Raw genomic sequence first — 72,089 nt, 5'->3', positions numbered from 1 at the left:
CAAGCCATGTCATGGAAAAGAATTTGATCGCGTTGATGATGCATGGTGTAGGAAAGTTGCGAGTGGAGATGGTTAATACTGAAAATAAAGCACGAGCTTATACTGACATCATGGTCTCCATATCAAAGCCTTAAAATATCAAAGAAAGGTAAACACCTTCCATTAGGATTCTAACTAAAAATCTCCGTCAAACTCACCAAGGAGTAAACTCATCTAATTATCTGGCTATTCATGTGAGTTCATAGTCACTATGGTTTAGCCTTCGACAATGTAACTAAAGTATCTAATCAACAAATTATTTGGTTATGATTGATCTACTTGCTTTGGCAAGTCGTCATGGAACCCGTATATAGATGGACCTGAAATTATAACAGGCTAGGGATCAAATATCCTTGCTTCCCAATGTGGTCAAAAGGCGCGACAATTTTTTTCAAACCAATGGAATAATTTTTATTGGTAACTAGAATATGTAAAATACTAGATAGATAGATAGATAATAGATCGAAAACGATCAAAATCTATAGCAAAACGGAGAATGAAATTTGTGGTTTATGATTATGAAACAAAAATGAGAAGAAGAAATCCCTACCTTGTACAAAATATGAGTTTTAACTCTCTCATGGCATGTGCTAAATTTTATTTGGAATGTAACTATAGGTAGACTAGGCACATATCTCTAAAGACATCAAGGCCTAGACAAATAAAGCTTCCATGTTGAACGGTGAGAAAATCCCAGCATTCTATTGGACCAAATAAGCCTTTTGTGGCTTTTGTGAAACGAGAGCATTGGTGAGGACATTTGGCATAATATGATTAGTCTAAAAAATTACAATTTCAAAAGGAAAACTTAATTTACCGAGCTTGTAATTTTTCGGAAGTCCAAATTCAATTCGAAAAGAAAAAAACCCACGTGTAATTCACACATATTTTCTGTAAAAATAAAACGAAAAAATAAATAAAATCCGCGCATATTTTATGTCTTTTCTCCATCTATTTATTGTATTTTCCCTGCCACACCAAATCAAAATGCATCTCCACGGGGCGGGGCGGGCGAAGCCCCGAGCACACCTAGTGGAAACCAAAAGAATGCCAGGTGCGTAACACGGGCACAAATCTAGTTAATTTTTAATGGAAATTTTGATAAAATACACCATGTGGGATTAATATTTCCTAAAATACATCCGTTTTTTTAAAAATTGCTAAAATACACCCTCCATCCAAAATTCATTTAAGGCCCACCATCTTGTTCAAATCCATATCTAACCGTACATTAATGAAACTGATCAACGACTAAGATTTATCTTTAATACGAAAGTTACTGATGTGCCCTTAGGTGGAGAACAAAAGGCTCAGGAAGAAACTGATGTTACTTAGTTTCATTTCTTCCCTCTCTCTTTCTGTCTTTTCTAATATCAGGTAGGAAAACTAGGTATTTGGGTTGAGAATTTACTGATAAGAAGAAGAATGTAAGAAGAATTGAAGAATACAAGTTCATGTATGGATCTGCTAGGAATTTTTTCTTCTTGTTCACTAATTTGGGAACTGTTGTGCAGATAATCATCGTTTTCATTGAACTGATTAAAGTGTATCATATCAATCGATGGGTGTGTTACCATATTTAATACATGTTTGATTAAAATATATTGCTAAATGTCATCTTAAATTGAATTTGATGTTCCCGAAGATATTTAGGTGTTTTTTTTTATCAATTTAGGGTTTTCCCTGTAATTGGATCTTTAGATTTCAAACCAAATGATATTAAAGCTGTTACGAGATACTATAATATTTTTTCATATCCTCTTCTTAACTGCATATATATTTAGTATTGTCATAGTATTGTACGTATCCCTTGTACATATCTTTTGTATATTTTGTTTTATTTCTTTTCGTTCGTATATGTACTACGGCTTTCCCAATCTAATAAACACGATGCAATAGAGATTTCTCTCTCAATCTGTTTAGTTTTCCTCTGATGCTCATGTTTTATCATGGCATCAGAGCTAGGTAAGTTCTGAAAGGACACATTCTGCTGCAAACAAAAAATCTCCTTAAGCCAGCCAGGAATCTTTTACTTTTGTGTCTCAGCACCTTTTTATCTTCAGTTTTAAACCCTAATCCAGTTACTCCTTTCTCATCCTCCAGACAGTCATGTCACGCGAAGATTATCAGCCTATTACTGGAAAACTAGGTGAAACTGATAACACTTGTAGCGCCCCCAAAGCTAGCAGTTGACTAATCCAAGAGATTAACTAAATAAAGAGGCACTAAGAATCTAAATCAGTTGCTTAAACATTCAATTAAGAAATCTGCTACAAAACTTAAACCGAAAACTATCCCCACTCTGAAATATATATACAAGAACTTCTCTCAAATGATACATATTTTATAATGAGTTGATTTACAAATAGAATACAAACACAAAATAACATAGCGGAAGCTAACTAATTAAAATAACTAATTCTTCGAAACGTTCATCGTCACATGCACATCTTGATCTGTCTCTGAAACTGAAAGTGGGAAAGGATACGCACATCATCCCTAAAAGGGGTGCCCCGCAGGAATACAACTAGCTTTCAAGTAAACATTAACATGATTCGAAGACAATGCAGGTTTTATCGAAAGTCGTTAATACGCGGAAAGACATCCATAAATAACAGTAAACATCCATGTATGAGAAGTGTGTTGCCGCACATAAGGGAAGAGTAATATTGATGCCAATTCCACACCGAATATTTAATACTGCGGTGTGTCGCCCTAGCCATAGAATACTGAATATATAACGGAAGAATAATATTGCGGTGTATCGCCCTAGTCGTGTAATATTGCGGTGTATCTCCCTAGCCATAGAATACTGATATTGTGTCGGCACACATCTCATACCACACAGAGCACACAAAGATATGCATGAATTTCATAACACCAAGATTGATTTGTAAAACAATAATGAAAACAAGAGAGTTCGTTATCGATTCCCACCTCTTTTGATGACAAGCCACGCCTACCTCGAGATCCATGATCCACTGGTCCGTCCTTTGATTCGATCGTTGTTAATAGAATCTAACTGTTAATCATACAAGAAGTCTAAGAAACTAGCCAAAATGGCTCACACAAGAATCATACAAGTCTATCTAATGGTTCTAAGTCCATTTATGGTTCTACTCCTTTTTCATTCTCCATCTTTAGCATAACTAAGAGTTTACTAATCCGATTAAATTGATTCTATAGTCCATAGCTAAGTCTTATGAGTATCTACAACTTTGTAGAATAAATCAAATGCTAATTCAGACCACAAGAGGTCCAAAATGTCTAATTAGGAAAACTGGCTCTAAGCCCAAGTCCACTAAAGAAACCCATTAACTAAGGTCCAGTCCACCTGAGTCAACTAACGATCACTGACGGTCAAAGAGTCAACTAACAGTCCACGTCAAGTCAAGGTCAATGGTCAAATAAGTCAAACAGGAATCGTTCAACGATTCAACTCAGGTCAATATAGGGAAACTCAGTGATGTAACTCAGTCTACAAGACTGATTCAGGTTAGTCAAATTCACAAATGACTCAGTCAGATAGACTGAGTCAGAAACACTAGGTCGAGTCAGCTAAGTGATAGACACATTTTTGTGTCTAGTTTGCCCTCAATGTTCTGTATTGTTAGTACTCGATTTCGTACTTATTATGGTGTTTTATGTTTTTGTAGATGTTTTTGGAAAAATAAGCTCTTGCGGAAAAATTGGCTCGAAAAGTGGTGTTTTACACCCCATGGTGAAGTACTAAAGGCACCCTCGAAATGTGTTAAAGGCACCCCAGAAATGCGCTGAAGGAATCCCAGAAAAATTACTATTTACGCCCAGAAATACTATTTGCACCCCAGGGCAAGTGCTAAAGGGACACCCGTACAGGATTAGGGGGAGGACAGTTTCTTCCCAAAATTCAAAAATGAAAAAAGGCGGGAAAAATGGAAGCAACAATGGCAGAGTTTTCGATCGGATTTTGGAGGAGTTTTTGTGTGATTCAATCGCTGAAACTTCATGGGTAGTTGTGATATGTCCTAACAAAGCTATTATGGGTGTTTGTTTCGATCAAATTTGGCTGAAAAATCCGTGAGAAGAAAATAGGGCAGCACGTACACAGAAGAAAATATTCACGGGATTACAGCGAGTTAGACATGTGCTGCTCGTGTTTGGAAGAACCTAACCACTATTTGGAGTGTGAAGAAGTTAAATATGGCAATATGGAAGCTTCAGAACGCGTGAAAATCAATATCAGTGATAAAAATTAAAATAAAATAACCCGAGTAAATGAAGATTATTTGGAGTTAATGGAGGAGATTCAATGTCGCAATCACGTATAAATATGTTCACAAGGTATCATAGAAGGGGTGTCGAGAGTCTGGGGGGCTGAGGAGAGCCAGAGAAGAAGAAATTAGAGTTTTCCCAAACTCGGTTTCTGCTGCTGATGATGATGATGAATATGAGGAACAGGAAGAACAGAATCGCCAAGACAGTCGTTTTCCTACAGTGAGAACGACACACAGGCGTTGGTCTTAGAGATACTGCATATGTGACCATTACTATTTATCGTTTATTCCGTGACGCCTTTTGTGCGTCGCAGATTACAGTTTCACACCATTTTCTCATTTTCTCTCCATTGTAAACACCATTTGAGCTATAAATAAATCTTTTGACCGTGTTTTCATCATGATGAGCTAAACCCAACGCTGGGACGACGGAGGAAACCAAAATTCATCATGCGGTAAATTCATTTAATTCTTTATTTGACTATTTGCATTGAATTAAAATTAAAAAAAAAAAGATTTTTCTTAATTAATTGTCATTTCGTTTGATGGTTTATGCTTAGGATTAATTCTTTTGAATGCCATGCTTAAGATTTACAATTAATATTTTAAGAATCTATCTTAGGCAAAGAAATAGAGTCAAAATACTTGTTGAATGAGCTATAATGGTTTAAAATAAATAGGTGAATCGCATGAATTTGAATATTTGGTGGAATCCTAGTCCCAATACCTCTCGTCCACTTTGTTAACATTCTTTGTATATTTATTGTTATTAAATTTAAAAATCGAACCTTCACAAGTCTTGAACGAACTTTACTACTACAACAACTTTTGAAATCAAATCAAATTTTTGGCGTCGCCGACGCGAATTTGTGCTTAGGTAGAATTTTTAGGTTTTTTTATTTCATTTGTTCTTTTTACGTTTCTTTGGGTGTGTTTTTGTATTACAGGTTTGAAGTTGGATACTAAAGACTTGGAATCAAAGCTTAAAGCTAAAAGAGAAGGAAAAAGACAAAGCAAAAAAAAAAGAGCGAAAGAAAAAATTAAAAAAAAAAGAGAGAATTTATTTTTATTTTTTTTAGAGACCTTCCATTTTTTGTAATTATTTTTTTTTATTTCTTTTCTTTTGCACTTTATTTGGACTTGGACAATTTTTTTTTTTAAACCCTAAGGAAGGGTACATTAAATATAAAACTGTTTGCAGGGAAGGATGACGATTACAATATCGTCTCGGCCCCTCGGGTTCGCACATGACATAGGAGTCGTGGCCCGAGTCGACTTCAGCGGTTCTTCGCCCGTCTGGTACGAGAGGTAAGCTTTCGAAACACCCGCGAATCCCCTGTCAGCGAGTTTATTGTATGCCTTAAGGTGAATATATGCTGAGGATTTGAATATGGTTGTTTTAATTTCCTAGTAAAGGGCAAGGCCTGGCCAAATTAAGATAAGGACTCGGATTTTACCACTGTTTCCTTCTTGCCCGCCTTAGGAAAACGAAACCAAACGCGAACCTAAACTTAAAATTTTGACTAGAACGAGACCTATAGGGTAACGAGCTTAAAAGGAAAGTCGTTCGAAAAATATTGGTTACTCTTTTGAGCATAATTTGAAGTTCATGATGGTTTCTGCGAGTTGAATGCGTGACTGCGCCGCCTTATAATACCGGTGAGACCTTGGGTATCAAAGCTCCTCGCAGCTTCCCTCGTCTCAATTCAACTTACTTAAACTCGAATTGATTCCAGAGAGGTTTTCTCAGATTGTAACGAATTCCTTTTCGAAAGATTAGAAGCTGGTCTAGAAACAATCTAAGTGGATCCATCATGCTTGTTGTTTGCTAGATTTTATAGGTTTGATTTGGTCGAGTCAGCCTTGTTTGTGATTGTGTAGAACTCCCTTGCAATTAAGAATGTCGAACTGGTATGATAGAAGTCAATACAATGAATATCGACCTGAATTTGAATATGGACATCATCCTTTTTATGACCATGTTGGGAATAGTGGTTGGGAACACCATCCTTTTGAAGGATATGGGTCATACCATGGTGAGCCCAATTACTATCCACATGCCCACCGGTCATACGAGCAAGATTCTTATAATTCCTCTCCTCTCGATGAAGCACGTAAGATACTTGAATCAACGCGTAAGTTAACTGAGTCAACACGTGAGTTTGCTGAGTCAACACGTAGGCTTAAATTAGAGACGGGAGAAAGAACTGCTCGAATTACTCTTGATTGCAAATACATTCTTTCCTATATCACCCGTGAAAATAAGGATAATTTTTATCAAGATGACGAGGTTAGAATTGGTAACACTACTTTAGATGAGGTTCAACCATTTTCATGTTATTATGATTGATGGTATTTTCAATGATGTTGTAGTAAAGAGTTCGTTGAGGCTTGTGAAGGCAATGAATTGTAGACTTAATAGAACTTAAAAATATATAAAACTTAGCTCAAAATTGATTTCAAGTGATTGGAAAATAACCAAGACACTAGAATCCACTATTACACATGAATGATGTCAAATATTTCATAACTCTAATTATCCTTTTAATCCTTTATTTCTTAATCCACAAATAATCAAACATATTCTCAAAAATTAATTGTATCCCCTAAGCATAGATTATCTAACCAAAGCATAACCTATCTAATTGAATCACAACTAATGAAGAAAATTATGTAAACTTTTAAGAACTCTGCAAAAGCAGTGATTGAGTGAATTATAATTAAATATTAGAGAAAATGAAATAGTTACCCATTGTTCATGTGTGAATAGCTTCATCCATTGCCTTGGTTACGAGAAAATTAGCCGCTCATCATGTTGGAAACACGCTCAAAAGTTGATTTCATTTATGCTCAAAGGGTTACAAATGATGAATAAGAGAGAATTATATTAAAAATCGGGTTACAACGCTTATAACTGTTGAAAAAACTGTTACAAAGAGCCGTTAATGTTGTTGTTGCGTTTTTAAGTCTGCCTGTAAACTGCGACCCACAGAATGAGTTGCTGTCACTGTTCAAAAACGACTGCTGGTGCAGGTCCGTTCTTCGTGTTCTTCAGTTTTGCAGCTGCAGAAATGGCAGCTCTGCAAATTTGATTTTTCGCTCTGTGGTGCTCTTTTTCTCTCCCAATCTCTCCGTCTCCCTTCTCTATGATCCCCTCACCCTATATATACTCAACAGAAGCGAAATATCACGCCATAACTCTCACAAATTTTCATTAAACTCGGCAGTGAAGAAAAATATTCTGGGAATATTTTCTTCCCTGTTTTAGCTTCTCACGTGTTTCTATAGCTGCAAAATCTTCTCATTTATCTTCTTCACGGTCCAGAGTGTTGCTAGAGTCATCATACACGAGCAGAACACGCATAAATCTTCCAAAACCCGTGAACTATTCTTCTTATGCACGGGCTACCCTGATTCCTTGTCACGAATTTTCCAGCCAAATTTGATCAAAACAAACACCCATACCAGCTCTTTTATGACATATCACAACTACCCATGAAGTTTCAGCCCTTTAGTCCACCTAGAACATCTTCAAATTTCGATCGAAACATTCTCAGAGAGCTGCCACATTTTTCCCGCCAATTTTTAAGTTTCAAATGAAGAAGATGGTGTCCCCCTAACCAGCTTTGGGATGCGAATAGCAGCTGCCTTTTTGGGGTTCCCCTTAGTAATTGAGGTGCCCCTTAACCAAATCTGGGCTCCGTATAACACGTGTCCTCCGGGGGTGCCCCCGGCAACTTTTCGAGCCGAAATTTCCAAAAATATTTATTTCCAAAAAATACCTACAAACACACAAAACACCATAATAAGGACGAAAACGAATACTAACAATACGAAACATTGAGGACAAATTAGACACATAAATGCGTCTATCAATGATGTGGATAGTGTTGATGAAGAATTTGAAATTTGTAGGCATAGTGATCAGGAATTTGTTACTCTAAATGAACTTTATGATGATAATGTTATTTCTGGTTCAAATCCCGATAATTTTAATGATTATTCACTTATTCAAAAGGACGAGGATTTGATTAGAGATACCACCTCTTTAGATGATGTAGTATTTCCTTTTGATTACGAAGTCGATAATGGTTTAGAGGAACGAGTTTATTTTGAGAATACTGCTTTAGAGTCTAGCGATTTAGAAACAATGGTCTTAGACGAAGAAAATGAACTCGTAGAGCTATTAAATATGAGTGAGGATGCGTCACTTGAGTATAACCTAGAAGAAGGAATTGACTATTTTCAGGATTCCAACGATCTAGAAATTAATGAAATTGTAGCTAGTCTATCTAGAGATACCCAAAAATCTAAGTTTGGGGGTGATTATCATTCCCCTTGTGCCATACCTTTAGCTATTACAAAGATCCCTCAGTCGGGACTTGAAATTTGTGCCTCAGCCATCTTACAAGATTATCTTCATACACTTTTTCCTGAACCTAGTTGTGTCCATAGGAGAGCTCAGTTGTTAGAAACCCATCCTCTGGTTGATGTGGTTAACCCAGGCTATCATACCAAAATTGACTTTGTTTTCCCACCAAAAACTTTTCTTCCAATTGTGGGAACATATGATTTTCAGATGTGTCGGTTATTAAGTGTTGAGACTAAACCTAATTACTTTAGGAGAGTAGGGTCGACACATTTGCTTAAGGAAGACCACCTCTTTCTTTGTGGTCAGCTGTGTGAGTCAAACCTGATTGAATTTAAGGATCCGCAGTTATTTAGGTTATTATTTTGTGCTCCTACGTTTTTACTTGAGTTTTTCCAGACTCTAATACCTGAATCGGATCTTAGCTATGAGGAAATGCAGTCATGAAAATATTTTATCTAGACCCTTTTATAGAACCTAAACCTGAACCAGAACCACAATTAGATGTAGTTGTCTTAATCAGGAAACTAGGTAAGGGCATGCCAGTCTTGTTCATTTTCTTGGTTTACTGCAGTTTCTTTTGGTCAGCTCTATTTGGTTTTGAAGACCCACAGTTATTCCGGCTACTGTTATACGGTTCGAGTTGACTAATCCTTTCCTAAGTCTGGCTGAAGACTTTAAACTTAGCACTTCTTGGGAGGTAACCCATGCTCATGCAACATGGTAATATCTTTCCTTAACTCTTTTTCTTCAAGTGGTAACAGTTTCTCCTTGTTCATGCTTTTAATTTTATCTTTAGAACATCGAGGAAAATGTTAGATTTAAGTTTGGGGGTGGGTAAGAACTTTTTTAGTTGCACTTTTGAAACTTCTAGCGTCACATGGTATCCGTTTAGCTAAGTTTACATATTGTTTCTCACCGAAAAGATAGAAATGGGAATGCTAGGGATAACAACTTTTTGAGACATTAGAGAAAAAGACATTGAGATCCTTGAAATTCAGGAGAGAACTTGTACCTTTTATAGGGTAACCTTGATGGACCTAACCATACATGATGGAAAGGAAAGTAGGTCATGAAATGCCAGAAAGACAAAGCAACCTCACAATGTAGTCTTAGTTACTGGATTGCGACTCTCTCTCAGTAGAAACTTATCATCATCAACAAGCGGAGCGACATCAAAATCTATGAAGAAAGTTGAAGACGTTTTAGGTTTAGAAGCAACAATAGAAAAGAATAATTCAAATATAAAAGCTGAAGTTATAAGAGAAAATGATATAAGTTGTTAGAATCCATGATACCAAGACATCACAAGTTGCGAAGATCCAAGTTTTGAAAGTCCTTCTCTCATGGCCATGTAAATTGTTGTCTTGTAATTTTTGTTTCCAAAAAAAAAAAAAAAAAAAAAAAAATGAAAAAAAACAAAAAAAAACAAATGAAAAAAATCATCGTTACGTTTTGTTCAATAAGGCCAAAGGGAAGTAGAAATTTATAAGTCAAGGAAGAAATCGAAGAGAAGAGTTAATTGTCAAGGTTTTATGAGGTTCGATAGTTTTTCATCAACAGTTGAAGACCGAAGAAGACGTTGTTTCTACTGAGCACTATGAGAGAGTCGAAGAAAGATACATTTGGTTGCTTTGTTAGTCCGCTTTCAATCTGGCACAAGATCTTTCTAGCACTGGTTTAACTCATCACACGTAATTAGTCCAGCTGTGTAGCAGATGACCCTCTCATCTTTATCTCTCTCCTAATCTTATCCAGCTGTAAAGCAGCAGACGCATCTTACAATGTTTATCTAGCTGTGTAGTGGATATCTCTATCTAGCAGTGTTGCGGATGTGTCTCCCCTTTTCTTCAGTCAGCTTTAGAGCTGACACCTTTAATTTCTATGGCATTCTAGTTACTTGGAGATAGGTTGAGAATATGTATGTCCTCATAGCTCTTTGGATACTTGTGACCAATTATAAGTAATGGTTTTGTGGGTACACCTCTGGTAAACCCTCCCGAGATTAACTCGGTTTTATTTTTTATTAGTTTTGCTCGAGGACTAGCAAATAATAAGTTTAGGGGTATTTGATAGACACATTTTTGTGTCTAATTTGTCCTCAATGTTCTGTATTGTTAGTACTCGATTTCGTACTTATTATGGTGTTTTATGTTTTTGTAGATGTTTTTGGAAAAATAAGCTCTTGCGGAAAAATTGAATCGAAAAGTGGTGTTTTACACCCCATGGTGAAGTACTAAAGGCACTCCCGAAATGTGTTAAAGGCACCCCAGAAATGCGCTGAAGGAATCCCAGAAAAATTACTATTTACGCCCAAAAATACTATTTGCACCCCAGAGCAAGTGCTAAAGGGACACCCGTACAGGATTAGGGGGAGGACATTTTCTTCCCAAAATTCAAGAATGAAAAAAGGCGGGAAAAATGGCAGCAACAATGGCAGAGTTTTCGATCGGATTTTGGCGGAGTTTTTGTGTGATTCAATCGCTGAAACTTCATGGGTAGTTGTGATATGTCCTAACAAAGCTATTATGGGTGTTTGTTTCGATCAAATTTGGCTGAAAAATCCGTGAGAAGAAAATAGGGCAGCACGTACACAGAAGAAAATATTCACGGGATTACAGCGAGTTAGACGTGTGCTGCTCGTGTTTGGAAGAACCTAACCACTATTTGGAGTGTGAAGAAGTTAAATATGGCAATATGGAAGCTTCAGAACGCGTGAAAATCAATATCAGTGATAAAAATTAAAATAAAATAACCCGAGTAAATGAAGATTATTTGGAGTTAATGGAGGAGATTCAATGTCGCAATCACGTATAAATATGTTCACAAGGTATCATAGAAGGGGTGTCGAGAGTCTGGGGGGCTGATGAGAGCCAGAGAAGAAGAAATTCGAGTTTTCCCAAACTCGGTTTCTGCTGCTGATGATGATGAATATGAGGAACACGAAGAACAGACTCGCCAGGACAGTCGTTTTCCAACAGTGAGAACGACACACAGGCATTGGTCGTAGAGATATTGCATCTGTGACCATTACTATTTATCATTTATTCTGTGACGCCTTTTGTGCATCGCATATTACAGTTTCACACCAATTCTTTTTTTCTCTCCATTGTAAACACCATTTGAGCTATAAATAAATTTTTTGAGCGTGTTTTCATCATGATGAGCTAAACCCAACGCTGGGACGACGGAGGAAACCAAAATTCATCATGCGGTAAATTCATTTAATTCTTTATTTGACTATTTCCATTGAATTAAAATTAAAAAAAAAAAATTTCTTAATTAATTGTCATTTCGTTTGATGGTTTATGCTCAGGATTAATTCTTTTGATATGCCATGCTTAAGATTTACAATTAATATTTTAAGAATCTATCTTAGGCAAAGAAATAGAGTCAAAATACTTGTTGAATGAGCTATAATGGTTTAGAATAAATAGGTGAATCACATGAATTTGAATATTTGGTGGAATCCTAGTCCCAGTACCTCTCGCCCACTTTGTTAACATTCTTTGTATATTTATTGTTATTAAATTTAAAAATCGAACCTTCACAAGTCTTGAACGAACTTTACTACTACAACAACTTTTGAAATCAAATCACTAAGCTGAAAGAACTCGGGTTAAGACTCTTGCACAAAACATAACTCAACTACAACTTCAACTCATAAATTCTTAAACAAACTTCACAATCAAATTACAAACAGGAACACTGCTTAATTACCTGCAGCGGCAGCTCTAAGCTTTTACAAGAGAGATTCAACTCCATACTTACTCATCAAATCTTCATTCCTATAACTCAGTCACATAACATCATCTTCTTAACAATTCAAAATCAATTCAATTATTCTTTCTAAATAAACTTCATAATTTAATCACTATCGAAAACTCAACTTACCTGCAACGACAAGCCTCCACTGATGCTACTCCTAACTGGAACCAAACATTTACCACTCTAACCTTTCTCCATAAAACCAACTCAAACACACAACCCAATATCAACATTACCAGTTCAATTAGACACATTCTCCTTCATTACCATAACCGCTAATTCACTACACAGCTCCACAGACACCATGACCGACTCAAAATCACCACATCTACTTTTGTTATGCAGTTACAACTCCAGCAGTACACATCATTCACCATAGATAGCATTTAAATTCAATCCCCATACCACCTACAATTACAATTCAAGTTAACATCCTTCCATAATTACATTTTCTACAGTCTATGCTAGTCTGAGTAATAACAGTTCAACATCAAATCAATTCACATAACACAACACTTCTTTGATTCATGCGTATCCCATATTTAGTCACTTCTTACTTCAGTTCGCACAACTAATTTACCCAACCACTACCAAATCAATTATACCACAGACATACCCATCCAACTATCCATCCACATACTAGTAGCTACAACACCAATAGCTCCATATGAAATGTCATAATCTCAATTTCAAAAGACATTCATCAACACAACAGTCATTCATCACTCAATACGATTACCCCCTTTCCTTTTCCAACTGGTTCACATCAATACCAGTATAAAAACTCAATTCCACATTCATATCAATTCTTAATACCACCCTTTACAAACCTAATATCAATCACCCATAAACAAACAATGAACTGAATGACTATACTGAATTAACTTAGAGAATCAATTACCTCAGGATGATCCAGATCGAGTAATTGAATTCAATCCTTCTTACTTTAACTCTATTTATTTCCTCAACAGTCAATCAGAACAACAATACCATAAACCCCAATTTAATTTTCAATCCTCTTTAGAACCCTATCTCACTGATATTTCACAGAACCACTTCACATCTTCAATTAAGAGCAAACCCATCTTTATAATTTCTCATATTCTTTATCTTCAATTTCATCCTCTTAAGCTTCTCATAATTTCTTACAAACCCTAACTCGTTGATTCATCATCAAACAGCTTAACATCATTAAATTAAAACTCAACCCTCGTTTCTTCATCTATCTGCAGCTCTATTCTTCGTCTTCTAAGTCTGCAAGCCATTAACCAAACTACAAACCCTAACTCAATCTTCTCTAACTCGTCACTTCTTTTAACTCAGAACCTACAACACCACAATCATCACCACTAACAAACCAACCTTGATATTTATACACTTGATTCGATCTCAAAATCCTCATGCACGACACACAAATCATCGGCAAAAAATAAATAGAGAAGAAGAAAGAGAAAAGGAAGAGAAAATGAAGAAGAAGAAGAAGAAGAAGAAGAAGAAAACGAGTTTATATCTCTCAGGATAAGGCCGACCAAAATTGCTAAAGGAATATGCCAGAAGATAAGGGCGGCTAACTACAAAAATGACTATTTTTCCATCTTCTTCGTCCGATATCCGAATGGCACGTTCGAACAGTCCATCTCGCATAACTTTTCGAGACCTATCTAACAATACTATTTTCTTATCTAGATTATTGTTAGATTGATTTCTATTAATTAACATTCGTGTTAAACTAATCGAGTCATTAGCGGCTAAGACGTCTCTTGACTAGTCTAATAGCGTTGACGAGCTTGAGGGTCTTTACATTCTCCCCACCTTATAAATTTTCGTCCTCGAAAATCAAACCATCTTTCTGGTCTTCAAAAATTCCCACCTTAAAGAATAATCCTATTTCTTTCCTAAACGCAAACAACATGAAACAAAGCACACACCTATAAGGCCTTCTACAACTAAAATTTGTGGCTCTAGGTTCAAGACTAGTTTCTATTTCAATAAGTTACTGGTTCTAATTATGAGAGAAAATACTTTATAATAAAGTTTCTGAGTAAAATTTGGGATCTATCAGTTCACTAACAGAAGCAAGTCTCCCTTCTATGCCTAGTGATACAAGAATGCAGTTTCCCTGCCTAGGTTCGCGACGCCTGACAATGCCTACCTACGAAACAAGTATCACAGGAACACACAAGAATTACCAACCTCACTATTCCCCAGTGCTGGATTAACTAAGTATTAATTTATTAAGATTAGTTAGTCTCTAAACTTTTATCGTAATTGGTGTAAGTCTGATAAATTTACTTCATAAAATATATAAACAATTTACATCATTTTTAGCAATTTAACCATCTGAATTGTTATTTATTTATTTATTTATTTATTCATTTCTTTCACCAATATAAGTAATCCCAATTCGATTTTACGTCAATTTATAATATCTGATAATTTTTAACTTTACTGTGATACCATGTATAAATTTTCCAAATGTTATCCATTATCAGTTTCCTGCTAATTTAATTACTCGAATACTTTTATCAACTATGTTATTATTCTCATTACTCTTAAGTTGATAATCCGGTTGGTACACTAAGCCTTAATCTTTTAAATATAATTCTACATTCACGTAAGGATTGATATAACAGATTTTATTTATTCAGATTGAATCTGTATATTATATCTTGTTAAATATAGGCGTTGGTACTTTAATTAATATGATTTAAATTTGAGTGCATAAAATTATAACATATTCTAACAGTCTTTAGGTTTTGCTATTAGTGTGAAGTATCCTATTAATATACAAATTTATTTTCTTTTAATTATAATTATAATATTACACTAAATGTCTGAATATTGTTGTTACTTTTATTAACATCTATAATTACTATTTTAATATTCTTATTATTAACATTGATGGTTGAACTATTATTCTAACTACACTTACAAATATTATTAAGTCCCAAAAATACTATTAACATTTATGTAATTATAATTTGTTTACCTTTCATGTAAGTCAATGTGTTCAGTAAGTTTTCATGTGATTTACAAGATCTATCAATAATATTAATCTCACTATTTTTACAGTATTAGATTGTCTATGTGTTCACACTTTTTAGATTAATTATTCTCAAATCCTTATTACCTAAAGTTATTGGTGTACCCTACAATTTTTCTTTACTTCATTACAAGTACAAACAATCAAATCAATCAATCAAACAAATCTTTTAATTATTGATAGCTTTTAGTGATTAAGATTTATCTCACATCCCAACCCAGTTCTACACTAATCTATTTCACTAACTGGCATTGGCTATTTCTATCTTTTCCCATTTAAGATCTAATAGTGAGCTCTGATACCAACACTGTAGCCGCCCCAAAGCTAGTAGCTGACTAATCCAAGAGATTAACTAAATAAAGAGGCACTAAGAATCTAAATCATTTGCTTAAACATTCAATTAATAAATCTGCTACAAAACTTAACCCGAAAACTATCCCCACTCTGAAATATATATACAAGAACTTCTCTAATGATACATATTCAATAATGAGTTGATTTACAAATAGAATACAAACACAAAATAACATAGCGGAAGCTAACTAATTAAAATAACTAATTCTTCGAAGCTTTCATCGTCACATGCACATCTTGATCTGTCTTTGAAACTGAAAGTGGGAATGGGTGAGCACATCATCCCTAAAAGGGGTGCCCCGCAGGAATAACAATTAGCTTTCAAGTAAACATTAACATGATTCGAAGACAATGCAGGTTTTATCGAAAGTCGTTAATACACGGAAAGACAGTAAAACACAAAGTGAAAAACTTCTTCAATGACATCCATAAATAACAATAAACATCCATGTATGATATGTGTGTTGCCGCACATAAGAGAAGAGTAATATTGATGCCAATTCCACACCGAATAGGTAATACTACGGTGTATCGCCCTGGCCATAGAATACTGAATATATAAAGGAAGAATAATGTTGCGGTGTATCGCCCTAGCTGTGTAATATTGCAGTGTATCGCCCTCGTCGTAGAATACTGATATTGTGTCGGCACGCATCTCATACCACACAGAGCACACAAAGATATGCATGAATTTCACAGCACACCAAGATTGATTTGTAAACAATAATGAAAACAAGAGAGTTCGTTATCGATTCCCACCTCTTTTGATGACAAGCCACGCCTACCTCGAGATCCACGATCCACTGTTCGTCCTTTGAATCGATCGTTGTTAATAGAGTCTAACTGTTAATCATACAAGAAGTCTAATAAGAAACTAGCTAAAATGGCTCACACAAGAATCATACAAGTCTATCTAATGGTTCTAAGTCTATTTATGGTTTTACTCCTTTTTCATTCTCTATCTTTAGCATAATTAAGAGTTTACTAATCCGATTAAATTGATTATATAATCCATAACTAAGTCTTTTGAGTATCTACAACTTTGTAGAATAAACCAAATGCTAATTCAGACCACAAGACACTAGTGGAAAACAGAAGTTCCGCGACCGTCAGAACAAGTCATATATACGTATTATACGACTACTTCCAACCGTCTCTGTTGGGGTCTCTGATAAAGCGTCGCTGTCTCGTACGACCTTAAGCCGTGGGTCTCAAAAGAACGACGTATTTTAATGGTAACGAGGTACAGACCCTTAACCGTGGGTCTCAGATTTAAATTATAATATAAAAAAAATATAGATTCAGATTTGCTGAAATGGCTGAATGGCTAAATCTGAAAAATCTGACTGCATCAAAGTCAAGTCAGGTCAAATTGAACTCAAGTCAAAGTCAAATCAAATGGAAGTCAAAGTCACAGCAAAGTCAAGTCGAAGTCAAACTGAAATTCAAATTTAACTCAAATTTAAACTCCAATTGAGAATTCAACTTCCATTCTTTCATTCATTGGGTTTAAATTACACATAAGAATGAAATTCTTAGTTCAGAACAACACATGTCCAAGCTAGCTAGTAAGTTCTAACGACATGCTCAACTAATAGACGACGTTCCGACAATGTGTGATAGGCAAGAATCAAAATTTTAAAGCTGCAGAGCTAATTCCAAACCAAAAGAAACATATAAAACATGCCTTGAGAATACCATGCCTCTCACTATGGTGTAAGCTCCAAAGTAACCAGGATATCAATAGAACCTACATATCAAAACACAAGAGTGAAAACATAAATGGAGAAAGCTGGGAATGGAAAAGAAAAGGACTATAAGGGAATTACTTTTGTGGAATGCTTTTGGTATGCAAATACTAATATCAAAGGGGAATAATGTTCAAGCTCGTATCAACAGGCAACAGGTCAATTGGAAGTCTTTCAAGCATACTTTCCTTTTCCAATTCGCACTGTAACCAATTGGAACTTTAAGTGTGCTAAGAGTTTTACAGATGACTTCCCTTTCTGCCTTAGACAAAGAATAAGGTGCATGAGGCATCTCTACTTTTCCATTCTAAGGCTGCCTGATCTGTTTGGTATTCCTTTGGTTAAAAAATACAGTGATGTAAACAGAAATAGAATGTCACAATGACATCAAAAGCTAAGCGTAATATTATCAAGAAAGGTTGCATCGAAATACATTTTCCAAGAAAACATTTCATAATGAAGTTCAGAATTTAAGTATGAACACTAAAGTAACCATTGCAAGACAAACACACAACGAAACTCATGTAAGTAATTATCAATCGAAAAAATGCCAACACTCGGGTACCTCTAAGGACTAAAGATTCGCATTCTAACAGAATTATGAACTTACAAAACTTTAATATAATAAAATATGCTTCATAGAATACACCAAACTTGTGCTATTTAGAGCACCAGGTGGGTTGAATAAGGCTACATTGACTAACAAGATGATCAAGTCTAAGTAAGCACCAATAAGGCTCTAGCTAGGTAAAGATGAAGAGGGTCTTTTAGGGACAGAACTTACTGTTTATCATTGAGATTTCTGCTGCTTATGTAGTCTGTTGTCACTTGTCACTCCATAATGTCCGAGTGTCTTCTCCTATTATGAATGCAGATAAAGGTATTATGTGTCCAGCACTTGTTTATAAATGACAATCTCATGACTCAAATATAATTTCATGAAACATTTTATAATCAATAATCAGATTAAAAACACCAAGTTATTAACATTTCACCTGGCTGTGCCACCATAGACGACAACCATACACACATACATACCAAATTCAGAATGGATAAGTCAGGTACGCAAAGTAAACCAAACTCAAGGATTTATAATCTTCTTAGACTAAATAAAATGCTTGCAAAATAAGAATTATTTGGAATTTCTTCCCTACTCACACAGTATATCAAGAGCCATTTACATGTTAAAAACATCTACCTTAATGCAATATAAAGTCTCTTAATTACTTTCTTAACGGAAAAGTTCTCATAAATATCTAAAAGTTCTTGGTTTAAGTCCCGAGCTAATTCATGCTCTAAGTTGTTCAAAAATGTGGGAACGTATCATGAGAAAAAATTGTAATAAATGTGTAGCTTTTCTGCATCACAGGGAAGTACCAAGGTTTAATACTCGCACATCAGACGAAATAAAAAAAAAACAAATTAAATTAAATTGGACCAAATGCCTAACCTTTCTGTAAGCATTTAATACACCTAATCACAAGACATTTGATGCAATAAATCCCTATCAAGTTTCAGTCAACCCCAAGTAAAGGCTAATGGTCTTCATGCACAAATGACAAATAGTTACCAGAGATACCCACTCAAGTAGTTTGTTAGACATGAATACACTAGTAAACTATCTTACAAGGCACAAATATTATGAAAAAATTCTTAAAAATAGTGCAATAAGGAGTAATTAACATCTTAAGAACAAAAACTAAAGGAGTTAAAACTTTGCTACCTTTTCTGCGAACCCCGTCTCTGTCAAGCAAAACACATCCTTGAGCACAACGGAGGATTCCAGCAGGACTTATCTGCAAGATTTGAGATGAAACTTATCTCTATGGTGAACTGGGAATGGAAAAATCGTTGCAGAGTACTGCATGATATAAGCAAATCCCCAAATCAAAAATCATTTTACATAAATTGGAATCCACAAAACTAAACCTAATAACATGTTACTCCATCTAAATACCAAAACTAAACCTAGATTTGTATGGACCAGATGATGGTTTTGGAGCCTATGAAGATAAAAATCTTCCATTAAAACCAAATCCAAATAAGCATCAGATATAAATATATGAATACACAAGAAAGGGACTATTGATTCTTACAAAGGCACCACCAAGCTTGCCAAGCATGCAATGCTTAAGCGCATTGATCCTCTTCAAATGCTTCTTCAACCCTCTTGCCTGTTACCACAGCCCTAAGACACTAATGAAAGTTACAGTCAACATACTAGTGAATATTTATTTGTATGAAATAAGTCCACTAAAAATGAGTTTCCACCAAACAACTGACCTTCTCTACCATTGAGACTACCATGCCTCTCACAATGGTATAATCCCCAAAGTAACCAGGACATGAACAGAACCTACATATTAGCACGCAAAAATTCAGATCTTTCAAGTTTATGGATAGGTAACATTCATGAATAATAGAAGATGCAATCATGAACAACTTAGTCTCAGTGAAGCACGCAGTTAAGGAAATAACCTTGCAACCCTTGGCACCACTTTCCATGGAGAATCTCAGTACGTCATAACATTCCATAAGCACAGAAACTTCATCAGTGATGCACAATGAGCATTACGTATCCACAAATTAGACCCCTTCAAAAATAATATAATAATTGAAGACATATGCACGATAAAATGTTACCTCTAAGTTATCACCAAGATTATCTTCCATAGGATTAGTTGCTATCGATGCTGCATAACAGAGATTTATGGCCTCGTGCAAATCATGGGTTGCCTGCCAGAATTTGTAAAAGTCACTGCAAGTGTTGATCTGCGATATTTTGTAAATATAACCAATGTCAGGTAATCATAGTGTAATCAACAAACAATGGATTTGCGATCTTGATTGGTAAAACTTCAACTCATTTAAAACATTTTTTCAAGGAAAACTGAACTCACAATTGGATCAGGAGCATTCACTTGCTCGCACTGCTGGTTCAGGCCAACAACTACTGTGAAAGTTGCATGATCATGGAAGTATTGCATCTCTAGCTACAACAGAACAAAATTACATGTATATAAGATCTGTGTTGTATGAGGCGCCAAGCGAAGCGCCTCACGCCTGGTTACCTAGGCGCGACTTAGGCGCTCTAGGCGAACATAAACAAAAATCCAAAGTAAGTATCCTTTTTAATTACTTTCATGTACACTAAGTCATTATGCGATGTACAGGACAAAAAAAGAATCATTATTATCATTACTAGAACTTACATGGAAAGATTCAAACTCTCTTCTCCCTGGTTCTACATCAACTACGTTATCCCAACCTATAATATTAGTATATATCACAGAACAAAGAGAACGAATCATTATTATCATCGTCGTGGTGACCACCTTCATTTTCTTCATCATCAATTCTCCAAAACCAGAACCATTTGTTCCTCCATTTTCATCATCATCACTTCTCCAAAACCAGAATCATTTATTCCTCTACATCTAAGACAAGGATTTGTTGGTAAACAAGACATATATTAGGAAAGCTAGGACATATATGAATGAAATTTTCTATAAAAGTAATAATAAAACCAATTACTGATGAATCTTAGGAAAAAATCTATAAAAGTAATAAACCAATTACTGACGAATATTAGGAAACAAAATCAATCACGTTAATCTGAATCACTTTTTATGTTCGTGATTCACGTTAGTAATAAATCTCTTTGACAGTTTGATTAGGAAATAAAAATTAATCACATTTATAGCCATCAAGTTAATTTCTTAATAATAATTTTTCTACCATATTATTATTATACAATGTTAGCAGTAACTGATAGCATAATTCTGAAAATGGAAACGAATTCCTATCAAGTTGCACGTAATTAGAGCAATTATGCTAAATCAACTAATGAATTATTAGCATAGTGTGGCCTCTAAGCAGAATTATACAACAGACCATAGAACAAAAACAGATATTGAAAACTATGTGAGAATTATACCTCAAAACTCCATTATCAATAGTCAAGATACTGACATCTAATGTACCACCACCAAGATCAAAAACAAGGATGTTCTTTTCTCCGTTTTTTTGTACAAACCATAAGCCATAGCTGCGGCTGGCTCGTTGATGATTCTTGCTACATTTAATCCAGCAATCACATCGGCATCCTTGGTAGTAAGCATCATTAAAGTATGTTGTAGAACAAAGAACACGACAACGATTCAGCTACATTTAAAAAATCCACATAAAAAATTTCAAATTCTTCCAATCCACATAATAAATTGTGGAATCAAACATGAAATTAATTTGATTTGGTTCTTAATCATTCCAGGAGCAGTAATGACAGCATTCTAAGAATGCTTCAGCGGTTTCCTTCATCTTGGTCAGAATCATAACACTAATTTCCTCAGGACTGAAAACCTTAGTCTCCCCATCCTTAAGTTTAACCTCAACATATGGCTTTCCTTCCTTGTTGACAATCTTGTATGGTAAGAGTTTCATATCTCTATGTACCTCTTTATCATCAAACCTACACAAAACCAAAATCACTCATAAATCACAAACCCAGAAAAATCTCCACTACCAATTACACAAAAAATCTTAATCTAATCCAAATCTAAGTATTTTTTTGACTTACCTTCTTCTGATAAGTCTCTTGATATCAAAGACAGTTCTCATTACAATTCCATCAAATCAACGAACACCAAATCAAAGTAAAAAAAAAAAAAATCAAAGTAAAAAAAAACAAACAGAACTGATAAGCAATGCGACCAACTTCTGCTTCATCACCACTACCACACCATCATCATCAGGAATCATTATAAGAACTAGTTGAAGTAAACCACAACCCTATTCATAAAAATAACACTACAATCGAAACTATTACCAGGAAAATCAAGAGATTGAAAATTCACCCTAACCCTAATATTAAAAATTAAATTTCTGAAATTGAAGATGTAACAAGATTGAGTCATAGATAATTACCCCAATGAATCATAAGAAGTATTTCATCATTGAAAACACAGATTACCGATGACATCGGTTATTAGCTTGAGGGTATTGATTTTTGTTTCACCTTCTGGATCTGGATCGAGATGAAGAAATCGATTCTTTGAAGAAGAAGAAGAAGAAGAAGAAGAAGGTGATGGATGTCGATGGAGAGCAAATGTTTTTAAACTTAGATTGGAAAAAAAAACAAAACAAGAAAAAGATGGAGATGGAGATGAGTTCGATGTGAGCTAGTGAATAGGTAAGAAAGAATAAAGATACTGGGATAAAAGATAAAGACGAGTACATTGATAAAAACAAAGAAGTTCTCATCCAGCCGTTCTTTTCAATAGGCAAATCGTGACCATATAAAATGTGGGGCCCAAAATCCATTATCAGATCTGCATCGAAAGCTGAGGGTCGGTGAATCAGTAGTTTTATGATGGCAAAATGATAAATATAATTTTCAATTCAGAGACGGCTAATTATCCTCTCAGAAGTTTTACGGTTTTTTATTAAATCAGAGACCGCTTTTACGGGTCTGCAGCCTAACTACCGTTACTTGGGGGTCTCTGATGTGGGTCGGTAAACACTCATTTTCCACTGTTGAGAGGTCCAAATTGTTTAATTAGGAAAACTGGCTCTAAGCCCAAGTCCACTAAAGAAACCCATTAACTAAGGTCCAGTCCACCTGAGTCAACTAACGATCACTAACGGTCAAACAGTCAACCAACAGTCCACATCAAGTCAAGGTCCATGGTCAAACAAGTCAAACAGGAATTGGTCAACGATTCAACTCAGTTCAAGTAGGGAAACTCAGTGAGTTAACTCAGTCTACAAGACTGGTTCAGGTTAGTCAGATTCACAAATGACTCAGTCAGATAGACTGAGTCAGAAACACTAGGTCGAGTCAGCTAAGATGAAAGAACTCGGGCTAAGACTCTTGCACAAAACATAACTCAACTACAACTTCAACTCATAAATTCTTAAACAAACTTCACAATCAAATTACAAACAGGAACACTGCTTAATTACCTGCAGTGGAAGCTCTAAGCTTTTACAAGAGAGATTCAACTCCATACTTACTCATCAAATCTTCATTCCTATAACTCAGTCATATACATCATCTTCTTAACAACTCAAAAGCAATTCAATTATTCTTTCTAAATAAACTTCATAATTTAATCACTATCGAAAACTCAGCTTACCTGCAACAACAAGCCTCCATTGATGCTACTCCTAACTGGAACCAAACATTAACCACTCTAACCTTTCTCCATAAAACCAACTCAAACACACAACCCAATCTCAACATTACCAGTTCAATTAGACCCATCCTACTTCATTACCATAACCGCTAATTCACTACACAGCTCCACAGACACCATGACCAACTCAACTTCACCACATCTACTTCTGTTATGCAGTTACAACTCCAGCAATACACATCATTCACCATACATATCATTTAAATTCAATCTCCATACCACCTACAATTACAGCTCAAGTTAACATCCTTCCATATTACATTTTCTACAGTCTATGCTAGTCTGATTAATAACAGTTCTTACTTAAGCAGTGTTCCTGTTTGATTCATGCAGTGTTCCTGTTTGATTCATGCAGTGTTCCTGTTCTTACTTAGTCTGAGTAAATCAATTCACATAACACAACACTTCTTTGATTCATGCGTATCCCATATTTAGTCACTTCTTACTTCAGTTCGCACAACTAATTTACACAACCACTACCAAATCAATTATACCACAGACATACTCATCCAACTATCCATCCACATACTAGTAGCTACAACACCAATAACTCCATCTGAAATGTCATAATCTCAGTTTCATAACACATTCATCAACACAACAGTCATTCATCACTCAATACGATTGCCTCCTTTCCTTTTCCAACTGGTTCACATCAATACCAGTATCAAAACTCAATTCCACATTCATATCAATTCTCAATACCACCCTTTACAAATCTAATATCAATCACCGATAAACAAACAATGAACTGAATGACTATACTGAATTAACTTAGAGAATCAATTACCTCAGGATGATCCAGATCGAGCAATTGAATTCAATTCTTCTTACTTTAACTCTGTTCAGTTCCTCAACAGTCAATCAGAACAACAACAGCATAAACCCCAATTTTATTTTCAATCCTCTTTAGAACCCTATCTCACTGATATTTTACAGAACCACTTCACATCTTCAATTAAGAACAAACCCATCTTTCTAATTTCTCATCTTCTTCATCTTCAATTTCATCCTCTTAAGCTTCTCGGAATTTCTTACAAACCCCAACTCGTTGATTCATCATCAAACAGCTTCATATCATTCAATTAAAACTCAACCCTCGTTTCTTTATCTATCCGCAGCTCTATTTTTCGTCTTATAAGTCTGCAAACCTTTAACCAAACTACAAACCCTAACTCAATCTTCTCTAACTCGTCACTTCTTTTAAATCAGAACCTACAACACCACAATCATCACCACTAACAAACCAACCTTGATATTTATACACTTGATTCGATCTCAAAATCCTCATGCACGACACACAAATCATCGGCAGAAAAGAAACAGAGAAGAAGAGAGAGAAAAGGAAGAGAAAATAAAGAAGAATGAAGAAGAAGAAGAGAAAAGAAAACGAGTTTATCTTCTCTCAGGATAAGGCCGACCAAATTTGCTAAAGGCACCTGCCAGAAGATAAGGGCGGCTAACTACAAAAATGACTATTTTTCCCTTCAAACAAAACTGATGATATCTTCTTCATCCGATATCTGAATGGCACATTCGAACAGTCTATCTCGCATAACTTTTCGAGACCTATACTATTTTTATATTTAGATTATTGTTAGATTAATTTTTATTAATTAGCATTCGTGTTTAACTAATCGAGTTATTAGCGGCTAAAACGTCTCTTGACTAGTCTAATATCGTTGACGAGCTTGAGGGTCTTTACAACATTCACTGGTCTTTTCTTATGAAAAGCTTTCTCCAAGGCAAAATCATGTGGAAATACATAGATGAGACAGAAACAAAACCCAAAGAATCTACTTTTATCATCAAAGATAAGGGAACCCAAATATCAGAAAGTAGTCTTGAAACCTGGGAGACAAATAATCACAAGATCCTGACTTGGATTGGAAACACAGTGATTACTTCAATCAGTATGCAGATTACAAGCTTTGAAGTTGCTAAAGATGCTTGGGACTTTCTCGAAAAAAAGGTACACACAAATTAACTTTGCTCAAAGATACAAACTTGAACAAGATATTCGTTCTATGAAGCAACCATTAGATCAATCGATTTCTGACTTTCACTCTGAGATGTCTGTGATTTGGAATCAACTTGCACTTATGGAGCCAAAATGGACAATTGATTTGGCAATATGGGAAAAATATAGAGAAGGGACAAGACTGGTTCAACTCTTGATGGCTTTACGAGAAGAGTTTGAATCAGTCAGAGGTGATATTCTTCATTATTCACCTCTTCCATCCGTAGAAACTGCTTTATCTGAGCTGATCACTAAAGAAACACGCAAACGGATCAAGCCAGAGATCTCAGGAGTATTTGCTATGCATGCACCTCGTCCAAACTTCAACAATCATAAGAATAGTTTTGCAACACAACGTGATTCTTCACAACCTGTTTGTCATAATTGCAAGAAAACTGGTCACATAGCAAGGAACTGCACTCTGCCACCTGCTGCAATACCGTAAGATACTCCTACCACACAGTGCAACTACTGCAAAGAACTTGGGCATTCTACCAGAAACTGTGGATCTCCAACCTCCAGGAATATGCGGAGATTAAACGCTAATGGTACAACCAGGTTTAATGGCTCAAGTAGATTCTCTGATGCACCAGTTTCATATGTTGAAGCATTACCATCTGCACCATCTCAATCAACAGTTCCGTCTAATACATCATCACTTAGTCTTGCTGACATATATGAGATGATTAAACAAGCTCTTTCAGTCAGTAACAATACTGCAGCTGCATCAGTCTTATCTACTTCCTCGGGTATTTTCTCAATTGGGTGGTATCTAGATTATGGAGCATCCAATCATATGACTTATGATTCAAAAGTTTTTGACAGTCTTTGTCCAGTTGTTGCTCCTAAGATTCACACTGCTGATGGAACTGTTTTCACCGCCAGTCACATTGGCGTGGTTAGAGATTCAAATAACATTTGTGTACCATATGTTCTTCTTGTTCCTAAGATTCAATGAATCTCATCTTAGCTGGTCAACTATGTGATCAAGGTTTTAATATTGTTTTCTCTCATATTGGTTGTGCTATTCAATATCTCAAAATAGGGAAGCTAGTTGGGATAGGCCGTAGAGTGGGTCGATTGTATCTTCTACAGACTCTGATTATTCCATCAAAACTCAGAAATTATGTTGCTTATACAACCTCTACATCTCATTCCACATCTCCTTTTATGTCTTGGCATTCTAGACTAGGTCATGTTTCATTTTCTCGTATTTCATATATGGTTAATAAAGGTCTACTATGAGGTACATAAGTAGACAAAGAAGCAAGTTGCATTTCTTGTAAACTGGCAAAACAACCAACACTTTCTTTTAATGCAAGAACCTCAAAAACTACTGAACCTTTTGCTCTTATTCACTCTGATGTTTGGGGTAAATCTCCAGTGATGTCAAAAGGAGGTGCATTATACTATGTGAGTTTCATTGATTATTACTCTCGGTTTACTTGGGTTTATCTATTTAGTTCAAGAACATAATTTCTTAACTTATATGTAACCTTTCAACTACGGTCAAAACTCAGTTTGGTAAATCTTTCGTGTTGATCAAGGAGGTGAATATATATCCACTCCTTTCAAAGATTTTCTCAAAACTCAAGGAACATTATTACAACTATCTTGTACTGAAACTACAAAACAAAACGGAGTTGCAGAATGCAAACATCGTCATATTATCGAAACAGCTAGAACCCAACTTGTTTCTGCATCAGTTTCATCAAATTTCTGGGGAGAGTCAGTTCTTACAAAATTTTATACCATCAATCGTGTTCCAACATCTATCATTGGAGGTATTTCTCCTTATGAATGCCTTTATGGTAAGAAACCTGATTACTCTGAGCTTAAAATTTTTGGTTCAACGTGTTTTGTTCTCCTTCCTGAGCGTGAACGAAATAAGCTTACTCAAAAGAATGTTCTTTGTGTGTTTCTGGGCTATGGTATTGAACAAAAGGGATATCGCTGCTATGATCATGTTAGTAGAAAACTTCGAGTCTCTAGACATGTAACCTTTTGGGAAAAGGTTCCATTTTGGTCTCTTCCAAACAGTAAATCCTCTTCTTTTGAGAACTTCATTTACACTGATTTTTTTTCTAGTGAAGTTTGCACCAATAAATCTCTAGTGCCTGTGTCTAGTAATGAAATTGTTCCACATACAGATGATACTCATCAGATTCCAGCTGTGTCCGACCGCTCTATGCCTCCACCTAACAATGCTGCCTTGGAAAGAGATTATGATTCTCATGTTGACACATTTCCACCTCATAATCGAAGACCTCCAGCTAAGTTATCTGACTATCATTGCTCGTTATCCACCATTATGTCTGTTTATGAACCAAGAAACTACATTGAAGCTGCAGCTATACCGGACTGGAAGGATTCGATGACAGATGAGTTGACTGCACATAAAGAAGCTGGTACGTGGGAAATGGTAAATCTTCCCTCTGAAAAATCTTTTGTTGGAAGCAGATGGGTCTACAAAGTCAAAACCAAGTCAGATGGGAGTCTTGAACGGCGCAAATCTCGTGTTGTTGCTCAGGGATATACTCAAGAATATGGCATAGACTATGAGGAAACATTTTCTCTTGTTGCTCGCATGGTAACTGTTCGTACACTCATTGCAGTTGCTGCTATTCAACAGTGGGATCTTCATCAAATGGATGTGAAAAATGCATTTCTTAATGGATAATTGCAAGAAGAACTCTACATGCGTCCTCCTCCTGGATTAGATCATGCTCCAAATCAGGTGTGTAAACTTCGTCGAGCTCTCTATGGATTGAAACAAGCACCCCGTGCTTGGTTTGAAAAACTCAGTAGTGCAATTCTTCAATATGGCTTTACACAGAGTTACTACGATTCATCAATGTTTACACGATCATCAAACAAAGGTATTGTTATCCTTTTATTATACGTAGATGATATGGTTAGCACTGGAAGTGATATTGAACATATCAGAGATCTTAAAAACCATCTAAGTACATGTTTCCAAATGAAGGATCTTGGTCCACTCAGTTATTTTCTTGGTATTGAGGTGAGCAAGTCAGCTGATGGTTATTTCGTTTCCCAAGATAAATATGCATCTGAAATCATTGCACGCTCTAGAATTACAGATGCTAAAATTACAGACACTCCACTAGAAGTGAATGTCAGACATGGTCCTTCAGATGGAAAGCTTTTATCCAATCCAACATTATATCGACAATTGGTAGGAAGTCTGAATTACATAACCATTACTCGACCTGATATAAGTGATGCAGTTCATATTATAAGTCAATTCATGTCAGCTCCTCGTTCTACTCATTATGTTGTTGTTCTTAGAATACTTTGTTATCTCAAGGGAACCTTATATCAGGGGTTGCAGTTCTCATCTAAATCTAAACTTATTCTTAGAGCATACTCAGATTCAGATTGTGCATGGGATGTTACAGATAGGCGGTCCATTAGAGGGTACTGCTTGTTCTTGGGAGATTCTCTTATATCTTGGAGAAGTAAGAAGCAGACTGTTGTATCTCGTTCAAGTGCTGAAGAAGAATATCGAGCTCTAGCTCATACTACTTCTGAGATCATATGGCTTCGTTGGTTACTCAGTGACATGGGAGTTGTCATTTCTACGCCTACACCTCTATTTTGTGACAACAAAGCTGCAATTCAAATTACTCATAATGACGTTTTTCATGAAAGAACAAAGCATATAGAGATTGACTGTCATTTTACAAGACATCACTTTAAGCGTGGAACAATTACTCTTCCTAACGTAAGCTCAGAATTTCAATTGGCAGATTTATTCACCAAGTCACATCCTTCTCATTGACTAAAGTTCTTGCTTTCCAGACTCAAGATGAGTTCAGCACCATCTTGAGTCTGAGGGGGGGCGGTTTACGAGATACTATAGTATCTTTTCATATCCTCTTCTTAATTGCATATATATTTAGTGTTGTCATAGTATTGTACGTATCCCTTGTACGCATCTTTTGTATATTTTATTTCCTTTCTTTTTGTTTGTAATCTCTGTATATGTACTATGGCTTTGCCAATCTAATAAACACGATGCAATAGAGATTTATCTCTCAATCTGTTTAGTTTTCCTCTGATGCTCATGTTTTATCAAAAGCATGGGTTTGTTGTAATTTATGTAAAATTGCAGATTATCAACTTGAATGGATCAAATTGACTTGCTGGGGCTCATAATTGTAAAACCAGGGTTTTACATGCTTAAATTGTTCAGGAAGGAGCAGTTGTGCAATAAGTTGTTGCAGTTGCTGTGACAACGATGATAACAGGAGGGCTACTGATGCTAAAGGCCCCTACATTTTCTTACCAATGGAATTGGCTCCTTGGTCCTTTGCTTGCCAATTTTTTCAAATTGGTGTATGAAAACCTCAAATATTTTCACAATTGTATTACTAGGTGATGAGCTTGTTTGACAACAGAAAAATGAGGAACATGACCGGTTGTGAATTCCTTAATGTTGTTACGTCAGCTAATATCTAGGTTTGAGAATTTCTGGCCAACCTCTTAAAGGAGCATCAGTTGTGCACTTATCCAAGAAGTTCTCAATTCATATTTGAAACAGTCTGGGTATTTCAGATATTTCATGGCCTAGTCAACTCAGTCAGCTTGACCTTATATACAGACCTAACGTCAGCTAACCGTTTTATTGAAAAAACGGGATGGAAAAGTGAAAGTGGGTGTATTTTATCAATTTAGAAAAAAACTGGTGTAGTTTAGGAAATACTAATCCTATAGGGTGTACTTTATCAAAAATCCCCAATTTTTAATGGCCACGCAGTTATCTTGTTTACTCATACTCAGCACTATGATCAATGGCGGAACTGGGATTTCAGAACTTGGTTTTTTTTTTTTCTTTTGCATAGTGTAGAAAACACCCCTTAAAATTTTGAACAATAAACTCTTGTATCGGTCTGCTCTGCGCAGTAGCTTACCTTTCAAAAATACCCTAATGTCTGCTCTGGAAAACAATAAAGTGAGAAGTGCTTGCAAACCAATTATTGCTAATAGAGACACCAAGATGCATTATATTTAAGTTCTTTTGGTGCATGATTCTTCGGGCTTAAGCCCCTCAATAATTCTACTTCACCGATTTCAATATGTTTCTAGAAAAATTTTGTGATTCATCTTCTCTGGTTAGAGACTTTAAAAACGCTTTGAATCTTTCTCGTTTAGATGACATCGTAGCCGACCAACCTTCAAACTTTAACCTGCAATAGTAATGGAAACATTGCTAATTCACAACCTTACTGCTAATTATTAACATGTTACTGATTTTATAGAAAACACTTAGGTTCATACACCTTTAGGGTTTCGGTTTTTTTATTACATTTGTTTTCTATTGTGCGGACTTTGTTACGATGAATCAACCAAAAGAATTGGAAATGACTGCAAAAGTGTTAAGAAGGTGAAGTCTACTAATGGAGAATACCAAGTTCCAAATTCAACTCATTAAAATCAAGTAGATTGTATCTTCTTTTTGAAGAGAATGAAAAGTCGAAAAAGATGCAAAAAGAATGAGGTCATTCCGATATCGGACGAAAAAGTTATGGTCAAAATAAGATCGAAAAAACTTGAGTCTACAGAGAGAGGTTCGGTTGATAACTCATCAGCACGAGTCAGCCAAACCTGGAGCCTACAAATCAAGATTTTTTAAGTGTTTATAGAGATATGTTCGGCTTGAAAGTGATCTAATCGAATCGGCCAAACCTGACAACCACCTGGGGTAAATTTTACTTCTTAGGTTCGGCCGGGAAAGGTTGGCAAGGTATTAGTCGAACCTGACACTGTTCTGGGACATATTTAGAAGCAAAAATGACTTCTACCTCAAGTTTCGCTTATAAACAAACTATCGAATCAGCCGAACATGTCTTATTAATGGAACCTTGAGAAATGGTGTCAGGTTCGGCTGATAATTGGTATGAACTTATAAGTCGAACTGTTCATAAGCACTTTCAGGGTGAAAAACAATGAACAGTTCGGTTGAGAATTAAGACTAATTATCAGCCGAACATCAATCTATGATCGTTAAAACCCAACTTTTTTCCGAATCAAACCTAATCTATCAATCATAAACAATAAAATAAGAGATGGGTTTGTAATAAATACTTTTTAATCCTCATTTCAGGAGTTGGTTCTTCATTCGGTTCAATTTCTGGTTCAATTTCAGTTTCTACACCTTCATCTTCTATATGTTCAATTGATGAATTAAAAGAGGATCCAGAACGTCTATTTATACTATTTGCATTGTGCGAGTCATTATATAGTTGAATTTAATCGATGATCAAATTTTTACCAATTTACGACTAATTGTGGATGAAACAAAATTTGTCAGAAGGTTCGCGAGGGTTAGGAGAAGGAAGAAAAAGAGAAGTTTAGGATAGACAACTGATTTTGATTTTCAATTTTAAATTTTTTATATGAATGTAAGGGTGGATTAGTGATTTAAATTATTTAAAGGTATATAGGTAATTGAATTAATATTAGACACCCCTTATAAAGTCATCCTAGATGGGAAAACAATTATGTATGCCAGAAATTTTCATGTATGCCCTAAAACATGGTTCTTTTTTAACTTCCCACAAATAGTGAGCAAGAATAAAGTCTAGGCCTTTACATATACTTTTGCATATCCAATAAGCATCTTTGGTTTGGGATCATGTAGAATGACAACCCATATTTCAGAAGAATTGCGAATTACGTTCTACGCAATTTTAGCAAAAAAAGCCAGGTTGAAGTGTTTTAGCTTTTTAAAACCAAAACCACCTTGAAGTTTGTGAAAACACACATTATCCCGCCAAGCTTTAGGGTAACTACCTCCTGGTTGGTTTTTACCCCACCAGAAGTATTTTTGGGACTTCTCCATCTAATAAGAAACATCAACAGGAAGAAGGAATGCATTCATGTGATAGATTGAAGAAGATTTTAAGACATGAATGACCATAATGGATCTGCCAGATTGTGTCAGATGTTTCCCTTTCCACTTAGCATCTCTTTTGTCGAAATGATCCGTTAGGTGATCAAAAGCCTCATTCTTTGATCTACCAACAAAAACGGGAATACTTAGGTATTTCTCTTTAAGATCAATTTTAAATTGTCTAATAAGGGAAACACAAAGCTCTTGGTTGCAATTCTTAAGAAACCAGATTTTTATAGGTTAATAACCTGACCAGAACAAGCACTGAAAACATTAATTTAAGACATAATATTATCAGATTCAACATTACTAAATATAAGGAAATACTATGCGAAAAACAGATGAGAGATGCTAGGAGCATCCTTAGTTACCTTAATCCCATGAATGAGTTTAGCAGATTCAACATTCAGGAGATATCGAGAATATGATCTCCATACAAAGAATAAAATGGTAAGGAAACAGGACGTTTCCTTGCCTTAAACCTCTAGTGGGTTTAAAAGAGCGACGTACATGGGGTACCATTAAGCATTATGGATATGTTGGTAGTGATAATGCATTGGTGGATTAGCTCACACTAGTCACTAGAAAACCCAAATATTTTAAGAATGTCAATAAGAAAGGGCCACTCAACTTTGTCGAAAGATTTCGATATATCTAACTTTAGACCCATAATCCCACTTCTATCTTTTTTTCCTTTTCATGGTATGAACCAGTTCATGGGCTTTCATCACATTTTCTTGAATATGGAATGGTGAAACAATGTTTTCTAGCAATGGTTTCATCCTATGGAGAATGATATTAGATAATTTTGTAACTAGAGTTACAAAGAGAAATAAGTCTAAAATCTATATGGGAAGAAGGATTATTAGCCTTAGGGATTAGACCGAGAAAAGTATGGTTCATTTATTTGAGAATGTATTTAGTTTCAAAGAAATTAATTAACCATGAGTCATACATCATATCATTTATAAAAAGTACCATGTTTTGCTTATAAAATCTTGGTGGGAATCCATCAGGTCTTGGAGCACTCCATAAAGACATTTGATTGATGATACTTCCTACTTCCTCTATAGTGATGAGACTCAATAACTTATCATTATCCATATCACTAATACCGGGTCAAGACAGTTGAGAAAATCTCTATTGAGAAGTGAGTTAGTTGAATTACTAGTGCCGCTGAAATGAGAGATTAAAAGGTCTTCAAGATTTTTTCTATCACTAGCCATGGAAGTTAAGAGCAAGAATACGGTTTAAATGCTTTCTCCTATTAATATAAGTATGATAATAGTTAGTATTCTTATCATAGTTTTTCATATATTCCTGCCTTGAATTTTGAGGATAGAAATCCTCTTGAATTTTCGGCCAATGTTCAAAAGAATGCTCAATATTCTTAATAGATTCAACGTATGAAGAGCTAAGAGGTTGGCAATTCGGAGCGTGGAGTCCATTCTCCAACTCTCTGACCCTGTAGTCAATGTTGCCAAACTGATTGGTAATGTATTTTTCCAACCATATTTAGACATTTATTAACTTATAAGTAAACTGATAAGCAGGTGAACCCTGACTTCTTATTCATATGAGTTTTTAATCACCTCACGAGAAGTTGGGTCTATAAACCAACACTTATAATATCTATAAGGGTTATTCCTTTGATTAGAATCAGGATTAGTAACCAAGAAAATTGGTAAATGGTCAGAGCCTATTAATCAATACGGAATTTTTTTTTAACTTTCATAATGATCCATCCAATGACCATTGACCAAAGTCTTGTTAAATCTGGCTTTTACAAGATTTGAAGGGGGCTGTATATATTTTTTTTTTTGATCGGTAAAGAAAATGTATTGATCAAAACATGAGAGGGTACAAAAAGGCTTCTACCACCCTCAAAGTTATAAAGAAATGAAGAAAAGTGGAGGAAAAAGAGTTACAGACAACTTCTGGAAAAAACAAAAATTACATGGTGTCAAAAAAAATTCTTCGCCAACTGGAAATTACGTCTTGAAAAGAAACAGTCTCTGGATCATGAAACAAAAGACACCACTTGAAAAGACAATACTTGATCTTCTATTGACAAGCAATTGCATTAGCTTGTTTATTTTGGAAAGCTCTCTCATTTCTGGCAAGCCAAATGCCCCAGAGAATTTCCACTGAGATCATTGACAAAATATGATATTCCTGCTTAGCATTAAAAGACACATTCCAAGAAAAAAGCATTGAAAAGATGTCATATGGCATGGTAAAAGCCAATTCAGCTTCTGTCTGAAATGATCCCATACTTCTGTTGCAAACTCATAATGAAGAAAGAGATGAGTTGATGATTCAGGCTGAGAACAAAATAAGCAACTTTGAGGCACTGCAATATTTCTCCCTGCAAGAATATCCCTAGTCGGCAAGCTATTATGAGCAAGAGTCCATAAGAAGACACATATCTTAGAAGGACATTTCAACTTCCAAATGTAGTTAAAAATATGAGAAGAATCATTATCTGTAGGTTCTTGAACAAGAGAATCATATGAAGATTTCACAGTGAAAGAACCTTTACTGCCTATATCCCAAATAATTTCATCATCCGCACTGGAATCAAGAGAGACCATCTGTAATTTACTTTGAAGTTCTTCAAATTCAGTTCTAACAACACTATTTTGTCTTCTAGGAACCTCCAGATTCCATTGATTTGCTTCCCCTTGAAAAATCTCTGCAATGGATTTGTCTTTTGTTCTAGAAACTGAAAATAAGTTTGGGTATTTCAAATATAAAGGAACCTCTAAAAGCCATCTATCCATCCAAAAACTTATAGTTCTACCAGATTTAGCTTTAAATTTAACATGGCTTCTGAATAAGGAATTACACTGCATTATCCCCTTCCAAACTGATTTCCCATAAGTACCTTTAGGAATCTTAGAAAACCAATTCATTGGATCATAACCATATTTCTCATACACAATTTCCCTCCATAAAACCTCTTTCTCTGTTGCAAACCTCCAAAGCCATTTTTTTAAGAGAGCTTGATTCATCTTCTTAATACTTTTAATACCCAAACCTCCAAATTTTCTTCTTTTGCAAAGAGTGGACACCTTACTAGATGCATTTTTTCCTTCCTTTATTATCATGCCACAAGAAATCTCTTATGATTTTCTTAATCTTCTTAGCTACTGAAATGGGTATTACAAACAAAAACATATAATAGGTAAACTAGCTAACACACTATTGATTAAAACTATTTTACATGATCTACTAAGCAGTGTCTTGTTCCAACCTGGTAATCTTTTAGTAATATTATCAATGAATTTATCCTATTTTGCCACTCCACCACTTTTATCACCAAGGGGAAGATCCAAATAAGAAGTTGGTAAAGCTCCATAATAACAACCAAGCAAATAAGAAAATTGCAGTAGATCACCAGTTGAAGCAACACCATAAACTGTGCTTTTGGCAAAATTTATCTTTAATCTTGTAAGCTGCTCAAAAGACAATAAGATTATCCTGATATTCTTTATTTGTTCAATATCAGCATCCAAAAAAATTAAAGTGTCATCTGCAAATTGCAAATGACTAATTAATTTTCCACCATTTGTAGCTTGAAATCCTGAAATTAGACCTTCTTCTTGAGCCTTTTGAATCATGAAAGACAAAGCTTCACCAACTAAAAGAAATAAGAATGGAGAAAGAGGATCTTCCTGCCTGATCCTTTTTTGGATTTGAAATAACCTGCAGATGAACCATTAATCAAAACTGAAAACCTGACAAACTCCACACAACATCTAATCCACCTTCTCCAGTTATCTCCAAAGCCCATGAGAACAAACATTTCATCCAAGAAGTCCCAGTTTACATGATCAAAAGCTTTTTCAAAATCTACTTTAACAAGCAGACCAGGTTTACCCAATCTTTCTCTAGAGTCAGTTAACTCATTTGCCACCAACACTCCATCCAAGATTTGCCTTTTTTTGATGAAAGCACTTTGATGAGAAGAAATTAAGTCTGGCAAAACTGTTTTTAACCTATCATCCAACACCTTAGAAATTATTTTGTAAACTCCATGCACTAAACTAATGGGTCTCAGATCCTTAATTTCTTCATGGTGTCTTTCATAGGGATTAAGGCTATAAATGTGTTTTTAAGCCTCCAATCTAGAAAGTTGATCTCCTGCAACTCCTTAAAAACCATCATAATGTCATGTTTTAAAATATCCCAGCAAAGAACATAAAACTTAATAGGAAATCCTTCTGGCCCCGGTGCTTTGGATTGTCCTAATTTCTTCATAGCTGAGAAGCATTCTTCTTTAGAGGTTTCTTTTTCTAAATCAATCTTCATATCATCTGAGATTCTTTAAAAGTGCATATAATCCATAGAAACTGTTCTTGCAGACTGATTTTGAAAAATATTTTGGAAAAAGTCAACAATACCTTCTTTAATCTCCTCAACATCAGTTGTTAATTCACCTTGAACCTTAATTGCTCCAATGTAACTTCTTCTCTTTCTATCTGAGGCTAATCTGTGGGAGTATTTGGTATTGTCATCATGAAGCTGCATACGGGTAGCTCTAGCTCTTGCTCTCCATTTCTCAGATTTTATGATTGCAAGGTTACAATACTCCTGCCTAGCTTGAACTCTTGCATCCCATTGATCTTCTAAAAGGGCATTGTTAATGATCTCTTCTGCATCAAGATCCACAAAAATATCTTCCAATTCCTCCATTCTTCTATCAGTTTCTCCAAATTGTTGTTTGCTCCATAGCTTTAACAAATGTTTCAAAAGCTGCAGCTTCTTACAAAGAGAAAAACCAGCTCCACCTGTCACCACAAAAGAAGACCAAGTAGACCAAGGGGACTGTATATTAACAGCAAACAGAACGAAGGTCAGATAAGTCAGCATGATTAATAATGTTTTTAACTTGAATTAGTATTACTGAGGTTATCGTAAAAGTAGACCGTTCATGAGCAGCCATGGTGATATTTACTATTTCCTATTTCATTAATGTAATTTCATGGCTCCATCTTTTCTTCTTAATCTAATTGCCCTACAGCACACTCAAAACATATCACGTGATACCAATACTAGTTATAACCGAAATTGATTTCATCAATCACACAATATAGTTTATACACTACTGTTTCAATAAAATATGTTTATCTGTTTCAATAAACCGAAATTTATTTGAACAAATCGCATCAAATCCTTGCATGGTGTTAAATATAATTATGTGGTCGGTGGCCACATAAAACAACAATCAATATTACTTAAAAACTATCTAGCTGTTAATTACGCAAAGTAAACAATCTACACCAGACTTATAAATCACAATGTTAATTACAAATGACAAGCTTATAAGCAGCAGGTCGGCTCATTATATACACAACACAAAAACTGAATGGGAGTTAGTTTAGAAACAACTCCCAGCAGAGGATTGTCCTACGGATGACCATGTTCCAAGTTGTCCCGCTGATGATGTTCCGAGGGCGCTGAAACAGAAGGACTTGGCAGGTTGCTCTAAATAAGTAAGATTGACGTTTTCTAATTTGATTCCATCGCACGGGGTAGTGGCACTGCAGTCGAATGTAACGGCGATTGGTGTTGCCGATGTTCCACTCACATTTAAGTACGTCACCCCACTGATCTTGAGTCCAGAACTCTGATACAGATTAAAGTTCAAAAACAAGTCAGGTAAATTCATTTTATAAATGGTCATTTCAAGCCAAGCAATTTAATTAGTTCTCACCTGGTCAGAGCAGCCTTTGCTACCGGGGCAATAGTTCTGATCAATAATGACAGGGTTCCGAACATTGTTCATAACTATATTTTGATAAAGAACATTCTTAACAAAACCATCACTTGGTTTCGGCCATGTTTTAATCCGTAATCCATTTTCCGATCCAGTGAAGGTTACATCCGTTACTGTAATTCCTTCAACCCCTGCTTCATCCGGACTTCTAGCTAAACTTCCAATACTGCATATTCAAATCATTCATGAATGCACTCACTAAGTCGGTCGAGAAAAATGACACGTGTTTAACTGAATGCATAATTCTGAACATGATATCAACGTACCTGATCCCGTGTCCAGGTCCACATGCTACGCCTTGAACCGATAGATTATTGGTGCCGGGGCCTATTGCAATACAATCGTCACCTGTTCTGATGCTTGAATCAATGATTTCTATGCCAGTTGATGATTGTATGTCAATACCATCTGTGTTGGGGCTCTGACGGGGTGCAATAAGAGTCACATTTGTAATCAACAAACTTTTGCAATCATTGATGGCCATATGAGCTCTTTGGCTGTCAACGGATACAATACCGCTGACTGTGCCATTTTCAACATCGTTGAACGACAGCGACTACATATATAAACATCGAAAAGCAATTTAAAATTCTCTGCATATCAAATTAAAATGAGTGAACGTTTAATTGGACTGGATACTGTCAAGACTTTATATGTACATACCGTAGCACCCTGTGGGCAATATGCACCAGATCTCTTGCAATCCCAAAATTGAGATCCGCGAGCATCTAGAATCCCCCCATTAATGGTTAAACCATTGATGTCTTCGAACAAAACCCAATTGCTATGATTCCCAATCTCCTGATGCGCCTGAATTTTACCATCAATTTGAACTGTAACTCCTGCGCTTTCACAAGGACCACTAAACGCTATAGTGTTAACCAAATAAGTTCCACTAGGTATCCACATAATTGCAGGTGCAATAGAACTGCAAGCTAAAGACCATGCTTGCAAGAAAGCTTCAGTCGAATCCGTTCCATTATCTGGATTTGCTCCAAAATTTAGAATATTATAAATAACTGCATTTGCTGATAATGGAAATATGGTAAGGAAAACTGCAACGAGTTTAACCGAAAATAAGATGAATATCTTAGCCATTTTAGGTTCTACTTATACTTCAGAGACAAGAGATGAGTTAAAAGTACTTGTGAATGTGGTTAAAGACTGTTGCAAGCACTTATATGTATCGATGGTAGATAGGTACATATATAATAATATACATCGTTGGCGAAAATGTTGGTGAGAGTTATAGCAGGTACTATTGGTTGTCCCAAACAGATCATGTGGAAGTTGAAAGTAGAACCACCATATGGTTGTTGATAATGGAAATATGAAATGTTATACCAATAACCAAATGCAATTATCTATGAGAGAGGCAAGAGTTCCTCTCTCTGATTAAATCGAAAGTACAACCAGCATATCTGCATGTGGTTTTAAGATGCTAGCAATATAGTACTACTTTGGATATGTGGAAATTTTCTATAATATTAGAGTAACTCTAGTTCAAGCGAACGTGATTGAACCTATATCAAAGCACTAATTAACGAGAGTTAATTCCGAATTCAGTTGCGGATAGATCAATCCTAATAATCTTACCACTTAAGCTGCGCTATCAAAGGGCATGTCAACTATGTAAATGTGCATTTTTTTGTGTCCCAACCTAAGTACATGAATAATAGATGAGATAGCAACTATGTTAACGGAAATAGATAGTGTTTCATGGTTCCAACTCAAATTTCTGACAAAATCATAAAAAAAGAAAAGGAATAAAGAAAGAAATCCAACAAACGACATTCATTATACAGTACAAGTATTTATCAATCAGGGGAATCCTTTCACGACCTTTCGACCCATTTGGTTGCACCTCGACAGCACATGGCCAACTGCTTAACTTATTTGTTAGGTTTACAAGAAAAAGAACATAAGATATTTTCGAATACGTACAGATGTCTCTGTAAGCTTTACATAACACAAAAATTGTCTTGCTAGACTTTCTCTTACCTACAGTGGATTATATGTCTATAAGAAATCAAATGTGTGACTGATGATTCATTTCGTACGTACCTTACTAGACTGAACGACAGGGTCACATCTTTGTTTGCCGGTCTAACATGAGTGTGGTGGTGCTGTGCCAATTCGTAGACATGATCATAATCTAGTACTGGGAACATTAGATCAGATAACACCCGATTTCGTCAAGAATCTAGCAAAAACTTGTCCAGTAGCATTGAGCAACTTCAGCTTCAGTCCTGCAAAGCAAAGAGAGATACTAAAATTCTAACATCGATAAAAAAGATCAGATTTATGATTTAGAAACTCAGGATTACATATCCAATCGAAATAAATTAATAAAATTGAGACAACAGAACTGAATCTGGAAACTCAAGATCTGTTAGCCGGCTGCAAACTGCTTGGCTACACTCTAGAACTTTACTTGTGCAATCGAGATATGAAGACGACTAGTTAGCTTATGCAATCTTTCTGTTAGCTTTATGTAGGGAGACAAGCCAATCGAGTGGATATAGGTGGATTAGACAACATGAGAACATTAACAGACAGATCAGATTCATGTAGCGAGACGTGAGGAGGACGTTCCCAATTATCCATTCCGTAATCACAGCAAACAAAAAACTGCGAAGTTGTTGTAATTTGGTTCCATGAGAATGAGATAGAGTATATTGTAATTCCCACTTGCCCTGGCTGTAATTCCCCTGATTTGAATCACCCATCTCAAAGAACATTTAGAAGAATTAAGAGATCTGAAAGATCTTTCTGCTTGGACGCACTAATCTACCTAACACATCACTTTTCCTGCTTTACGGGTTAATCTTCACCGTATCCATCCGGCTTACTTTTGAGAGGAAAAATCTTAGTGCAGATCAATTATTGAGTTTGAGTAGATGTGAGGAGGATGTTCCAGTAACCCATTTGAGTTTTAGCAAATCAAAATGAAAGAAAGAGCTTCTTGTGTCTGGATGGATTTTAGAGATTTAAAACCAGAGACGAAAGACGGAGAATGTGTAGTTGTTTGGTTCAGTGAGAAATAGAGAGTGTGTAGACTGTGGTTTATGAATAAAACCCAAAAGTGTACCCCTTATTCTAAAAACTTCAATGTAAAGAAAGAGGAGGCCCAAAGAATTAGCCCAATTTGCATGGGCCGGTATAGACCGGTTTTCACCTCATCCGCCTCCTATCCATTTCGTTACGGATTTCAAATTTGGCATCCGCATTCAATCCAATATCTAACGGATTTATATCCAATGAATGCACGGATGGATTTGTTTATAATAAAAAGAAACAAGTTCATGGGTGGCTTAGAAATAAGACTATATTAAAATTGTATTTTAGTATAATGTTTTGAGGTTATTAAAAAATTGATGAGAAAGAAAAACCCAATCCCTTTAAAATAAAATGTTTTGGGTGTACTTGGAATTTAGTATGTCCACATGTGATATTGATCTTATATCTTCACACTCATCAAAGAATAACATGAAACGAACAAATGTATCTTTTTCATATTTGTAAAAATAAAATAAAATATCTTAACAGCACTGGAGCCGTTACGAATTTTGGGTTGTAACGGCTTTAGTGACAAAGGAAAGCCGTTATGAATTGCCACATGGCAACAGCTGAGGCCGTTACGAATTATTTGTAACAATATGGTCGTAACGTCCCTCAGCTGTCACCATGTGGCATATTAGTAACATGCCTTACCCATTACTACGTGGCAGTTGAAACAGCCTCGAGTCATTACGAATTTTTTTGTAACTGCAAAAAAATTACTGCTAGTCAATTTTGACCTTAGTCAATGCCGACCAATTTTGACCAGGTCAATGTTGGTCGTCAGTCCATTTTATGTCGGAAACTAGGACTTAACCCCTGCCGTAACTGCATGGAAAAGGATATGTATTTCAAATATATCCAACGGTTCATACATATCATAATTGTTTGCGAAAAATCGATCAAGTCCATCCAAGTCTATATGTTTTTGAGGCGTTGGTTAATAAACATGTCTTAACCTCAAATATTTTAATACTATGTCTGTAAGTGATACAATCCTTTAGGAAAAATGTTAACCAACTCTTCAAAATCCTATGGGCCTATGGGTAATATAACACCATTTCATTAACTTCTTCAAAACAAAGCAGTGTCCCTACTTCGAAAAGAAATAAATCATCAAAAGTCGTTCACCAAATTTGTAACAAATCTGAAACACAAAATTAATTCAAAATCAATCAGATTAATCTTACAAAATATGTTATCTTTAAGGATTATTTTTCTCCCTTTGTTGATATAAATTATTCTAAATTTACATAGGTTTGTGTCTTCCTAAAGTTTAATAATCTGTAATTCTTGATCGGTTTCGTTTTTTATCTACTTATCTTCACTCTTTACCTATTACCATGAACTTTTCTCAAGCATGCATAATCATATGAAGTCAAGGAGAAATGTTAAAAACATAAATCATGACAAAAAATGGGAATAGAGAGAGATATGATAAACTAAATCAATTATAATTGATTCACGTGTAGCCTTGTATATGGTCAATTTTTTTATAGGTTTCATCTTCTTACCTTCCCCGACCCGACAAATCTTAAAACCATAGTTATTGATTTATCTTCATCCTAGAAAAATCTGTTCTTTAATATTTATTTTAATTTAAAAATTAATAAGGGCTTGCGGTGCAGCTTGTTGCTCGCTTGCCTGCTATGTAATTATTGTTTTATTAAATTAAAAAGAAACCCTCTCAATGAATTTTTCCTTAAAAACTAATATCAAATAAAAAAATTAACTAAGGGCAACTAAATAACCTTAGGACACCTTTTTCATCCCATTACCACTAGTTTATTCCACCACCACCACCATTAACGTCGTCACTCCACCATTCTCACCAACACCCACCACCATCACAACTACCATTAATGAGTTTTTTCTGAAAACTAATATTAAATAAATACTTTTTAACTAAGGGCAATTAAATAACCTTGGGACACATTTTTCATCCCACTACCACTACTTTCTTCCACCACCACCACCACCATTAACTTCGTTACTCCACCATTCTCACCAACATCCACCGCCATTTTCCACATCGCCGATCCACCACCCTTTCCCTCCATCACAACTACCATTAATGCCTACTTATTTAATATGTATTGTATTAATAAAAATATATTTATTTGATTATTAAAGAAATTTTTGTTATGAAATATCAATAGAACATTTATTATTAAAAGTTAATTAAACTGATCATTTTACAGCCGCAGATTTAGATTTTCCAAGAATGAATCCATAATGGCATAGGTGTTATATAAATTACGTATAATCAAGTTAGATCACTTATTGAAAATAACTTCTAGTCAAATTATTCTGGACTTTGAAACAGAGACCCGAAGAACAGGGGCTTTTTTATACGTGTAAGATCATTTTGTAAATATCAATCTATTGTCAAATTATAACGTGTAATTTTAATATTTTATAAGTTCCTCTCTAAATTTATCAATCAAGATGAAATCAAAATTCTATTTCCACTGTTATCTAAAAAAATAGAAACGAAAAATTGGTTCTTGAAAGAATCACCTTTCTAGATAAAAAAGTTTTGAATAGAATGAAACTCCGACGACCTATGATAGCCAAATTTTAATCACAAAATACAGGCACCCCTAAATTTCAACCATGAAGTTATTGTAATCAAAAAATTTATATTTGAAAACGTATACATCAGCTAAATATACAACAAATGATATTCAAGAAAATGATAGAAACCCCAAACATTCATACATGAAACAATGTAAAAAAAAAAGGATTTTCTCAAATGTTGTTAGATCGGAGTAGTTTAAGTGGTCACATATGTATATTTTGGTGGATGAAGATTGAAAAAAAATTGAAAGAAGATGGAGCGGAACTATACTCTTGGATTTGAGTTTTTTCCTTTTCGCAATCTATCTCACTTCCCGACTTCATTTCTGATTTTCGTTTTCTCCAAAGTAAGGAATTAGAGTTTTCAAACCCACTCATCCTACCGAATGTGAGCGAGAGAATCAATTGTTCAGTTTTGTGAGAAGGTAAGTATGCAATTTTCAGTTGATCAAATTTTTTCCATTTTGATTTAGACTTTGAGATGGGAAGAAGAGAATATGTATTGAATTTTTCTCAATTAAAGCGTGTATTCATGGGATCGAACGAAACCGTGAATTTACCAATTGGGAAATCGGGACCGGTCTTTATCTTTCCTAACTTAACGAAGCTTCATTTTATAATATAGTACAAAGAAATAGGCAGAAAGGTATACATAGTTGGGGTACAACCCTTACCATAACGACACATCTCGATAATAAGTGTTTGTAGTAATTATATAACGTGACATTTTGTGGTTTCTTTTATTTTTCTGATATTTCATGGACTTTAACCGAGTTTAGTTTATTTTATTAATAAGACAATCGACCACAACTTCTAATTTATAATGTTACCCATTTTGTAGCGATACAAAATTAACATAGCCTATTGCTACTCACTAACTGTTGCCACCACTACAAAACCATATATAATACCATTTATTTCTCCACCACAATCGTCACCTACCTCTCGCTGACCATTTGTCATACTTCTAATTTTAAATCACAAACATGATGAGTAAAATTATGACTAAACAAACTTAGGTCGTTAATTAATTTATTCCATTATTTTATTGTTATATACTCTGTTGTGTTGCAATTAATTTTATTTTAACGGTTAGAACCATAATTTGTACAATCGAGTGCTAAATGTAGCAAGGGTACTTTTTAGGTGATCCGGCGATTATGATCATTTTTTTTAAATGGTATGGTATCATCCTAAAAATATGATATTTGTTTTTATCAATCGTGATGACCTACTACATATTTCACGATACAATGCTGCTTGTGTTGTAAATATACAGAACTAATAATGTTCACGACTATTCACCAACATCAACATCATAAAACCACTCATCGGCATTATTTTTTCCACCACCACTGATATTATCGTGTTTAGGTGATCCGGCGGTTATGATCATTTTTTTTAAATGGTATGTTATCATTCTAAAAATATGACATTTGTTTTTATCAATCGTGATGACCAACTACATCTTTCACGATACAATGTTGCTTGTGTTGTAAATATATAGAACTAATAATGTCCACGACATCACCATCATAAAACTACCCATCGACATTATTTTATCCACCACCACTGATATTATCGCCTCCACCACCACCGCTTCTACCAGCCACTACTTCTTCCACTATTAACCACTAATTTCTATTGATATGGTAATTTTTATTAATTTCTATTAATGATGAAAATTTAATAAATTATTCATTATGAGATATCAATGAGACACTAATTAATAAAACACTCATAATGATTAATTTTAATTAGAGCAAACCACAACCATGAATTTAACTTTCCCCAGAATACATCCTGGGCGCTCTTTATCTAGGCTAAATTGTCCAAACTATGCTTTATATTCTTGATGATAAGCCGGACTTCAAATTTAATTACCTGTAAAAATCTTTCGTTCAACCTAACCAAATTATATGATACATTCGACAACAATAACTTGTCCTATTCTTTCGTTCAGTCCAACAAATTCTTTGACATTCAACAAAATCATTGACTTAGAAATTAAAGGAATTCCTAAACACCCTTTTACATTCACTCGAGCAGTTTAATACTTGATAGAATTCCTAAGTTTTAGAGGATACATTTATCTGTTTAGAAATTAAATAGATAGAATACAAGTAAACTAACAGATGTGAAACTCAAATAACAGTCTTTGCCTTCTCTTGCGTCCTGTTTTTCTCTCAAATCTGCAGCGCTTATAAGGTCTAGGGTCTAGACTGCGCTTATGCACCTGAACAAGGTCCTGGTTGTGAGCACCTTCTGCAAAGAAAGCAGCTACCATAGTCCGATCTGTAAGGCAAATAATTGGAATGATCACATTTTACTTTCCGCTACAAGCTATCAAATGAAAAACTACCACTGAAGACCCATCATGCAAATGCCAGAGGTACAACATGTGGAAGGTAGGCGTTCAGTTTTACGAAAGATATTTTCCATGGCCTTCAGCATGGAGGATTATAACTACTAAAGCATTGAGACAGTGGTACTTTTATACCAAAGAAAAGCATACCTGTACGACAATGTTGTGCATTAAGCGTTTGTCGTCTTTGCTAGGGACGGAAGCCGTCTTCAAGGTTTTTGTTAACTCGAATAGCCTATATGAAATCTGCAAATAAGCAAGTAAAAGACAGATCAATACTCTCTCCACTACATAATGAATTATCTACTTATTTGAAGTTGAGCATTGGATAGTCTGGGATTAAAGACAGCAGCAATTGTTTAGGCTTTCCATCTGGTACGCCAGATCTGCATCTGAGCAAGAAAAGTTCACTACTAGAAGAAAGTTAAGTTAAAAAGAAGGCATGTCACCTCAAGATCCTAAGATACCCACACAATTTTAGTGATTCACAGAAATATTTGATTAGGTTGAGCTTACCTTAGCCAGATATGGATCTGCGTGATTTAGGTCTTCAATGTAATCTTCCCAAGCCATCTGAAAAGGTATAACAAATTCGGAGATTTCATACTAGCCAAAGACAAAGTACATATGAGGGAAGATATATTAATGCCCGGTAAACTGGATATCATGTTAAACTACTTCTAAACCACAAAAGATGAACATCGAAGCATTATCAACAAACCACTTACGCAAATAAGGTCAAGGAGTAGCACCGAAAATGCTGAGTGACATTTCGCAGACTAATATAAACACTGATCCAATAAAAACTGTAGTTGTAGGAAATCCCACAAAACACCCCATGTACTAATTTCTAGATCTAATCATTTAAGTCTTCTAATTATCAATATAAGTGATGGAAATATAAATAGACACGGGATTTACGTGGTTCGATCAATGTGATCTACATCCACGGAGTTAGGTTTCACTATAATTGTAGAAATTACATATGGATTACAATTGAGACTCCATTAATGAGTATTTGAAGCTCTAGGTTGAAGAAGAAGATGATAAAGAAATAATAATGATCTATCCTTTCTCTCTCCTGCCTTTCTCTTTATATATGCATTTACATAGTGGATAACAGCTCATATGTAATGGGGTACAACTAAGAAAGGCATTTATTTCGGATTTAGTTTGCGATGTTCTCGCACACCCATATTGATAACCTCGCATGATAATGAACCATGCGATACTTTGCCCCTACAAAAACCAAAGGGGGAAAAGAAATTAGCTATATGGAATTTGTATATATCAAGTGGATGAAAAGTCAGTCAAAGTATTAAATGCGTACGTTATTGGAATCCATGACTTGTATGTAATTTTATCCAGCTTGTATATATACTCGATCCACAGATACCCAACCTGAAGTTTTGTAGGACTTTTGCCAGACACTGGAAATTATGGTATGAAATCTTGTAAAAATAAATATATGACAGTTTTGCACATCACCGTTAAGGAAACAAACACCACAGCCAATTTAATAGATATTCTACGTCTGAATTCAGACTCTTCCAGCTTCTCCATCCACTTCTCAACCTAATCAGTATAGCTAACAATTTAGCAATGGTATAAACTTAGTCAAGCACAGAAGCGCTATAAAGCAAGAAATGCCAGAAGATATATGCCATCTCAAGAACAAAGATGCATGTATATCATCTTACTGTTGGGTGATAGTAGGCATAAATCATTCCAATAATCCATATGTAACGATCAAGCCCTGAGCGGAACTGCCATTCATGCAAGAGGGAAAATCGTCCTTTTGCATGCGACGGGTCGGTGTAACCTGTAGATTTATCCGGATTCAGCATTAATCCATTTGGGGAAGGGAGGGTTATTCCCATTTCTTTATTTTTCCTTCTAATATACATATTGATAATTGGTTACTGAAAAATAGAGCTTCAGCATGTGACTCACCAAGAAGAAATGTAAATGGGCTCCATATCAATTAAAATGAACCGTAATATTGGGCATACCAAAATCTTGTAAGGCATACTGATTGAAGACAAAAAAGGTTGTGAAATAGCTAAATCAGATAACCCCTTAACCCAAAAAAATTTTAATGGCAAATCTGCCCTTTACTTATTAGTGTTATTAATCTTGATTAGTGATTAAATATTTTGTTTAGCGATTAAAATAATTTTCAGAATTATAAGAGTTGTTTAGATGAAAAATTTGGGGAAAAAAAATCAAAGTTTTGGTTTGGTTAAGAAGGAGAGAAAGAGAAGGAGAAAGTGAGAAAATTCTAATTCTTGATTCAATGGAGGATGAGGAGTGTCATATATCATCTAAAAAACCTAGGAAAATACACATCAACTACAACAATGATTCCCAAATTGTTGATTTCCTAGATTACGAGAATGATTCAATGGAGGATGAAAAGGTTCGGCTTACATTTATGAGCCGAACCGATCCCTTTATGAATAGTTCGGCTAGCTGAAATTGTTTAGGTATGCGCCGAACATTTGCTAGACACTAGTTCGGCTTGTATAAAATTTTCCTAGAAAGCCGAACCTATTCCTGAGAGTTCTGGAATAAAAAATGTTAATGGTTCGGCTTATACAATGAAAATCGTATCAGCCGAACTGTTCATCTACACTTTCAGGCTGAAAATTTGAAGAACCGTTCGGCTCAAAAACAACAACATTATGCGCCGAACCTAGGTTCGGCTCACAACGCAACTAAATTATGCGCCGAACCTAGGTTCGACTCACAACTCACCTAAATTATGCGCCGAACCTTGATCTGAAACCTGGATATTGACAACTAATGAACAGTTCGGCAAGCTGAAAGTGTTATTATTATGAGCCGAACCAACTAGTTCGGCTTGTTTAAAAATATCATAAAGCCGAACCTAGTCCTGTGTGATCTGGAAGAAAAATTATGTGAGGTTCGGCTCATAGATGTAAGCCGAACTGTTCATCAATGGGTTGGTTCGGCTCATAGATGTAAGACGAACCTATTCCTGAGAGTTCAGGAATAAAAAATGTTAATGGTTCATCTTATATAATGAAAATCGTATATTTTAACCCATTAAAATCAAGTAGATTTTATCTTCATCTTCAAGAGAATGAAAATACGAAGATAACGCAAAAAGAATGAGGCCATTCCGACATTGGACGAAGAAGTTATGATCAAAACAAGATCGAAAGAATTCAGTCTACAGCGGGAAGTTCGGTTGATAACTCATCAACACGAGTCAGCTGAACCTAAAGCCTATAAATCAATATTTTCGAAGTGTTTAAGGGTATATAGGTCATTCATACCCATTAGACACCCCTTATCAATACACCCTGGTTAGGAAAATGACTTTGTATGCCTATAAAGTTTTTGGTATGTCCAATATTATGGTTCATTCAAATACTCCAGGGACCTCCCAGACCAAAATAACAACCATCTTTAGTGCCATCACCGATCCAATCTCATTGTATTTATATAGGATACCGAGGGCATGCCCAAAACACAAAAGTGTTAAAGAAAATTACAGAAATTGTAGCTTCAATGTACGGGGATAAAGGGATTTCAACATCCTTGGCACCAATTGAATCCATTCTGCAGATGAAGGTCTAATCATCTTCTCCTAAGAATCCATCAAGCTTATCATTGTGCAGGTGATATCTTCCATTACCATCAAGCTATCACCTGATTTCAGACTCAATCAAGCCCTTCCGACTGCGGCATAGACACAAAATTGACCATTCCCTTTACTTCTTAGCCTGAACTGCAAACAACCATGACAACCCATTAGCTCAAACATTGTAGCTTCAATTACCAATAACAATTATCTACATCATAGCTGTATCTCCTTCAGCTCTAGTCTGCAGCAAGTACAACCTCAACCACAAACCAAACCATCACATAACATGTCCTCTAGTGTATTAATCAGATTGAAATTTCGAAAAAATAAATAAATTACCTTCTTAATCTTTCCACCAGGAAGCCTTTTTACTTCTTCTGTACCTTTTGAACTCCCTTCTACAATAAACCCCCAATAATAAAACCAATCAATCTCAAAATCAACAAAAAACCAATAACCCAAAACAAAAAGCCAACATGAGCCAACAACCTTTTTACTTCTTGATCTGAAACCAGCCAATTTTTATATTCTTGAGTAAGCGCATGGAAGTGACTGCAGCTGTTGGCTCATGTTACAAGTACGCATAGATGATTGTGGTCGTGAAGCTGTTGTAGGTAGAGTTGCAGTAAAAGAGATGGAGGATGGTGTTGTATGGTGGTGGTTTGAATTGTTGGTTGAACACTGATAGTGTGGTGGATATGTGAGTCTGCTTACCGGGTTTGCAATTGAAGATGTGCTAATGCAATAAAGAGACATGAAGCGCGACAGGCTGGTATGTGATTTTGATATGTTGTTTTATATTAATGAATCTGTGGTGCAGTGGTAGCACAACTGATTATATGTCAGAAGATGTGTGTTCGAGTCACACTAGGTTCCCTCATTTGTGTACAAATTTTCTTTTTGGAGACAACTTGTGCTAGTTGCCTTCATGTCTGAAGACAACTTGTGCTAGTGGCCTCCATATTTGGAGACAACTTGAGATAGTTGCCTCAGATTCAGAGACAACTTGAGTTAGTTGTCTCCATTTGTTTTAGCAACTTGTTCATGTACCCTATTTTATCGGAGACAACTTCTGCTACTTGTCTCCACTTTCGAACCCACTTGAGCTAGTTGCCTCAGATTTGGAGACAACTTCAACAAGTTAACTCCACATGGTGGTGGTGTCGATGACGGCGACGATGGAGGAAAATAGTGGTGGTTGGCGGTGGTGGTTGTCGGAGGTGGAGGAAAGTGGTGGTGGACGGCGGCGTTGGTGGTTGTTGGCGGTGGTGGTTGGTGGTGGTGGGCGCCGGTGGAGAAAAGTGGTGGTGGTTAGCGGTGGTGGTGGACAGTGTGGTGGTCAGTAGAGGTTTTTTTTTTGAATAGTGGTACCGGTTTTGTATATACACTATCCAAAAAGAGGGTTTTTAGTAATGTATTAAGCTTAGGAGTATAATTTAAGTTAAAAAATGTATTTTTCAGTGAGTCTCATAATAGGGGTATATAGATGATGTTCCCATCTTTATTTGTCTAGTCTCTTGGAAAATCTTGACTTTCTACTAATTGTGCAATTTGTTCAAAACAAAACTTTTCATGGTCTTCTGCCGCATTGGAAACGAATGATATTCTATCCCTACCCAACAAAAATTTCTGATTCTATCCCAAGTGAAAAGTATTCAATTATGCCGGCATAGATTTATTATATATACAATGTCAACTGCTCAATTGATATTTGGGGATATTGGAAATCGGCAAGGTTAAATATGAATAGCATGCTGATTGCCGTGAGCTATTCCAATTTTAACCATGACAACTATACAAGAAAAAATTGAGTTTCCATATTAATAATATCATTGTTCTTCAAAATAAAAAATATATTAATGCAAAGTGTTTTTATTCCCGAGATAATTTGTCAATATATTCATATTTGGGTTTTGTTATCTCGTGCATCCATGCACAAGATAAGAGTCAATCATTGGCATGGGAAAGCGTAAAAAATTATAAATTATTAGAGAGAGAATGATTCTTTGCATTTGGGAATGCAAAATTCATGAATTTTTGAACTTCTCTCTCTGCAAATGCTTTCTCCAATGCAAAGAATCATTCTCTCTAATATTTTATAACTTTTTACACTTTCTCATGCCAATGACTGAGTCTATCTTGTGCATGCACAAGATAACAAAAACCTTCATATTTTTAAGGGATTTCGTGTTGTGACTTTTTTGTTCATTTAGTTAGGCAGTGACTAAATGCAACCCATGTTTGGGTTAAATACAATCATATCTCCAAAAGTCATTTTTTTGTAACCCGATATAACTTTGGTAATCAATGTTGACTTTCTTCGTTATCAAACTATCTTCTCCAGTGGTTACGGTTATCACCATCATTATTATTAATGAAGTACACAAAATCAATTTTTTTCCATCAAATTAGGTTTTGGATTGAAAATTAACTTTGATTCTTTTCGTTTACATAACAATTATCTTTCCTTTTTTTTTCTAATGAGAGAGGGAAATTTTTCATAAATTTATATGGGAAGAAAAGATCAATCATCAAACACTACAACAAAAAGTGTTATAGATAACACACTAGACATCACAATGTATGAGCATTTGTGGTCTTTTAAGGGCTAAACCTTAAAGATCATTAGTATTATAGTGTTGGTGATCTTAGATATAGAGACCTCCCTATACATCTCATAGGTTTTAACAAGTGTGATCTTAAAACTGGACATTTGACCACTTTCAACACTAGTTTGTGATTAAAAATCCGTCCATTTAAAACACAATTAGGGTGAGCCTGGCTCGATCTCGCGACCTTCAGGTTTTTACGGGCCCAACATCTAAACAAAACAAATTCTCGAACTCCCATTTCAATTCTCTCTCTCTCTCTCTCTCGTTCTAAACTTAGTTTCTCTCACTCTCTGTCTCTCTCTCTCTCTCTCTCTCTCTGAAGAAACTCATCTCTCTGGGAAAATCTTGAAAGACTCTTATCGTCAATTTCATCTGGATTCAGGTACGATTCTCCATGTTTCCTCGACTGTTTGGATTAGATTCATGTGCGATGCGATTTGATTCAACATTGAAGTTAAGATCTGATTCTAGGGTTTCCTTTTTAGTTTGAATTTAGCTTTGTTTGATTTAAAACTTTTACTCGCATGTTTGATTCTGATTTAGGTTGGTTAGTTTTTCAATTTTAGTTGGTAGATTGGTTAGTTCATACAGATCGATTTGATCTTTGGAGTTGAGTTATTGTGAAATTTTGAGTTAGTTTGATAATTCGTTGATTTGAAATGTTGACTGGTGGTTATCTTAATCAATTTTGATCTGTGAAGCAGAAACGAAACTCAAATTCCTCATAATTTTGTTGTCCTGCTAACATACAGCCTTTATTCACATTAAGCATATGGAAATACACCTGTTGATGATGGATTTACAACTTTTGAATATCTAATACTCTTAGATATGATTAAACAATATACACGGAATAATAATTTACACGAAATTTCGATTACACAGCCAATGATTTCCATTTCTAAAGAGCAGACAAAAGTTAGTTTGAATTTGTTAGATTGATGATTATGAACAATATAATTGGCAGAAATATTGATCTGTGATCATGCAGCTGATTACTGAAATACATGTGTGCATTGTATTACATTTACTTTGAAATTACGCGCATAACAGGAGAATGTTAAGTATTTACAGGGCATAAAACTAGGGGAAAATTTTGTTGCTGATCCAGACATTGCAAATGAGGTTAGAACCATCTGATCCTCACTTCATTGCTTGTGAAATGTGAAACCTGAAACTGTACTTCTAGTATCTAACTTCTCATGATGGGGTTTGTGCAGTTAAGAATGCAAACATGCTGGTTTTTGTGACTTCACATCAGTTCATGGAAGGTATATGCAAGAAACTTGAGGGGAAAATAAAGGAAGAGGGTGTTTAGGCTATATCACTTATCAAAGGTAGTATAAAGCGAAGGACCATGCATGATTTCTAGCCTCATATCTGAAAAATTTGGAGTGAACTGTTGTGTTCTCATGGGAGTAAACATCGCCAATGAGGTAAATACAGAAACCAAAAGAGTCGATACAGTTTGCTTTCTCATAAGTGGAAGACATAAAATGTGTTATTCTTTTAATGTCTTTCCTGAACTGGATTTGGTTTGGACAATGTAGATAACTATGGAGAAGTTTAGCGAAGCAACAGTTGGATACAGAGAGGATAAAGAGGTTGCAGAGAGATGGGTTAAGCTATTTGGTTCTCCCCATTTCCAAGTATCTGCTGTGAGTATCTCATATTTGCTTTAAACCATCATCTTGGCAAAGCTTTGATTGCAACCATCTTCCACCACTTTGAATGTTCATGGGTATTTGTGAAGACATTGAGTTAATTATACTCTGGATCGCTTATAATCCTTCTAATGTTTTGAAGATATGTTGAAAATTGTGATTTTTTTTTTAAATTGTGATAATTATACTCTGGATTGTTTTTGAAGATATGCTAAATTATTCTCCGGTGATTGTCTGAACCTTTGTTGTCTTACATTGTGGCAGTGTCTATCCAAAGCTTTGGCAGAGGATGAGCTTGTGTACCCCAGGATTCAGTTAAGCTCTAGGAACCTTATAAAGATGGCCAGATCTCTCTTGATAACTTTAAAATGGTACATTGATGCTTTACTCTGTTGTTTGAAATAAAAATTCTGATCTTTGACTCCACATATGGTTTTACCAGCCTACTATACTGATTTGTGAGGTACAGGTGGGTAGTGAAATAGTACTTAAGAACTGAAATCTATTAAGCATTTTTGTCTATAAATTTTTAATCACTGTAATTAAACTATCTAGGCTCTTTTTAGACACACAACTGATGCATTGAAGGAGTGAGGGTTGCAGAAATTTTGAATTCGGTGAGTCATCTCTTGATACCAAATCTATCTATAGTTGCCTGGGATATTGAAAAAAGTCCCCTTTAGAAGTGTTTGCCTTATAGTTTTGCAGTTACGAAGATGTCTTTCCAAAGCATGTTAATAATATCTAATCGTCTGTGTCTAGTTGAACAATTTGTTTCTTGTCTATGCGAAAACCTGTTTCGTATTTGAATTGATACTTTTCAAGTGTTAGAGAATTCAGCCTTAGTTTAGACTGACAAGTTTCAGTTGGTGCAGGGAAGTGCTAAAACACTTCTAAAATCAGCGCTCCATGGAGCGGCTAGAAAAGGAAAAATGCGGTACGAAGGTCTTTGCAGGATTGACAAAAAGGTTAGGAGCCACTTCGATGATAAAATTATCGTCATCATTCTTTTTATAAAGCATTACCTTATATGGGGACATACCTCATTTGGGTGTACAATTATGATGTACTCTGTTTAACTTAAACTTGTCTCAACTATCGATGAATAAGTTTGATGATTTCTTCCCCCGTTAGATTTACTGTACAATCAAAGCAGTTTGCACCTTTGCAAGGCGTACACAGTTCTTGTGATTTCATCATTTCAGAACCTCAATACCCTAATTTTCTTAAGTTACTTACCTACTGTTTTATAATCTCAACTTATCCTTTTATCTAATTACTTGCAGACTGTCTGGGTCCTGGTAGCTTTCAAATTTTTTAAAGGCGAAGAGGAAATATTCCTTGGAGGAGAGGCGGAGGGATATCAAGTTGCATGGGCTAAAAATTTTGCGATACAAGGAAGAAAGGCCAAAATTTTTATGAAGCGTTAAAGGTACATAGACTTCCTTTTGTCTACAATATATTTGATGATTAGCTTGGATTAGAATATCACCAGATATGTGATGAGGTTGAGGGTTCTTAGGCCAACTAGTTCAAGAAATTAACCATGTACATGATGCATCAGTCTAACCTTAAGACTTCATTAAATAGGTTAGGAAGTAGGGAAGTGTGTTATGGCTTTCGCAGTTTTGCACAGTGTTACTGTGGCTATAAAACTTAAGATGAGGGTATCTCAATTCCTGCACAAAATGACACACTAATGCAGCATGTTGACAGAACCTGAGAAGAAAGAAATAGGAGTAAAAGAAAATGGAAGGATAAGAAAATTTGAAATGGGTGTAGAAGTTTATGGAAACAGAGGACAAACCAGAGTAAATTCAGGGTAGAAAAAAGAAAAACATGAGAGGGGTGGAAAATAAGGTGTGATATATTGAGAATTCTACTGCATACTTCGATAAATGTGTATTATGTAACCTTCTTTTGATGTGGCCTCTAACTGCAGGAACTTGGGACTGACATGAACCTATACGCTTTGGTGTTTGGCGAATCTGTTCTGAATGATGCAGTATGAGATTTTAACTTTGGCTGATGACTGAGATTTCCACTTTTGGAACGGAATTTGCAACTTGAAATTGCGTTTACAGTTTACAGTAGACTCGGCTTACTTTGTACAGATTGTTCAGTATATATTTTGATCTGATGTTGTAAGACTCTACAGAAATGTGTAATTTGGTTTGTAATGAATTTGATTCAGACATGGAATAAATTTAATTCAGACATTGTCTCCTTTGTATATCAGTTTTTGGATTTGAGTTACAGGTGCAAAAATGGTATGGGATCACACTTTGGGTTACTGTTTGTAGGGTAAACTTGGGTTGAAAACTTAAGAGGAAAGATCACAAATTTTAAAACCTTGTCTTTAAATCTCAACTTTTCAAAACTTTATGTTCTTCGCATAAGATAGGATCACACTTTTCATTGCAGGAGAGTTGTTATCTATAGATCACCCTTTAGATTATACTGGCAAAGATCACAAACAATCAGTATTTAGATCACATTTTTTAAGAATGATCAATGTATGTTTTTGTTGTAGTGAAATCTTAGATGGAGATGGTTAAACGTTTATATACATAAAATAAGGGGAAAATTTGTTTTTAAAACGTAAAGAGATGAAAGGGGTGAAGCACCATCATCGTCATCATGAACTACATAGCGATTCAAAATTTCTTTGTGCCTTGATTTTCTAAAAAGAAAATGATCTTTAGGAGATAAACTTTGGATTTTCTAGATTTATTTTTCTGTTGGGCAAGTAACAATTAAACAATTACTAGTTGATGATATTGGATTCCATTTTTTTTTTCTCGCTGTGTTTTGTTCCACACAATCATCACCATTAGTTCATCGTCTCTCAGCCAGTTTGGTACCTTTCGGTTTTATCCACTACGGGAAAAACATCGATTAACTACACCATAAAAGAGTTGTCATATGATATACGACGACGGATATCTATGGGTTGCACAGGGGGTGTAGAAAGTCCTCAATTCTTTACAACTCGTCTATGTTAGTTGTAAACATGGTTGTCGTTCCATTGTATACCATGCTCGGATCAGTTGTGAATATAACTCCTACACTATGCTTGTTGGGGTTGCAGAAAATTATTTGACAACTATGGGAAGAGTCATTCGTCATTACTTTGACAACTATGGTTTGAGTTGTATGTCATTTCTTTGATAACCATGGTTGGAGTTGTATTGTCATCTCATTGGCAACTTATGCTTTAGTGGTAATGTCATTTCTTTGACAACCATGGTTGGAGTTGTATTATCATCTCATTGGCAACTTCTGCTTTAATTGTAAGTCAGTTCTTTGACAACTATGGTTTGAGCTGTATGTCACTTCTTTGACAACTATGGGAAGAGTTGTATGTCATTTCTTTGACCACTCTAATTCTGTGTTGTGGTACATATTTGATTTGAAAAAAAAAAAAAATTCTGAGAATGTAAATACAAAATTAAATTTGTAATACTTTAACAACCATGTATTTGAAAACAAGATCAGGTTTCCAATTATAATCACTATTGTTTGTTACTACAGAAGATCAGTTTTACAGAACTTCATAGGATTACAGAACATGGAAGCACCATAAACAAAGAAAACTGTTATCGACTCCAGTAAAAGCATCTAAAAGTGATTTTGTCAAAAAACCAACCCACTTGACTACATAGTTAAATATACAGAACAGGTGAATTACCTTTACTGGGACGTTCCATGGACCAGTTTCTAATGTAGAAGTTAAGATTTTGTTCCAGCCACATATGATGATGATCTGTCCAATTGGTTTACCAAGTTCTGCATTGAATAGTACTTAGCCGAGAGATCTTGCAGTTTTCTTTACAAGCCGACAAAACGAGGGCCTGACTGGCAAACCAAACACGCGAATCTGGGAAGACTCAACCAATGCCCTCTTGTGGTGAAAAGACTGGAATTGCTCTTGTGAATGGTTCCCACGATGCTGTTAGGCTTGCAGGTTTGCTTGAAAACTTCATTAAGAAATTTTTCCAGTGTTATGGATATGGGAACACTGAGACTGAGGTTATCATCTCCAAAACCAAGATGATAGAACTGAAATATGCTGCCTGTGGTTTTGTTTCTGATGTTGACATGAGGGACAAGCTCACAGCTTCCATAGTGAAGAATCCTCCTGAGAAGAAGAACGGATAAGGCAATGCGGAGGGCTGAGAAAGAAAGGCTAAAAGAAGGCAAGGCTGCTGATGACAATGTTGCACATGAGGAGGAAGATGATGATGTTCGGTGGGCTACTGATACATCATTGGAAGCAGCTCGAAAACGTATACAAGAAAAATTGAGTGTTGTCACAGCTGACATGGTTATGCTTACCACAACTGATGCTGGGAAGGAAAAGCCTAAACCTGCCGCAAACAAAGTGGTTGCTGCAGCTACTAATGGTCCGGCTGTTGCGCACATCAGATAATGAACCTGAACCAAAAGTATACAATCAATGATAAAGAAATAGAAACAAGGTACATAACAAATTGATTATAAAAAAACTGGTCCTTACATTGTTGCAACTAACCAACATAAAATTTTCCAAATAATTGTAACGGATTAAAATAAAGAGAACAAAGCCAATAAGTTGAATGTTTTTCACCTGAAGTTGGTTTGAAATCACCTGAAGAAAAAGAAAACTGCACCAGATGCCCCATAATCTTCACAGCTTCTCAATCAAGTCCCAACTAGGACGTCCCAAAATACGATTCTGCAGATCAAAGCAGCAGTAGACACTTTAGCCTGCCATCGAACCATGGCCGTAACACCAGCAAAAGCATGACGAAAACCTCATGAAATCGAACCCCGCTGCTGAGAATACACATCCAATTCAAACCCCTGTAAAACAATCCACCAACTTCCTCCTATCTCACCAGCTCCATCTTCTTCTTCTATCCCTCTAATACAGACCCATACTTCAATCAATTCGTTAACATACTAAATATTCAAACAACGCAGATTAAAAACCCTAGCAATGGAAATCACACAATAAACCAAGCCCACATTCTAGAGACGAGCAGAAGCACAATTTTCTGAAGTACAATCTTCATCGTTCAGATGAAGATCAATTCTGGTATCATTACAGATTCAATCATTCGATGATAACAAAAGAGTTGACCTTAATCTAAATAATAAAGAAATCATCCACTGTGAACAAAATATATAAGAGATTTTGTTCACAAACGAAAACTCAATAGAAACTGAATCGAACACAAAAGAAATAAGAAATCAACAAAACATATAAGAGATCGAATGGAACCCTAGGCCATTGAATGAAAAATATATAGTTCCCTCAGATGTTCTGGATAAACAAAAGATTCACTTCATTGAGACTGAAAGGAATCTCAGAATTAGCATGGTAGTTAATCATCACTGGGAACTCAACAATTTCAAATCCTGATAAGAACCCTAATCTCTAAACACATTGAATAACAAAAAACCTAAACAAAACTCAACACAGCAACATCAACCTCCATCAACACAACTCTGCTGCTCCATGCTGGCACTTCAGTGGACAGTGTTGCTCCATAATCATCAGTTACATCTTCTTGAGCACCAGTTCTCAGCTCAAGCCTGTAATTCATACATCAACCCATAATTCATTCTTTGAATAAAATGAATTTCAAATAAAAGTAAAACGAAAACGAAAATTGATGAAATTGGATAAAAAAAACATCTAATAGAGAAAGATGCAAACCGGTATAAAAACTAAATAAAACGAACCCACCCAAACCCAGAGAGATTTAAGTAAACAGATGAGTATCAACTGTAAATTTCTCAAGGAATACAGGGTAAATTACTAATTACCTTATATCGATCCCCAAAGGAGAAATTGCAGGAGAGATCGTCCGCAGTCTTACCATGTTAATTACCTTCCCCTGTAACAAAATCTCGATTCTTATCTTGATTCCAGGCGTAAAAATCAAAACCCTAATTCTTTGATTCTCCATCTAAAAACATTTCCACAACTAAAATTAAACAATACCCTTTTATTTCTTCATCAATTAATACTCGATTTACGAATCGATTTCATCCAATTCAAAAGTCAGATTCAAAACCCTAACTGCTTCTCTCTGTTCATCACGAATCTATAACTATCCCTAGTAGTTCTCTTCCATGGTTCACAGCAGCACCATCACTTCAACATGTACATACCCACATCAATTGATTCTCTCAAACCGAATCTTAATCTCATCTCTCAAACCCTTCAAGTCATCACATCAGAAAGAGAATGGACTAGAAAAGAGGAGGAAATGGAGGAAATGATTTTCTCCATCTGTTTATGTCTTTCTTCTTTGGATCCATAGATTTAATGGAGTTTTTTTTTTCATATAAGAGATAGGGTTTTCTTCTGTTTCAGAGACACAAAAGATAAGAGATGAAAGGAAAGAGAGTGAAGGGAAGTGAGAGAAAAAAAAAAAAGCTTTGAATTATGTCAAAGAATTTGGACGGTAAAAGATCTGATTTGAGAGTGTCATGCCGATTGTTAAAAAATCTTGACGGCTGAAATTGTATTTAGGATGCTCATACGGATTGAGAAGTATGTGTGTTTTTCTTTGTGCTAATACGTATTCATGTATTCGGTTTGATTATCAACCTTAGACACGAAAAAAATTGCAGGAAAAATATAAATAAATTTAGGACATTGTTATCGACATTCTGATATAAAAAAATCCAAAAATTATATAAGAATGAATCGGGAAAATGAATTCGATAATTGGTGTGTCTCTTTGTGCTTTTGGTTTGAATTTCGATTAGTCACATAGGTCAGGAAGTAATTTCGACCAGTCATACATGTCATGAAGTAGCTTTACCTAACATGATACATCATCGAAATCGAAAAATATAAATCTTAGTGTCGATTTCAACTTAAAATGTGGTATAACGGCAAAAAAAACAATGAATCATGAAGTTGTGGGTGGGTTTTAACATCAAACTTATCATGATACATCATAGAAATCGATAAATATGAAGCTCAGTGTCGGTTCGAACTTCAAACGTGGTATAACGGATACGAACTATGAACCATGAAGCTCTGGGTGGGTTTTGACTTCAAAATTAGCAAGATATATATTCGAAATCGATAAATATAAAGCTCAGTGTCGATTCAATTTCAAATGTGGTAAATGCCATATAAACTATGAATCAAGAAGCTCCAGGAGGGTTCTGACTTTAAACTTAGCAGGATGCATTATCGAACTCGATAAATATGAAGCTTAGTGTTGGTTCAAACTTCAAATGTGGTATTACGACAAACAAACTAAGAAGCTTGGAAACTTTATAAGAACGATGAACCCAACCATATAGAGGTCAGATTCCTTCGTTATCCTATCTGAAACCCTGAACAAACCCATTTTCGGCGACTTCAAGGCATGAACCTGGCTCCGAGATCGGAAACCTGGAAGGGAGTGGACTACTATAAGTCGGAAACTTCGTAAGAACGATGAACCCAACCATATAGAGGTCATTCCTTCGTAATCCTATCTGAAACCCTAAACATGCCCATTTCTGGCGACTTTGAGGCATGAATCTGGCTCCGAGATCGAAAACCTGGACGGTAGTGGACTACTATAAGTCGAAAACTTCGTAAAAACGATGAATCCAACCATATAGAGGTCATATTCCTTTGTAATCCTATTTGAAACCCTAAACAAGCCAATTTCTAGCGACTTCGAGGCATAAACCTGGCTCCGAGATCGAAAACCTGGACGAGAGTGGAGTACTATAAGTCGGAAACTTCGTAAGATGATGAACCCAACCATATACAAGAGGTCAGATTCCTTCATAATCATATCTGAAACCCTGAACATGCACATTTCTGGCGACTACGAGGCATAAACCTGGCTCCGAGATCGAAAGCCTAGATAGGAGTGGACTACTATAAGTCGGAAACTTCATAAGAACGATGAACCCAACCATATAGAGGTCAGATCCCTTCGTAATCCTATCTGAAACCCTGAACATGCCCATTTCTAGCGACTTTGAGGCACGAACCTGTCTCCGAGATTGAAAACATGGACGGGAGGGGACTACTATAAGTCGGAAACTTCGTAAGAACGATGAACCCAACCATATAGAGGTCATATTCCTTCGTAATTCTATCTGAAACCCTGAACATGCCCATTTCTGGCGACTTCGAGGCATGAACCTGGCTCCGAGATCGAAAACCTGGACGGGAGTGGACTACTATAAGTCGAAAACTTCGTAATAATGATGAACCTAACCATATAGAGGTCATTCCTTCGTAATCTTATCTGAAACCCTAAACATGCCTATTTCTGGCGAATTTGAGGCATGAATCTGGCTCCGAGATCGAAAACCTGGACGGTAGTGGACTACTATAAGTCGAAAACTTCGTAAAAACGATGAATCCAACCATATAGAGGTCATATTCCTTTGTAATCCTATTTGAAACCCTAAACAAGCCAATTTCTAGCGACTTCGAGGCATAAACCTGGCTCCGAGATCGAAAACCTGGACGAGAGTGGAGTACTATAAGTCGGAAACTTCGTAAGATGATGAACCCAACCATATACAAGAGGTCAGATTCCTTCATAATCATATCTGAAACCCTGAACATGCACATTTCTGGCGACTACGAGGCATGAACCTGGCTCCGAGATCGAAAGCCTAGATGGGAGTGGACTACTATAAGTCGGAAACTTCATAAGAACGAAGAACCCAACCATATAGAGGTCAGATCCCTTCGTAATCCTATCTGAAACCCTGAACATGCCCATTTCTAGCGACTTTGAGGCACGAACCTGGCTCCGAGATTGAAAACATGGACGGGAGGGGACTACTATAAGTCGGAAACTTCGTAAGAACGATGAACCCAACCATATAGAGGTCATATTCCTTCGTAATTCTATCTGAAACCCTGAACATGCCCATTTCTGGCGACTTCGAGGCATGAACCTGGCTCCGAGATCGAAAACCTGGACGGGAGTGGACTACTATAAGTCGAAAACTTCGTAATAATGATGAACCTAACCATATAGAGGTCAGACTCCTTCGTAATCCTATCTGAAACCCTGAACAGGCCCGTTCTGGCGACTTCGAGGCATGAACCTGGCTTCGATATCGAAAACCTGGACGGGATTGTGAGTAATGATGACAAAAAAAAATTAGCATAAGCGGACGACAACTCTTTTAAAGATTGTGAATAATGATGACAAAAAAATTTAGTTAAAGTGAAAAAATTTAGCAGAAGTGAACGACAACTCTTACAAAGCTTGTGAATAATGATGAAATTTTTTTTTTAGTAGAAGTGAACGACAACTCTTATAAAGATTGTGAATAATGATGACAAATTTTTTTAGCAGAAGTGAACGACAACTCTTATAAAGCTTCTGAATAATGATGAATTCTTTTTTTAGCATAAGTGAGAAAAATTTAGCAGATATGTTTATACTTCTACGACAACTCGTATAAAGGCTGTCAATAGTGATGACAAAAAAATTAGCATAAGTGTTTATACCTTTACGACAACTCTTGTAAAGGTTGTGAATAGTGATCACAAAAGAAAACACAAATCTATCAATATTGTGAATCTGGAAGGATGGTTAATGACTTGTACTAGCACACAATAGGCATGGGTTCGAATTTCTCTAAGAACATTTTTTTAAATCATATTTTTTTATGTTCAACAACCCTTATCAAAGTTGTTATACATCGATTCACTACCTTTTACGGTACGAGTTGTTAAAATCTAAAAGTGGCACTGAATGCAGAAAAACTTTGCTACTCTTTTCACACTACAAGTTATGGTTCTGATTCTCGCCACTACTCTTTGGAACTCGTTGATCCTAAAAGTTGGACGTATTTTACTATGACAACTTTTTTGTTGGAAAAGATTGTAAGACATACTACATTTTACAACTTTAAATTTACGAGTTGTCAATCTACAGTTGTAGATTACTATTTTTCCCGTATTGATCTTAAGCGTAGGGTTACTTTTAATGTGGGTTTGATTACCCACGTTGGGAGTGGTTATAATAGAACTGTTTTCAAAAATAAAGGTTGTATTTAACTAAAGTAAAGGTTGTATTTAGTCACTTCCTTTAGTTATATCTACCTCATTCTCACTTTTCCATATTTGCATGGTGTCCAAAATTTATTATTTGGAATTAATTACTTTCCTTGATGCTTAACCCACCAAACCTCAAATTTCACCATGAAGCTTCCATTGAAGCTAAAAATTCATCTCAATCAAATTTAAAGTCGTGAACGGTTAAAAAGCTTCATTCATTTTTTCGGTCACACAAAGCTGACTTGGCTGCTGTAGAGTAGAGATATAAAATTAGCAGCCACATAATAACAAGGGTATTCTATTTTATAATAAAGAGAATGTGTCATGAAATACGATCGAATTCTAAGTACAGTAGTTTGTCAAGTAACACTTTCACACCTAAAAAAAAAAAGAACGAACATTTCCTATGCAAGAGTGGATTTTACATTGCCTATGTCTGATTATGATTTATACTGAAGTGAATCAAATAAATTATATGCATCCATAATCTCCAACAAATAAGCTAACCATTAATGTATATGTAAAATCCAACCATCAATTCAAATGGAATAGTCAGACTTAAAGTCTTAAACCCAAAGAATAACTATTACGTCTCATTATAATTCCGTGAGAATTGATCCAAAGTATTATCTGCAATGAATTTGCTGCTAAATTTAAAGAAAACAAATCATACCGCCTCTGCAAATATAAATAAGACGAAGAAATAGTACTTTATTAGCAATTCATCATTGAATAATCAAAATAAAAGGAAACCATTAAGCAAAACCTGAAAGAAATGTCAATTGTGATGATCAAGGGATATCCCTAACAATGTGTAGTTAACACTTCATCATAGAAAATATCTCACTGGTAAATAGATGAATTGGTTTTATGACTTTATTTTGTGTTTATGTAAGAATTTATCTTTCATATAAATGTGCCTTTATGTGTGGCACATGTATACATGTCTGAGGATTTTCACTAATATAATATCAACGTCTACAGGTGACACTATTTCCTGCCAATATAATTTTGAGAAACATTTGCCTAAAATATACAATCCTGTTAAAGGGGCGGCATATGTTCCACTGGAGGGGCGGCAAGGGTGATAGCAATATCCCTTTTATTGGTTAGGAGATGTCCTATAGGGGGTGTAAATTGACCAGATTACCATACTCCTATTTTTAACTTAATGGAATCAGAAAAATCAAAACAGTTTTTTTGATTTTTTCATCTTCTCTTCTCTTCTCCTCCTCCATTAAAATTGAAATTTTCATCGTCCTTGATTAATCAGCGATTTGAAAAATTGATAATCGTTGATTGAAAACTATATTTCCAAAAGATCCAGTTAGGGTTTTGTTTATTGTGTTTGATTTAAGTTAGTTTTGTATCAAAAATTAGGGTTTTGGATCAAAATTGAAATTGAAATTTTCTGTGTTGCATGTGAGTTACGGTTGGTAATAACTCCAATTGGAACCGTAACTATAGATTTGGTTGATGTTACGGTTCATTTAACTCAAATACCAACCGTAAGTTCTTGATTTTGAGATAAAATATTCAGTTACGAATTTTTTTTCCAACCGTAAATTACTTACGGTTGGTCTCGTTACTTAAGTTACGAACCGTAAGTTGTCCTGGATGTTTCATTTTCTTTTTACGTACGGTTTGTAATTGCATCACTGTTACCAACCGTATTTGAGTTACGACTTGTAACTCAAATAACCTTACCAACCGTAGGTTAATTACGGTTGATGTCGATTCATTAGTAACGGTTGCTATATGTTGCTATATGTTACGGCTTGTCGTTACTAACCGTAATTTGTTACGGTTGCTATATGTTGTCATTCTACCAACCGTAACTGGTATTACGATTGGGTTTTCCCCAAATTGAACCAGTTATACGGTTGGTATTCGATACTTTTGGAACCATAACTAAGAGTTACGGTTAGTAACGAGCTAAATTCCAACAGTAAGTTCTTCTGAAATTTTAAAAGTTTCGATTTTTTTTTACGTACTTTAGATAATTTTGAGCGACAAAAAGCTAACGGGAACTAATTTAGAGATTCACCCATCTCAAATTTGTCACTGGAATCACTCATTTTGGTTGAGTGAATCAAAATATAGGGTTTCACAAAAATGTCTTTTTTCTTCTCCTCACAACTTTTTTTTCAACTCTAAAAGTCTGATTTTAGAATTATTATAAGTGAAAATGAATTATCAGCACTAATCTTGATTATCAATACTAATCTTGATTATCAATACTAATCTTGATTATTAATAATAAGGGTTAATTGATCATTTCCATGTTTGTTTGATAAGGGGTGGCATGAATTATCATGTAATGACCCTTTTTGTCTTATTAGGTTGCCGCCCCTCTAATGGATCATGCCGCCCCTCTAACAAGATTGAAAATATAATGTTGATGTCTTCTCCGATTATGAATTTGAAATGTTGTACTTTATGTGGTTGTCTAGAATGTTACCACTAGCATAAAGGATATTATTAATATGATTTCAAGCACAAATCCTTTGTTCTGCTAGTTAAAAGATGAATCAAACTCGGTTTCCAGAGCTACCGACCCCATAAGAGAATATTTAGACCAATAATACAACTTTTTACACGCACATATATATCTCATCACAGATTTACAAAACTTTTTTTCTTTATCTCAAGCCTTAATTTTATTTCCTTCTCTAAACCCTAATAGCGTGTTTTTTTTCAGGGGTATAGAATGTTATTCCTAGGTAACTGATTCCATACATATGTTTGGGAAAAACTTAACTGCAGGAACATGATTCCCCAGGATTTAGGTTCCCACAAAAAGGAGGAATAAAAAACCCATGTTGGAGGTGTTTTTATGATTCCCATTCCAGGGGAATAAAAACTTTTATTTAAAACGATAATTTTACCAATTGTCTGGATTCATTATTTACGGATATTTCAACCATAAATTCGGTTATTTTCCGAATTTACACACATAAATCAAGTTCTCAACATACAGTAAAAACTCCATATATATTAATAGCCTTGGGACTTCACAAAATTATTAATATATGGAGTTTATTAATATAGGGAGGTATACAAAAAAAAAATCGCTCGACAAGAAGCTTTACACATGATCGAAAAATTTGAAATATTTTGGCTTCAACAAGAAGGTGAACCTAGTAACGAGATCTTACGCATAAGCAAATCAAAAGATGCGATAACAATCCAAAAAATTACATCCTTTTCTCAAACAACTATAAATACATGTTACCTCCGTTTCTGGAAAAGTGTTACTTTCACCTTTTCAATTTGGTCTATTTTTAGGCTAAAATGAAAAAGTGAAAGTAACACTTTTCCAGAAACAGAGGGAATATTTTTCTTTATTTGATGTAACAAGATCTATAGTTTTCCGATTATGTCGATTATATTAATATATGGAGGTAAATTCCTTATGGTGGGACTAGAAAAATCTACTAATATTAAAATGTGGAGTTTATTACTATTTAAAACTGGCCCAAATTGAGACCATGATTTTTTATTAATATTATAGAGTTTATCAATATATGGAGTTTTTACCGTATATAGTGTTGCTAATCTTAATTTTAGGAAATTTTTTCACTTATCTTAACTTTTTCCTAACAATTTTACTATATCTACAAGGTTTACTAATCATTATAATATCTTTGTACCACATAAAATTATTTTAATTTATTGTAAATATTTTATATTTTGGATGAGATAGATTAATACATCTATTTTAAAAAGGATATTATGGAAAAAATAAGGTTGGTTTTAATATATTTAAATTTTGGCTATTCCTAATCATGTTGTAACCAAACATAAAGTAAGAGAATGGCATCCATTCGGAATAGTGTTCTAACAATTACATTTTTAGAAATTACAATCCCTTCCCGTTAACCAAACACGCCATATTTGTTTCTCTCTTTAACGTCTCCTCTCGTTACTTTTAATTTCCATTCTTCTTCCATCTTCCCATCTCCCTGTTTAATTCTATGTTCTTTGATGGTGAAAGGGTTCAATGTACAAATCCAAATATCTAAAAGGTATGGGATATAAATAAGAATATTTAAAATGAATTGCAGGTTGAAACTTCTAACAGATATAAGAATCTAAACATGCATATTATACTCGCAGGGAGTCGATTGAAATAGATTTATGTTTGGTTTTCAGTTACAATAAGGTAACATTAAGGTTTATTCGTTAAAATTTATGTTTAAACTAGAACACTGCTATCACGGGGGGAGGGTCGACCGAACAGAAAACAAATTGGCCAAATTGAAAAGGTAAAAGTATCACTTTTCTTGAAACAAAGCGAGTACATCGTTATATTAGTTGCAACCGAAAAATAGTCGATGCATAAACCAAAATATGACTGCATAATGTGTTATGCACGATTTTTGGTGGTTTCCCTAATGGTTATGCATTCAATTTTCGAAAATTATTCCTAAAAAGATAAACACCTTCGAATTTTTTGTAAAAAATTTAAATTTGATATTGTTATTTGTACTCACTGTGTAGATATCTTCAAAATAGTTCCCACGAGATAAAATTTGTAAAATTCCAAAGCACGGATTTTTAGATATGTTATTTTCTAGTTTGCTTGCGCATTATACCCCTGAGAAAATAGGTCACTTAAGAAATTATGTTAAAAAGCTTTACCAAATCCAACCTTTTTTATCGAATTGCACATTTGCGTTATGTTTGATTTTAGAAAAAAATAGCCATAAAAGAGTCTCCCCACCTTCGGGTCCCCTGGTCGGTTATCCCAATTAAGTTAGGTTCCTTATTTTAATTTTGTTTTGAAGGTATAATGTTGAGGTTTGATAGTATTAACAAGTTGAAATTGAGGAAGCCTCCCCCTCTCCTCTAAAATAACCAGAGAAACGAAAAAAATTGCTTGATCTCATCTGCTCAGATCGTATCCTTTAGAGCGGATCTGGGCAAATCAACCTCTCTAATACCTTTTCTTTTTGCTCCTTTAGAATTAGGTTTATCTATTCGCATCTTATTTACTTTACTGTATTTTTGTTTTTCAGTTTTAGATCTGAGATTTCTTCAGATTGGGTGTATACACACTAAATGGAGTAACGTTAGCCCCGTACAAATCCGAGGCGCAAAAGATACTGAATTACTTCGCCGATGCAACGATAACCCACGTTGGTCGTAGCAGCGATAGACATGCTGATTTCCTAGCCACGTTAACATCGAAACTACAATTCGAAGACGAACAGTGGCGTCAACATGGCTTTCACAATCCAAGGAGACTGAAACCAGTGACTGGAGAATACCGATCATTCAATAACTTAACAGCTCACTTTCCCAGGGAGAGGTTAGTCTCAAAACTCTAAGAAATTTCTTCATGCTTCATGGGGTGTTATATCACCGGAACCCAGACAACTCCCTATCAAGATGCCTCAGGAATGAATAAGCGCAACAACAACTTGAACGTGTCTATAACGAAGTCTGCGGGCAAACATTGGTAATAACACTTTATTGCCGCCTCCAACGCCTCGGCTATTACTGTCCAGAAATGGAGAATCAATCCCGAGCACTCCAAGGGTCTTTCTCTATATGCCAAGCACCACCTCATTCATTGAAAGCTTTCAACATCGACCATACCGGGGACTGGCAAAAGCCATACATTAGCTACCTTCGCGACGGCGTGCTCCCTACCAACAAAAAGGACGCAAGCAAGGTAAAGCAAAGATCCAAGAGGTTTATATTTCATGAGGGAATCTTATATCGAAAGAATTTTGGAGGAAATTTGTTGCGATCCCTGGGCGAGGCAGAAATCCCAATAATGCTGAAAGAAATGCACGAAGGTGAACATCAAGGGAAGAAGAAATTATTTCTCCAAATACATGAGCGCTATTACTGGCCGACCATGGAAGACGATGCGGCCTTATTTGTTCAAGAATGCCACAAATGTCAGATCCATGGGAACCTCCTCCACGCGCCTTTTGTTCCCTTACATTCTATCAGTAGTCCATGGTCATTTTACAGCTGGGGACTTGACATTATCGGGAAAATTAACCCGCCATCATCAAAGCAACATGAATACATAATAACCACAACGGAGTATTTCACCAAATGGGTTGAATCCATCCCTCTACGAGGGACCACTGGAGCCACAATCACAACATTCATTAAAGAGTACATCATTTGTCGTTTCGGCGTGCCTAAACACATCATCACCGACAACGACACACCTTTCGCCAACAAACAGGTACGAGAACTACTTGAGGGATATGGGATGACACAGATTTTATCCACAATTTATTATCACCTGGGGAATGGGCAGGTTGACAGCACCAACAAGACGCTAATCTGAATCCTCAGCCGAACGGGGCACGACAATCCTCGGACATGGCATGAACAGCTACCGCTGGCACTTTGGGCATACATGACATCCCCTAAAAGTTCTACTGGCCTCTCTCCCTATTCCCTTGTCTATGGAGAAGACACCATCCTCCCAGCAGAAATCAAAATCCCATCGGCCAGGATCGCTGAGGCAAGTGGAATCCAATGGAACGAAGTTTAAGCATCTAACGCCTAAGTCGCAGCGCTAGACACCTTGGATTCCAGGAGGGCCAAAGCGGAAGAACACGCGCGAACTTATAGGAATAGAATTTCCCGAGCATATGACAAGGCCGTGAGGCCTCGAGTTTTTCAAGTGGGGGATCTAGTGTTGAAGACTGCTAAACATATCCAACAGGACATGTCTGCGCCAAAATTCTCCCCAAAATGGGAAAGGCCTTATGTGGTCACCAAGGCATATAACACTGGATATTACAAGGTCTTCAAAGAAGATGGAGGCAAGCTGGAAGCAGTCATCAATGGAAAATGGCTAAAGGAGTACTACGCCTAACTCACGCTCCACCCTTCACCGCCTCTTAGCACGGATAGCCATGCATTTTTCATTTTACTTCACACCCTATTTATCAAATTTCATTCAATAAATACGCATCAATGAAAATCTTCTTATTTCTCAAAATCTAAAATATATATATATATATATATATATACATGTTCAAAACCCTGAAATAAAACCAGACATTCCACCACTACATTCAGAACACCTCATCCAACAGGTTGTAGCTCCTTGAAAACATCATCTTTAACCTGTCTTGGTACCTTTTAGTCCTACTTTCCAAGTTTTTGATTGCTTCTTTCACCTTTTGAAATTCCACGGCTAGAGCCTTCTCCTCCGCCAAGATAGCATTTGTGGAAGGAATGACGTACGCAATGATGCCAGCCCTATCAATCTTCACAACTCCATGATGTATCCGCTACCTGCTCACGCCTAAGCTGCTCCTGCTCCATGCCACGCCAAATCCATGTCGTGGCCGCTCCTTTCCTAGGACGCTCTTGCTCCATGTCGTGGCCGCTCCTTGCCTAGGACGCTCTTGCTCCATGCCGTAGCCGCTACCTACTCATGCCTAGGCCGCTCCTTCTCCATGCCACGCCAACTCCATACTTTGGCCGCTCCTTTCCCATGCCTAGGCCGCTCCAGCTCCATACCGCGCCAATTCCGCGCCATCTTCGCTGGCCAAAGCAACGCCATCTTCATATTTCTCGGCGGCCCAAGCACGAGGGCTACAAATTTTGCACGACAAAGGTTAGCCATATCTTTCTGACAAGTTACCACTACGGGAAAAATCATCATTGACGACACAAGATAA

The 72,089-nt window shown here is 35.6% G+C and overlaps 2 protein-coding genes, 3 long non-coding RNA genes, 1 other non-coding gene and 1 pseudogene across 14 annotated transcripts; 2 read left to right on the top strand and 5 right to left on the bottom strand.

Moving 5' to 3' along the window:
* Nucleotides 1-18,911: 18,911 nt before the first annotated feature.
* On the bottom strand, nucleotides 18,912-21,025 carry LOC113338309. Its single transcript, XR_003354720.1, has 8 exons — nucleotides 20,790-21,025; nucleotides 20,478-20,570; nucleotides 20,221-20,349; nucleotides 20,056-20,123; nucleotides 19,861-19,933; nucleotides 19,674-19,773; nucleotides 19,301-19,373; nucleotides 18,912-18,935 (listed from the first exon to the last, which is right to left on the bottom strand). It is a non-coding gene; the product is annotated as an uncharacterized LOC113338309 (long non-coding RNA).
* An 807-nt stretch (nucleotides 21,026-21,832) lies between these two features.
* On the bottom strand, nucleotides 21,833-22,240 carry LOC113338300 (luminal-binding protein 4-like). The gene is made up of 2 exons (XM_026583747.1): nucleotides 22,154-22,240; nucleotides 21,833-22,045 (listed from the first exon to the last, which is right to left on the bottom strand). The coding sequence occupies exons 1-2, from the start codon at nucleotides 22,192-22,194 to the stop codon at nucleotides 21,835-21,837; spliced, it is 252 nt and encodes an 83-aa protein (XP_026439532.1). The 5' UTR covers nucleotides 22,195-22,240; the 3' UTR covers nucleotides 21,833-21,834.
* A 6,249-nt stretch (nucleotides 22,241-28,489) lies between these two features.
* On the top strand, nucleotides 28,490-29,593 carry LOC113272033 (uncharacterized mitochondrial protein AtMg00810-like). Its single transcript, XM_026521948.1, has one exon. It carries the CDS (start codon nucleotides 28,490-28,492, stop codon nucleotides 29,591-29,593), a length of 1,104 nt encoding a protein of 367 aa, XP_026377733.1.
* Nucleotides 29,594-46,157: 16,564 nt separating this feature from the next.
* LOC113272024 lies at nucleotides 46,158-50,005 on the bottom strand (annotated as a pseudogene).
* A 2,941-nt stretch (nucleotides 50,006-52,946) lies between these two features.
* LOC113318674 lies at nucleotides 52,947-56,598 on the top strand. Of its 6 annotated transcripts, none has more exons than XR_003344757.1 (9): nucleotides 52,948-53,101; nucleotides 53,794-53,844; nucleotides 53,940-54,155; nucleotides 54,270-54,377; nucleotides 54,648-54,754; nucleotides 54,950-55,000; nucleotides 55,259-55,351; nucleotides 55,670-55,815; nucleotides 56,326-56,598. It is a non-coding gene; the product is annotated as an uncharacterized LOC113318674 (long non-coding RNA). The 6 variants fall into 6 exon arrangements; XR_003344754.1 differs by having other exon boundaries at nucleotides 54,939-55,000; XR_003344758.1 differs by having other exon boundaries at nucleotides 54,939-55,000; nucleotides 55,250-55,351.
* Nucleotides 56,599-57,864: 1,266 nt separating this feature from the next.
* Nucleotides 57,865-60,785, bottom strand: LOC113318660. Of its 4 annotated transcripts, none has more exons than XR_003344752.1 (3): nucleotides 60,198-60,785; nucleotides 58,722-59,963; nucleotides 57,865-58,524 (listed from the first exon to the last, which is right to left on the bottom strand). It is a non-coding gene; the product is annotated as an uncharacterized LOC113318660 (long non-coding RNA). The 4 variants fall into 4 exon arrangements; XR_003344751.1 differs by having other exon boundaries at nucleotides 57,865-58,820; nucleotides 58,993-59,963; XR_003344753.1 differs by having other exon boundaries at nucleotides 57,865-58,820; nucleotides 59,014-59,963.
* On the bottom strand, nucleotides 59,676-59,770 carry LOC113342366. Its single transcript, XR_003356625.1, has one exon. It is a non-coding gene; the product is annotated as a small nucleolar RNA snoR53Y (small nucleolar RNA).
* Nucleotides 60,786-72,089: the final 11,304 nt, after the last annotated feature.

Source organism: Papaver somniferum, chromosome 1 (assembly GCF_003573695.1).
Source record: "Papaver somniferum cultivar HN1 chromosome 1, ASM357369v1, whole genome shotgun sequence".
Taxonomy (NCBI): Eukaryota; Viridiplantae; Streptophyta; class Magnoliopsida; order Ranunculales; family Papaveraceae; genus Papaver; species Papaver somniferum.
Note: the sequence above shows the minus strand (reverse complement) of the source record. Positions and strands in the feature narration are given on the sequence as shown.

Excerpts from the sequence above, each read along its gene's own strand:
- LOC113338300 (XM_026583747.1), bottom strand. The coding sequence starts at position 22,194 with ATGAGAACTGTCTTTGATATCAAGAGACTTATCAGAAGAAG. Across the intron at positions 22,046-22,153 it reads AAGAGACTTATCAGAAGAAG|GTTTGATGATAAAGAGGTAC; the intron begins GTAAGTCAAAAA and ends GGTTTTGTGTAG.
- LOC113272033 (XM_026521948.1), top strand. The coding sequence starts at position 28,490 with ATGCGTCCTCCTCCTGGATTAGATCATGCTCCAAATCAGGTGTGTAAA.